The sequence below is a fragment of the Marmota flaviventris genome, chromosome 2 (assembly GCF_047511675.1).
Source record: "Marmota flaviventris isolate mMarFla1 chromosome 2, mMarFla1.hap1, whole genome shotgun sequence".
NCBI lineage: Eukaryota > Metazoa > Chordata > Mammalia > Rodentia > Sciuridae > Marmota > Marmota flaviventris.
The window spans coordinates 22,218,714-22,290,802 of NC_092499.1; positions in this window are offsets into that span (position 1 = coordinate 22,218,714).

Here is a 72,089-nt window from a genome sequence, read left to right on the forward strand (position 1 = left end):
AGACCATAGATGGCTAACTCCATTCCTTGGGGCCTGAATTGAGTCAGGACATCACAGCAGAAGTGTGTGGCAGAGGAAAGCAGGTGGGAACATAGCACCAGGAAGCAGATCTCTCCACAACATGACAAAATATAAACCCCAAAGGCACACCTCCAAGAGGACCCACCTCCTCCACCGACACCCTACCTTCTTTCCACTACCACTCAATTAATCCTTATCAGGGGATTAATACACTGATTGAGTTCAAGTTCTTATAACCCAGTCATTTCTCTTCCAAGCTTTTTTGTTCTTTCACACATGAGCTTTTTTGGGGGAATAGCTCATATTTAAACTGTAACAGACATCCATCTGCTCCAGACCTTGGACATCAAGGTTCTTTTAGGTTCAGTCTCCAAAACTTGCACTGGGGAAAAAATAAGCCTCAGGGCTCCCAGGCTTTGGACTTGCCCTGAGCTGTGCCACTGACTTCCCTGGTTCTCCACAGACTCCATAATCTCATGAGCCAATTCTCATTAAAAAAAAAAAAACACCTTTCTCAATATATCTGAGTATTCTCTTATTCTGTTTCTCTAGAGAACTCTCACAGAAGCCCTAAGCAACCCCTTATGGACTCATTTGGGAGATAAGGCCTTTGAAGAGGTACCAAGTTAAAATGAAACCACAAGGGAAGGGCCCTAATGCCACAGGCTTGGTGACCTTATAATAGACTTTATGGATACACAAAGAGAAATGTTATGGGACACAATGAGGAGGTACTGGCCCTGTTTAGTAGGGAACACAGCTGGGATTAGAACCAGGTAAGTCTAAGTCCAGAGCTGATTTTCCATCCTCTGGATGGTACTGCTCTTCATAGTATTTTACATCGACTTTGTTTAATACTCCGTGAATCTGGAATCTATGGAAAAATCCAAGATCATACATGAAAATCTTTGAGTTTAAGTTTGGTTCCAATTTTCAAACAATGCCTGAGGATTTGAAATTTAACATAATTTAAAAGTATCCCTTTTGAACTTCTTAACTGTGCCTTCAGTGGTTTTCCACATAACAAGATGGTAGAATGAACGGAGGTTTCTGAACTCATATTTGGCATCATTAGGTTTTATAGTCTCTACAAGTTCTACACTATGAAATTTTGAATCTGATACTACTGTGTGTTATAGTCTCCTCTCATTAAAGCTGAAGCTAGCAACAGCTATGCCAGGACTCTGCAGTATATATCTAATGAGAAAAACATTTATTAGCACTGACCCATCATGAAAAGCTCTTTTATCAGACTGTGGAGTGCAGATAAGCACTAGGTCTGTCTCAGCCAAAGTCAAATTTCTTTAGCATAGCTGCCAATATCACAGCCATGGATTCAAATCAGAAACGTTATGCACATATTATTTTATATTATATACCACCACTGTTAAAGAGTATATTAACATTAAACATTGAGAAGAATGAAAAAGGATAAAGATTATGTGTATATAATCTTAGAAGGAAAACAAGTGGCCAGAGATGCCAACACTGTGAAAGTTACTGTCACAAGTGAGAAATATAAAACTTACATCATCATAATTTGAGACATCTACACTTTTATAGTGGTGCTTAGAGAGTTAACTGAAATCAGCCAGATGTAACATTTATTTGGGTTAGTTCTAAAATATCCCGTTTTCCTTCTCACATTTCTCATTTCTCCAAAATAATTATACAAACTACAAAACCCAGAAGGGAAATTCAACTTTTATGAAGAAAACATGAAAAAACCTCACACGAGAAAAATATGTTTAAAAATCTTCCTCCTCAACTTCCCTGGTTTCTCATCTATTTTAATTAAAACTCTCCATTTAGGGAGCTCTCGATTTCAGATCATCAAGAACATAAACAAAAATTTACCCTTCTCACAATGTTTTCTGGTCTTCATTGAGTTATTTGTTGCAGGTAAAAAACAAAAAGCATTTTACAAAACTGATCAAACTAAAATGAAAAAACAAAATGATTGTTAAGATGAACATTTTTCACCCTTGAAATTATTCCCCCATTGTAGTATATCAAATATGTCCTTTTGCTTTATTTTTACACACACACACACAATTTTTGGCTGGTAGCTCTCATAATAGCAGAAGGCTTCTTTCCTACTTGTTGACTGCTAACCTTTCAAGATTAGGGAGAACCACCTGCTTGGGGGCTCTATATTTCTTTAATCCAATCCTCAATCCATTATATTATGTCTCCACACATATGAAGTACAATCAGACATGTTTCATTCCCTTTGGTCATTTTTGGGTTTGGCTAAGTCAAAAAGACATAATATTCTAAATAAAACAGCATGGTTTTAACCAATTCATGCATGGCAAGATTACTAGTGCTACTAAAAGGTAGAACATTCAGGGTGAATCATTTTTCTCATCATATCATCACTACATGAATATAAAAATATTCATCTATATCTACTTATTTGTGAAGTATGTTTTCCTTATATTTGCTAAGAAATTTTACAGTAGGCCAACCCCAGCACTTTTTGGATATTCCTAAAATAATTACATAAAGACAGCAATTAATCTTTCCAAGCACTTTCAAAAGTATGATCTCATTTGATTTTCATACCAGCCCTGTGAGAATGGAAGAGCTGCTATCATTCCCATTTTAGAGATAAGAAAATCCAACATTATAAGCTTTTGCTTAGTGTCTGAGCTAAGCAGAAAATCCTATATTCCTGTATGACCCTGTGTAGTTAAATTTCTACCGTCTGATACAGTGTGGCTTGAGATGTCCCCCCAAAGCTCCTGTTAATTCAGGAATATTCAGAGGTGAAATGACCAGATTATGAGAATCATAACCTAACTCAATACACCTTAGTCTGAATGGACTGACTTGGTGATAACTGTAGGCAGGTGGGGAATGACTGGAGAAGGGGGGTGTCACTGTAGCAAGTCCTGGAAAGGTTCATCTTCTCTGTAGTCCCTTCCCTTCCCACTCTGCTTCGTGGCCACCTTGTACAGCTTGACTCTGCTACACCATTTGGCCATAATGTTCTGCCTCACCTTGGGCCCAGAGCCATAGATTTGACCAGCCACAGACCAAACTTCTGAAACTGCGAGCTTAAAATAAATTTTTCCTCCTCTAAGTTGTTCTTGTTAGGTATTTTGATCACAGTGACATAAAGTTAACATTAACATATGTACCATAAAAATAGATTTTGTTTTCTTCTTATTTTTTAATACCTGCTTATAATGATGCTCATTATGAATTTTGACTTTGAATTTTATATATATATATATATATATATATATATATATATATGAGAGAGAGAGAGAGATGAGAAAATAAAATTTTCCATAACTCTAAAAGTCTGTAACCTAGGCAATATCTATAATAATTTTGGCATATTTACTCTTTTGTTACTTATGTTTCTCATAGTATAGGAGTCAAAAAAATTGCAATCTACAGGCCAATCTGGTCTACCATCTTGGGTTTTTTAAGTTTTAATTATTTAGTTTGTTTTTTGTTTTGTTTCATTTTGTTTTCAACAACTTAAATGGTTGAAATGATTTTTAAATTTTTAAGAAGTTGAAAAAAACATTTTAAAAACACTGTTTAATCACAAATGAAAATTACATAAAATTCATGAAGTTTATTGGAACATAACTATGCTTAATGTGTTTATGTATTGCTTTGCTTTTGTATCAATTTGAGTAGTTAAAACAGAGATCACATGGCCCAAAGCCTACAATATTTATTATCTGACCCATTTTAAGAAAGGTTTGGTTTCCTACCTGGTATAGAGTATACCCTCTTTCATTCCTAACAAGTTATCTTTTTTTCATCAACACAGCTGAACTTCCACATCAGGAGAACTCTCCATGCAACACTCACACTGTTCCTGTGCTTAGGGAAGTGAAGGTTGAGGAACTTTTTCTGGGAATATAATTATGCTACTGAAAATCATAGGAAATTCTGTATGAAGCAGGAATCATATATTGAGTAATTTAGAAGGTTCTAGAATCCCACAAAACTTATTATGCAAAAAGATAACTGCACCTGGGGCAGTGGTGCAGGCCTATAATCCCAGTGGCTAGCTAGGCTGAGGTGGGAGGATCACAAGTTCAAGGCCAGCCTCAGCAACTTAACAAGACCAAAATTACAAAGAGCAAAAAGAGACAGACAGACAGACAGGAGAAAAAAAAAAACTATGGAATGGAGATATAAGTATAAGAATTTTTTCCCATATCACAAGATCTTTTATTGTACTTCCGTACTTTTATTGTAAACTATCATTTTATTAAAAAACCTTTTCATGACGGCTAACCTAAGTTTTAAAATTGCAATTTGGAAAGCACATAGATAAGAAAATCCTTCTTCATTATGTTGTTTTGTTTCCAGCATAGACCTCGGGGGTTTGCTTATTTGTTCTCTTAAGTTTTTATTGTTTGGAGCAGTTCTCTCTCTCTCTCTCTCTCTCTCTCTCTCTCTCTCTCTCTCTCCCCCTCCCTCCCTCCCTCCCTCCCTCCCTCCCTCTCTCTCCCTCTCCTTCTAATAAAGAGGTTTGGCGGAGGAGGATGGGTCAATAGAGAAAAGATAGTTAATATATACAGAGGTGCAGCCAAATAGGAGACAAACCCTCTGGTGTTCTATAACATAACTAAAGTTGACAATTAGTTATATATTTCAAAATAACTAGTAGAAAGGATTTTTAATCTTCCCCAAAAAAGGAATGATGTGTGATGAATATGCCAATAATCCTGATCTGATCATTGCACATTTTGGACATGAGTTGAACTTTAATACCATCCTCTATAAATATATACAATATTATATGTCAATTTTTAGAAAATTTTTAAAGGTATAGGAAATTGCAATACCCTGTAGTTGGGACCTTCTGCCTGGGTCCTTGCAGTAGCAGCATTGCTATGCTCTACTTTCCTGAATTAGAGCAGAGAAGTTCCTCTAATTCCTAGCTTCTAAGAGAGAATGTCTTCAGGGATACAAATTCCTGCTTCCCTTTCCTCAAACCTATGAAAATATCCAAATAGCCCCAAAGACTACTGGGCCCAATTACCTTTGGACATGGGCCCACTGCAAGTCATGGCACATAACAAAATTGAAATTTTGAACCACATCTTCAAACTTCTGACCCAGTCTGTTAAAGGAACCAACACACCTGTTAAAGAAAGATGGCAAGCTGCCATGTTTGCAATAGTCAGAAGTTCAGTGTCATGTAAAAGACTTTTGTCCCTGGTGCTGAGATAATGAGCTTGTTCCTTCTTGATGATTTATGGGATGCAGATGAGAAACTGGCTGATTGAGGCTTTGGAAGATGAAAGTTTTCCACTCTTGGCAGTAGTACCCGTACCCTGGAGAAGATGGTTTAACTGTTCCAGTTCCATTACTGCTGTCAGAAAAAGTAGAAGAGCAAATTACGCTAGGTGAATATAAGTAATATTCATTTCATTCAATTTTCTACTTGAAACAAGACCCAGGAAAGACTCTGAACTCCTTATAAAACCAAACTGTGTTATTCTGATACATAATTACTGACACGCTTGTGCAAGGCAAACAGCTGGTCCTTAAATTACTATCCCCCCTTCAGCCTCTGTCTTATATGCTTATATTCATGCATCTACATTTATCCCCTGTTAGCTAAAAGCCTAACTTTTTCTCCTACCTGTTTATTACAATAAAGAAATTAATTTTGCTAGAATGTGAAAGAATTTCCAGATACTGATATTATACACTTGAGGTTCATTAAGTACTGTTTTGTACCATGGACTTTGCTTCAAATAAGCCTGAAATAAATCTTTCTGTTCATCCAGCAACCACCAGCAACACAAGCCTGTTTAAATAAATTAAAATTAAATTTTATTTATTTATTTATTTATTTATTTATTTATTTTGTGTTGTGATAGGGGTTGAACCCAGGGTTTTGTGCATGCAAGGCAAGCACTCTACCAACTAAGCTATATACCCAGCCTCTAAAATTAAAATTTTAAATTTCTTTTTCTGATCATACTAACATATTTCAAGGCCTCAATATCCACATGTGGTCATCAGCTACCATATTAAACAGTGCAAATACAATGTCCATCACTGAAGAAAGCGCTATTGGACAGTCGTGGAATATACCTTCACCCACAAAAGTAATATTATTCTTTAATCCCATTCCTACTCTCTTTTTATTCTCAGTGTCCAAAGCTAAATCTTTGACTTTTGAAGATGATAAAAAAAATAGAAAAGTGATAACATTATCTTTTAGTGTCTGCCACTAAATAATTCCTTTTAATTCTCCCCAAATAGTTTAAGGAAATCTTTAATCCCAGGTCCACTCTCTCTGAGGCTTCTTACCTGGAACATCTCAGAGTCATCTCTTCACTATTTTTTTTCTTTATTAAATAAACACTAATATCCATAATGTACCCAGAGCTGTGGTAGAAGTAGCTGTCTCCCAAATGCCACCCTAGGAATCCTATTTTTCTCAAGTCTTGCTCACTTTGCCCTTATCAAGAATTTCCACAGTCTCTCCTTGAAGAATGAATGTAACTCATTTTCTCCCTATTTCCATGCAGTTTTCCTTCATAGTTCACAATGATTATCAACCTGCCTCTTCCCCACCCCAACACTCAGTTGCTTCCATTGCCAAAATTGCAAGGGAGATCTAAATATTTCCCACTATTTTCATAATACCATTTGGAAATTCACGATTTACGTGTGTATTTTTAAATGCAATCACTGTACATTCACTGCTCTGAGAAGATCTAGTTGTCTCATTTGAACACTAAAATATACTGAAATCTTGACACCTCAGCTTCAATTAGTCTTCAGAAATAGACGGCATTTTATTAGATATATTTTGAATCCATCATGCAAATTCAATACAAGTCAAACTAGAAAGAGTGCTGGCTGGAGGATGGGCATGAATTCTTTGACTTTCCTCCCCTCTAAAGACGAAGTATACCTGTCTTTCCCTTGGATCAGGCTGGCAATAGCTGCTTTAACCAATGGAGGATGGGTATGGTGATGCCATGCCAGTTCCAGGGTGAGCCTTCAAGACAACTGGCAGCTTCAACCTTGATCTCTCCTGATGGCTGTGTTACCCTGTAAGAACTCTGATGACCTGGGGAAGAGATCACACAAAGTAGTCCTAAAATTACATGGAATGGGAGCTTAGACTTCTATATATTTCACCAAGCACCCAGCATGTAAAGTGAAACCCTCTTACCTTACATAGTCCAGACTAGTCCAGCCACAAATTGTGTGGCACCAAGTGACTGAGCCTCTTCCATGTGGAACAGAATAGCTCAGCCATTACCTGACACACTCATGCCTTAGAAAATCATGAGATGATAAAATAGGTTTGAGTAAGATATTAAGTGTAGGAGTAGTTTGTTATGTAATACTAGATGACCAAGGCTTAGGACAACAGATTAGCTGGTAAGCCTGGCTGCTTCCCTGCGACATGTTTCAGGATACTCTTCTGGTAGAATCATGTGGAGATAGTACATAGACAGACCAATTTTATGGGGAAAGTGAGTCATAGATGCATGTGATGATATTGGACAGGCCAAAATGATTTTTTTAATATTTATTCTTAAGTTTTAGGTGGACACAATATCTTTATTTTACATTTATGTGGTGCTGAGGATCGAACCCAGTGCTGTGTACATGCTAGGCGAGCGCACTACCACTGAGCCACAACCCCAGCCCCAGGCCAAAATGATTTGAGTGAGGAAAAGGAAGAAAAGACCCACAGCTTCCTCCAGATATTCCTTCCTAATTTCTTATTTGCACAGTGTCCAGGTTTTACAAAATAGCTCCTTATTGACGTTTTGAATTAATTCATTCATCTCACCCATAAGCTATAAATTTCTTGGAGTCCAAAATCTCTTGTCTAGAGGAATCCCCAGCATTTAGATAAAATATTATAAAAGAGGACGGCAGGATTCAGTTTCAATGCAGTGCTGTTACTTCCTGGTGATGTAACCTTGGCCAACTAAGCCTCCATATCCCTCAATTTTATCATCTAGAAAGCAGAGGTATTAGTATGGCAACTATCTCATTAGGTACTAAGAATTGAATGACAAAAAATTGTGTTTGATGCATGAATGAAAATATCTACTGTTTGATAGTTTTTTTTCCCAGACTAGCTCCAATGAACTTAAAAGATCCCAGAAAAGTACCTACTTACATATCAGAGATCAATGATAATACCAGCAAAGACCTCAGAGACCAGACCAGGCAGAGAAGACCAGGTTTTCTAGAAGAGCACATTTTGATGCTCACAGAGACCTCCAATCCAGGTCTCTTTGAGTTATATCCATATTATAACAGATGATTTATAGTGGCCCCATCAGTTATTGAACTTGGGGTCCTTATAAAAGAGATGACAAGAAGTACCTTTTACTCAACAGGCTGGAGAACAATATTCCAACTTCAAAATTTGATCCCTGCACTTACCTCTACTGATTCATGACCCAGTTTCCAAAGTGCATGAAAAGTAGAGATGATTCAGAAATCAGGAGATAGGACATGAGGTGGAAAAAAAAAACAGGAGAAATGTGGGGGGGATCCCAATCTCCAAGACTGTGCAGTCCTAGTTTTGTTGTACTGAAGGTAGCTTTTCATGGGCAGATGGTAAAGCTACTGCAGTTCTTGTGGTCTTTGCTAGAGACTCCATAGCTGAGGCTAAGCTGGGCTTTTAGAGAGAGGCTTTCAGTATCTCCAAGTTCAGCAAGTTTTAGGGGATGTCAAGCAGAACCTGACAGCCATAATTGCTAAACTAGTTTCAAGAAGGAGGAGAAGCAGGAACAGGAGGGGGCAGCAGCTTACCGAGGAGTGAGTACTGCAGAGTGGTTGAGCACACACAGCCTCTGGGATCTGTACATCTGAGTTGGTATCCCAGTTCCATTTCTTCCTTCCTTCCTTCCTTCCTTCATTGTTTACTTTCACTTTTTCTTTCTTTTTTCCCCTACTGCCTCAGGTCATTTGTATAAACAGCATAGGACACCAGCCCCATGGGTCACATTTGTCCTCCTGTCCTCACATTGGCAGGTAAAGGCCTTTGTAGATGCCTGAAGACCTTTGGGAGAATCAGATGGAACTGGTGCCAAAGCTGAAGCTTCAATGTGGACCTGAGTCTGGGTTTGAGTCTTGGCCTTGGCCATGGCTGCTGTAGCCATTAATTCAGAAACCTGTGTGGGCGGTGGAGGATTAAGAAAAGACAAACAAACAAATAGGGAGAGAAAACTGGGGCCAGATGGGACACTGAGCTCTGATGGAGGAGCAGTAACCTAGAGATAGCTCAGCACATTTATTATATAGGTTTTATTATCCAAAGGTTATTTGTGGGAAAGTTTCAGCAAAGCCACAATCTGAAGGACACAGGACTGCTGAGACTTTAGGGTTAACTTGTTATGCTCAGAATTCTCTTACCCAGGAGTTGGCACCTGAGCTCAAGGTTCCAACTGATATAGCTCTGCACCTTTGCATGGAGCCTCCTCAGGCCAGGCATCACCATAGCAACTGGGCCATCTTGACCTGAACCATTGCACAAGAAGTCCCCAGTGCAGTGCAGCCACAAGACAGTCAGAGAAACCATAATTCAAATCACAGCTCTCCACACATGGCCTTGACTGGCAGAGCCTGAGGTCTTGGCCCATGAGGACATGAACATGCTTCCAAAGCTTGGAGAGGGCTATGTAGGCAAGTTGATGGAGCCTGCAACTGACACCCTTCAGATCTTGAACTTATCCTCCTTGGGCTTCAAAAGGGCCTTAAGAGCCTCTGCAGTGCATGCATGACCTTGGCACTTGGGACCTGCATCTTCTTCGGGCCCTTCTTATTGTGCTTCTTGGCAAAGCACTTGTTTCCAGGAAGCTGGGGTTTACCATCTCTCCAGGAGATTCATATTTTGTGATTGGGGTTCCTTGGTGCCATTTCTGTGCCATTTTGGGGACTTGTTTTATGCAGTGTGGTTCTTGGACTTGGCCACGTCCACATGATAATCCACGGCTCCTGAAGCACCTAGGCCTGCAGGAGGGCTCCCTTACCTTCTAGAACAAACGAGTTAACCTCTCTGTTTCCCTACCTGAATACAGGACATAAAGTAGCTTCTTAAGAGTTGGGGGATTGTTGTAAATGTTCACAAGATACTTCTGCATATCCTATCTGGTGATTATCCCACTTAATTACCTCTTGTCTTCTTTTAATATTTGCTTTTTCCATTGCATTTAATGACCTTTAAAATTTAAAAATATGTGTGTAAATATATATGTATGTATATATTTGTGTGTACACACACACACACATACACACACGTGTTGATGTGCATAAACTATGTATTTATAGTTTATGCTTTACTGTTTCTCTCCCTCTACTAGAATGCAGGCATCAGGAGGATAGGTATATTTAGCTGTTTTATTTTTTAATGAGCCCCAAGAACACAGAAGGGTGCATGATGAATTGTTAATACTCAGTAAATATTTTTGAATGAATGAATAAGTGGAAGTAAAGAATCTGTCTTACAGTAAATCTCAATATCTGCTACTATTATTTTCTAACTCCTGATGCTTAAATCCTGCCTGGATTGCATTCCCAGAAGTTCTATGTTTAATAATGCTGAGCTCACTCCTTTCGTACAGCATTTATCCCATTATGTCTAAATATTATAACTTCTGTATTTATGTATCTTATTTCCTCTACTAAAATAAAAGTAGAGCAATTAGATTATTAGGTTCAGTGATTAAAGACCGCCAAAAATGTGCATTGGTTAAGAGAATTGACTTTTGAATCAGACCTCGGTTAGAATTTCTGGCTCTGCCGCTTACTGTGTGCCCTTGGGCAAGTTACTGTCACTAAGCTTAATTTTCCTCATTGGCTTAGTGCATATAATTGTTCTGTACCCATAAAATTGTTTTGAGGATTAAATGAGATACTGCTTTTCAAGTGCTCAGCACAGTGCCTGACACATAATAAACAAGAAATCAATGTCATGTCGGCTTGGATGATTTATCTTTGCCTCCCTCTTGGTATTTTACAGGGTGCTTTGCACAAAGTAATCTGTACAGCAAAGAGTCTCTGAGCTAACACTGAAACAGCCCGAGGCTTTACACAGTTCTCTTAATGTTCTCTTCCCCTAGCCCTCCATCCCAGTCTCCCAGGCTGTCCAAACTCCAACTTCCCCTGTAGAATGACCGCATCACCTCTCACGTTGTCTTGCTCCCAGTTGTGAGCCAAAGCTGTCATTCTTACAGCAGTCTGGCGGGGCTGCAGATGACTTTTCAGGCTGGTTCTCCAGTCTGTCAGAGATCAGGTCAAGCAACAAAGGGAGAGATTAGATGCCAAGGACTTACGGCATTTTAATGCTTGGTTTCTGGCCCATGTTTATGCTAAGGGACAATAATTACAACAATATGACCTTGCATAACAAATGGATCTGTCAAAGCAGGCCTTGGAAAATGACTTGCATGAATTCAAACTTAACTTGTGATCTTCCAACACACAGTTGCTATGCACACACTGGCCTATCAAGGATACTTGTCAAAAATGAAAGGAAAGGGAGGCATTTATTCATTCATTCACTCATTCATTCATCTATTTGTTCAAGTATCATTTGCTGAGTGGTAAGCTAACAATGGTGAATCAGTTATAGTCTGTGCTTTTAAAGAACTTATAGTATGGAGGTGGAGGTTACAGAAAAGTCTATGCTATGTACAGAACAATGTGAATCCCAGATTTTTAGAATCATCTGGAATGCTGATCTGGTAACTGAGGCAAGAATTTGGACAATTGGAAGATATATGGCATCTTATGTTTTCCTCAACCATCTGGGTAATTCCTTCATTTTCAGTTCTCTGCCAGGACAAATTAAACACTCGTGTGTTAAAAGTGGAACATGTTCTATCATTGATCTTCTCCATGGAAGATGTCTAATCAATTTTGTCTGTTTCTACTATGGTCAGTGTATTAATTTTCTATTGCTGCTGTAACCAGGTTTTACAAATTTAATGGATTAAAATAAACACAAGTTACAGTGATGGAGGCCAGAAATTTTAAATGGGTCTCACTTGGATGAAATCAAGGTATCTCTGCAAGGCTGTTCCATTTCTGGAACTTCTAGGGTGGAATCTGCTCTCTTGCCTTTTCTAACATCTAGAGGCTATCTGAATGCCTGGGCTCTTTGCCCCTTCCATCTTCAAAGACAGAAAAGGCAGATTGAGTCTTTCTCACATCATGTCACTCTAGTACCAACTCTTCTGTCTCCCACTTCCACATTTAAAGGGTCCTTGTGATTACACCTGACCCACCAAGGTAATCCAGGAAAACCTCTGTATATTAACATCAGCCAATTAGCAGCCTTCATTCCCCTATGCTATGTACCATAACCCATTCAAGTGGTCTGGGGACTAGGATTTGGACATTTTGAAGGGGGACTATTATCTATCCTGCTTGCCACAAGTATGGCATCAGAGATGTCATGCTGTCACTATCATACTCTAAATGTTCAGAGTGAAGAGGAATACTTCTGAATGTCCCACACTACTGGATATGGATGATTTTTCATATATAGTAGGTTGGATGCCCACTATGTCTCAGAACTCCCGTATTATGATGTAGCAAACACCTTGTTATCTACTAACAATTGACAGTTTTCATCAGAGAGCCACAAGGAAGACAAATACAACTCCAACTCCATGCAGATCCCTGGAGGTGGCTCCAGAAGCTGAATGATCTGTCAGGTTTATATGATTCCATTTCAAATGACCCTTTCTCCCTGTCACTCACTCCCCATTCTTCTCTAAGCCTATCTTGTATCTGACCCAGAGCTGTGAAACCTCTAGAAATTTGAAGAAAAAGTTGTCATTCCTACTGACATTAGCAACTTTTGAAATGGTTGCTTAGTCTAAAAACCTTGACATCATTATTGATTCTTCTCTTCCCAGCACACCCCATATGCAATTCTCTGGCAAAATCTGTAGGCTCTATTTTTTTTTTAAACAGGCACAAGTTGAAGTACATCTTGTCATTCCCACAGTTCTCACCCTCACACCAGTTCTATTATGACAGCCTCCTCCACTGGCCTTTCTGCTTCTCTCACCCCCCGGCTGTTCTCAACTCTGAATCCAAGTGATATTTTTAAAACAATAGGCAGATCATGACACTCTTGTTCTATCACTTTCCATCACACTTAAGGTTAAATTCACAATGCATACTATGGCTTCTAAGACCCTACACAGTCTGTTCCAGGCAAATTCGCCAACTCCACCTCCAAACATTCACTCCTCTTCTTCCTGATTTAGGGCATTTTACATGCTAATCCTCTGCCCACACTTCAGTTTCTCCAGATCTCCCCCATGCCCAGCTTCTTCACATTATTCAAAATGTGATCTAAATTCAGGCTTGCAAGATAAAATAGAAGATACTCAATTACATTTGAATTTCAGATAACAAATATTTTTTTATATATATAAGCACATCCTACACATATACAGGCTGGGCATCTGTGTTTTTATTTGCTAACTTTGGAATCCTGGGTCAATAACACTTATTCAATGAGGTACCTAAATATTCCAACCTTCTTCACTTTCTCTTTTTAGCCTAATTTTATTATTAGTCTTATAGCACTTACACTGCTTTAGTCAGCTTTTTTGTTGCTGTGACCAAAAGATTCAACAAGTACAATTTCAAAAGAGTAAAATTTTATTGGGAGACTCATGGTTTCAGAATTCTCAGTCCATAGACAGCCAATTCCATTGCTCTGTGCCCAATGTGAGGCAGAACAACAGGACAGAAGGGCCAGGAGGAGGAAAGCAGCTCAGATCATGACAAGCAGGAAGCAGAGAGACTCTCTTGCTCACCAGGGACAAATACAAATATTCCAAAGGCATGCCTCCCAATGACCCACCTCCTCTGTCCATACCCCACCTGCCTACAGTTACACTCAGTTAATCCCTGTCAGAGGATTAATCACTGATTAGGTTAATTAGGTTAATTCTCATGACCTAATCATTTCACTTCTAAGCTTTTTTGCGTTGTCTCACACATGAGCTTTTGGGGGACACCTCATATCTAAACCATAACATACATTAATTGCTTGCTAATTTCCATCTAGTATATAATTCTACCCAAATAGAATGTAAGCTCCCTGAGTTTTATCTATAAAACTTCTAGTATGGCTACAATATTTGTTGAAAAAAATAAATGAATTAACCATTAAGTTTCTTTGACCTTTGAAGTTCTAATCGTATAGTAAGTTTCTTCTTCCCCTTAAAGAAGGGTATAATTCTCTGGGCTGTAAGGAAGGCTCCAGGAGTTTGATTAACACAAAGAATAGCTTAAAAAGGAAAAAGCCTCAACTGATATTTCAAAATATGTCCCCAGGACACGTGTTCATGCAGATTAGCACTGGTCAAACACTATAGGGGTTTTGGTGAAGGTTGGACACTCTGCTCTAGGCTAAGTCTGTGAATGGCATTTCCCTTTCTGTTTGAGAGGGATGAGGAGCAGCTGGCTTGGGAGGCCTGGAAGAATCTATTTGCATTTCCTTGTCTGAGCTCTTAAGGAAGAGGTGGGGTCACATTTTCTGCTTTCCTATTAATTTCAATGCATACATTTAAATCAAGTCCTTCCTCCTGCCTGGATGACAATTACTATATTTGACATTTGCTAGTCCTTAACTGTGTCTGGGACTTGTGAATAATTTAGGAGCACTGGGCTGTTCCCTAATCAAGACAACTGAATAGAAGTGAGATCAGGACTTGTAGCATCAGCAGCTCCCCACTGAAAAAAATGACAGCACTAAAATAAGAGAAATGATAAGCACCTTTAGAAGAAGCACTATCCCGCGGCATCATGCCATACGCTCATTCTTTGGATATAAACTCCTCTGATACGCATGTCCCAATAGCTGTGAATTTCACTTGGATATAAAACGGACAGAAATGAAGAGGAGATTCACCAGTCCTGTACCCTGGGTTTTAAGTCTCGGCTCCAGATAGTCTTTCAAAACCACATGTCATGGTGTTTAGTTTGGAAAATTGGGTTGCTGCTCAACTATCAAAAACATATCAAGTCCCTACGATGTCTTAAATATTGTTCTAGGCATCAGGGATAAAATGGCTTAAAGAAATACAGTCCCAGGACACACAAAAGTTATTGACAGAAATAGATATTAAGTAAATATGTAAAATAAATGTATAAGTATTAAATTCAAAATGTGTGTAAAAAAATATATGTGAAATTATCCTTTGCAGTAAATGCTATGAAGGAGAACTTTTTAAATGAGAAGAGAGTTTGCTATAGGGAAAACTGATATGAATCTTCAGAGAGAGGGGTGCCCAAAGGAACCTGAGTGAACAGGGCTTGCTAAACCTTCCCCAGTTTTCAGCTATGGACTGTCATGAAGGAGCTATGTCATTAACATAGATGAGAGACATTTTTGTCTTTCTACAATGTCAGAATTTTTTCTTAATTTTTTGAAACACTGGGGATTGAACCCAGGGGCATCCTACCATTGAGGTACCACCCCAACACTGCCCTCCCCCCACATACCACCACCACACATACTTTTTATATACATTTTTTTCAGATACGGTCTCCTAAGTTGACCTGGCTGGACTTGAATTTAGATGGTCCTTCCCCAAGTCCTGAGTCACTGGAATCACAGTCATGTGCTACCACACACCCAAAATTCAGAATTTATTGATAACATTAAATTGTCCAGCTACATCGTTTTCATTGGCATTGTCACTAAATACTCATGATTCACTTGGTATTATGGTTTAGATATGAGATGCCCCCCAAAAGTTCAAGTGAAAGACAATGCAAGAAAGTTTAGAGGTGAAATGATTGTGTTATGGGAGCTTCATTAATCCTCCAATTAATGATTAACTGGGTGGTAGCTGTAGACAGGCAGGGTATGGCTGGAGGAGGTGGGTCTTTGAGGATGTGCCTTTAGAATTTATATTTTGTCCACGTGGAAGGGACTTTCTCTGATTCCTGGTGCCATGTCACCAGCTGCTTTTCTCTGCCCACACACTTCCACCACGATGTTCTGCCTCACTTTTGCTCCATGGAATCAGACATCTGTGGATTGAGACCTACGAGACTGTGAGCCCCCAAATAAACTTTTTCTCCTCTAAAATTGTTCTCACAAGTCTTTCGGCCCAGCACTGAAAAAGCTGACTAAAATACTTGGTAACCATGAGCAGGACAATCACAGGTCCTTTTATTCGGTTTCAATTTTAACTACTCATATCTGTAACAGTCAAGTCATACATCATACTTTACAATGACATGTCAGTGCAGAAAGGCTAAGAAAAGGTTATCAGTGGCCACGGAGTTTAAAGAGAACGCCACTGAAAACAAAAGCAGACAGCTGATACAGATGGAAGGGTCACTGCAGGTGGTCAGTAAGATCCTGAACAGCCAAAGAGTTGTTCAAGGTCCTGTTCAGGGTCCAGAACTGTTCTGAGTTCAGAGCTATGCAGGGCTCAGAACTTGTTTTAGGCAAGGGTCCAGATGGCAGGCAATTTCAAAATGGGCCACATCAAGCAGGGAAATGGAGCTGAGCTGAATCATCTGGGACAGAAGTGGGAGCATGTCACCTGTTGTCCTCATGCCATGCTCACCAGATGGTCTGATGTGGTGACCACTAGGTATGTGCTACAGTACCACTGTCGTAGATTTCCTTCCTTTTAGGTGTTTCAGGGGAGAGGGTTGAATCATTCAGTGCTCTTCTGTCTGGTAAATTCACTAACCTGGTTTCTCTAATGTGAGTTTGGTACACCCATGCATCCAGGTTTCTGTCTGACATATCCAGATAGTGCCCAACATGGGACTTTCATTTGTGTCTCAGTATCAGCTGTTTCAGGGAGGGATCATTTATCTCTTCAAGGGGCCACAAGAGCCCCCCCTAAAGTAAATTCTGAATATCTCACAAAGGCAACATCCCAAACATATAAGCTAATTTTTTTGTGAAAATATATTTAGGGCCAGGTGCAGTGGAGCATGCCTGTAATTCCAGCTACTCAGATGGTTCAGGAAGGAGGGTCACAAATTCAAGACCAGCCTCAGCAATACCTTGTTTCAAAATAAAAAATAAAAAGAACTGGGCATGTAACTCAATGGTAAAGTGCCCCTGGGTTCAATTCCAAGTACCAAAAAAAAAAAAAAAAAAAAAAATCTATTCAGGCATTTTCTTGATATATGCTAAAGGTCAAATAGATATCTGAGTTGCTACTGTCCATCTCGCCCCCTTCAACCCAGGTGTGGGAGACCAACCTTGCACATGACTGAGTCACACTCCCCAGCTGGGTGCTGAGGCGCTCAGTCACAGAAATGTGGCAAAGCTTTCCCCACCCTTCTTGGGTTGGAGGGTCAGTGTCTCATGCATGGGTGTGTCTTGCTACAGCCCCATGGGTGAAGCTATGCTCACCTGTTCCTTTGGAATATAACCCCTTGCCCTGTTTAGGATGGAATCTTCCATGGAAGTGCCTTGTGTGTGTCCCCTTCTCTTACTGTGCCCTTGGGTGTGGCCTACCCAGGTGTCAGTCAACCTGCTGACAATGGACATCATGAAGATAGACTCAGCCCCCTGAAACCTGACCCCTTGTCTCATTTGAATAGCTTCTCCTCAATAAAAGGGGTCAGTGCCTGCTCTTGCTCTCTCTCTTCCTGCGGACCCTTAAGGTCAGAGGAGCTGTCACAGCGACCCCAATGAAAAAGGTATTTGTGTCTCTTGTGTGGTTATTTTGCGCAGCCCAGTTAGCCCAGTTTACTGGAGTGACCCCTAAGCCTTTTAGTTGCGAACTGAAACCCGGCACCCAGGTCCTTATTATAATATCCTACAAAGAATGATGGACAGTCTGTGATAGCTCTTAGAACTCACTGTACATTTTTTTCTATGAGACTGTCCTCCCAAATCCCAAGGCCTATGCATTCTTCACCATCATATTCTCTGAGTGGAGCTTCAGTAAATTTCCTAACCAGGAAATTAATTAAAACAATATGAAAACAAAAATTCAGACATGTTTTCCTTCAACGTATCGTGCAGTTTAGAGATTTTTCTGAGCTGTGGTGAGCCTGTATTTTACTGAGGAATTTTACTGTTGTGAAACTCAATCTGCACAACAAAGCCTATGTTTGTTGCTTAGCATAATGGGAAGAAGTTCAGAATACCATCCACCCTTGGGATGTTCAACAAAATACAGGCAGGCGAAATTCCTAATCCTAGGGCTCAGGATGAAGGAGGAATTCACCCTCCCTCTCCTCTTCCCACTGTGTGGAGGGCAGCCAGCCAGGGACACAGGTGTGCAGCTCATTAAAAATGGAATTAAACCCAACGGGATAGGTAACAGCAGTATGAAGAATGCTCTGCAAAGTAAGGGCAGGCTCTTCCTGCTTTGACCTTGGGAAGGGAGTCAAGAGGGAAACGCTGCCTCTTTGTTTACCCCTTCCCCACTCTGCTATCAACCCAGGGAGATGAACCTCTAGATCTGCAGCAGGAGTCCCTGCAGTATGGTTATTTTTACTAATATATTAAAGAGAATGACTGCTAAGTGTGTATTGCAGAAAAGGAACTATCCTGAATTATGGGGGAAAATAATGAAATCATAAGTGAAAGGGATCTGATAAGTCACCCCAAAATATTCCACTTTAGCAAAAGGATTATTTTGAAGACAATTAAGACACAACAAACACAGAAAGAGCTCTCTGCCCTCCCCTTTCTGCCAAGAATCAGGACATTGATTTCCCTTCATACAGGTATTTCCCTTTCCCATACTTGGAGGAAGGAAGCAACTCTATCTGCATAACCAGCTAAGTAAACAATTATTATTTACCATACATTTCCTAGTCATCCTCCTACAATTTACTGCCCTGGAGACCCAAACCCATTTTCTTTGTCTAGCCATAAATATTTCACCCATTGTTAAAATGGTATATAAGCCCCTGGGTCTAACCACCTCTGTGGATTTCCATTTCTTTTCTGTAGAGCTACTATGCACATAAAATTAAATATAAAATGTCTACACTTTTTCTCCAGTTAATCTGTCTTTGTCCATTTAACTTATAGTTTCCAGCAATAGAACCAAGAGGGGTAGACAAAAACTTTTTCCTCTCCTACAGTGGAATGTGAATATTCCAAAGGAAGACCAAAATATGTGAACATGGCTAAAATGCTATTTTTTCTTTCAATTATTTTCTGGAAAATAAAGCACACAATGAGGTTAAGATTACTAAATTTCACACTTTACCCACCCCAGCCTCACAGAACACAAGGTCACTTCATTCCATAGACTTTAGGGGCTGCTGTCAAATAATAGAAATCAGGAAAAAAATCCTTCATGCCTAAAGTCTACTGTAGACTTTAAGAATAAAATGGATACTCAGACTTTTCGCCTAGAGTGCTAAACAAAATATGAGCCAGATAGAAGGGATATTGTGAGACTCTACAAGGAACTACACTTCTGGTAAGTCTGTCATCTTAATTTACTCTAACAGTACAAACAGACAACAACAACAAAAAAAAAAAAAAAAAAGTCATGTCTGAATTACTTTCATGAAAGTTCTCTGGAAATTTTTTCATTTCTCTGAGTTCCTTGAGACACTATATCTGACAAGTACAAGTAATGCTAAATGAAAACAAAAACCAGGTTTAGTGAAGACAAGCTTACTTCAAGATTGTTGCTGGTGTGTTCATGGAAGAACTATTGCAATAGGAAGAACATTCTGGCTACAAGACCTGTAGACGCCTCACGAGGTAGGCCAAAAGGATTTTTATTTTATAGGAAAAAAAAAAAAAGATTTTTCTTTTATAGAGAGAAGCAAACCTGGCAACAAAGAACCAGGTGTAGGGAAGGGGGATGCATCTACAATGGGCCAAAGAAGTTCTGTCATGAGGCCAGCCCACTCTCAGGAGGAGTTCTGTGCAGACTGGGGCTGACCATGGGATGAGGTTCAAAGACAGGAGGGAAGCAACCAAAGTCTGGTTGACAAGTATTTGGTTCTGATTGACCAATGGGGACCAAACAGTTCAACTAAACACTTAAGTGGTAAAAGAAGGGAATTTGTGCTACATGTCTGATCTTGTCATAAGTAAACAAGCCCATCAGTCTTATCTAAGTACTAAGGGGAAAGGTGTTCTTTGTATGCAGCCATTTATAGGAACATAAAGGATGGGGGTGGGAAATTTCTTAAATTTTACTCTTTCATGAGAGTATATGACTCAGGTAAAATTAACATTGTCAATAAGGTTAAGAAGAGAAGAAACAGAACTATTTGTTTAAGATCAGATCATCTCAGAAAAATTCAGTTTGAATGAAAACTCTTGGTGTTTGGCCATGACACTTTGGCTTTTCGGTTATTGGGCATTTGCTCTTCTTTCTAAAGAAATCCACAAGATCCTTTCTAGGATGCCATAAGAATATTGTTAATATTATGCTATTTGCTATTGCTATGCCATATAGTAAAAATAAAGACATTTAATAAGGGAATTCACCCACATTCCCTACTTCCCTCCTGTTATTTATTTGCCTTTCAAAGAGATGCCTAGGACAGATTATGAAATGGTTGATTCTAGGACACAAAGAAAATTCAGCTCTGGAAAATTCACCTCTGTTTTCCAACAAAGCCCTCAATTTAAATATAGTATAAAAAGTAATTGTTATCGTGAGGAAACTTTTCACTTATAACCAACTTGGTAAATATCTATTAAGAGTTTGCAATGTTCACTTTTCTTATTATTTAGATTTTTATGAAGACAAATTCCACCACCATTCAATTCCACAAGTTCAGTTTCAGTAAGGCTAGTTTAAAGAAGTAGTTTAAGTAACCTTACAATAAACTTATAAGGTATGTAAAAAAAAGGAATTTTGTCAAAGGAAACCATCCCTTTTCCCCACTATAACCATATCGTCATTTGAATTGGTTCCATATGAGTTGTACCAAGAGATATTCCTTAGCTACTAGGTAAAAATATACAGGTATCTTTAGAAAACTCCTGTTAGAGAAGACTGGAGGCAAAGGGGCATAGGGAACAACATAAGAAATTAAAGTGATAAAAAATTAATTGCAACTTAATCCTCAAAATACTTTACAACCTATACACACAATGTACTGAGCCAACATAATAAGCAGTATACATTTAAATAATCCATTTTTAAATATTACTTCTAAACTATAATCTCCTTCAATTATGGAACAAGAATAAAGCATCATGGAGCAAGGAACAATGGAAGGGTGAGCTGGCTGAGTAGCATGTTAAGAAAGCAAGCCACCCAGCAAGCCCTTTGGAAATGCCCTCCTGCCTCTGCACCTACTCTCTAATTACTTCCTCCTTCTGCTCTCTCCACCCACCAACCAGGATTCTTTCAAAAGAACTAAAGCTCTTATTTACCAGGTTTCCAGAGTGTTAATCATGTCTAATGGTCTTAACACAAAAGCAGCTAACCTTTGAATGTGTAACTATGAATGGCTTGCTTCCTTCTACCCATTTGGGCTTCTCCTCTTATTCCCAAATTCTCCCATGATTCCAGTAAACCTCCCTCCTTCTACTAAAATATGCACCTCTGTTTTCAGTGAACCTCTGTTGGAGTAATCAGAAATTGAAGTGGTATCAGGAGGGAACAGCAACCTTCAGAAGTGCACCTTAGAATTTTCTGTGTCCCCTAGGGGATCATCACCATTCAACCTGGTGATGGCACATAGCAGGCAGTCAATATTTATAAAGTGAAAGGGAGGGAGGGAGGAAGAAAGGAAGGAAGGAAATATTCCTCATTAAGACAGTAAACTCACCCGCTGTTTTGGAAGATGTTATCAAGGAGGTTGAGTAGAAAATAAAGACATTTAATAAGGGAATTCACCCCCATTCCCTACTTCCCTCCTGTTATCTATTTGCCTTTCAAAGAGGTGCCTAGGACAGATTATGAAATGGTTGATTCTAGGACACAAAGAAAATTCAGCTCTGGAAGATTCTGCTGCCATGCTGGCCTAAAAATTAATTGTTTTCTCTTAGACAAGTTCAGGGTCCATTAGTGCAGTGATGTGGTGAGGGCCTCAGGGCTCCTTGCTCTGAACTCTGTCATCCATCATGGATGGCTGGGAAGAGTTAAGCAACACAGGCATACAGGGAGCTGGGGAGCAGCATTTGTATCTACAAACACTAGAAACCACCTACAGGTCACTGTGTGGTTTTATTTTCCATTCTGCCTTGTTTTCAGAGTAGGTATGGGGTAATCAGTAATTACTTAGAATACAATGGCCAGAGTTAATTGTTCCTCTTCCAACTGTGCCAGAAAACAACAAGGGAATTGAGCCTGTAAAGAGTAGCGTGTGTCAGGAGACATAAAACGACATTCAGTATTTTACATAGGAGTAATTTTTTCAAAACACTTGACCATTTATTATGTATTATACCAACCAAATATCCATAGGAGATCAGTCTGGTCATTCTGTCAATTCTTCAAGTCTGTTATCAAGGAAACAAAGAGGAAGAGGGAACTTATGTCCTGATCTGTCACTGTGAGTCCTTGAATGAGTGAGCTGTGCCTGTCAGACCAACCTAACCTTCACTTCTACACAGAATTTGAGCAAGAGGGAGCCGCAGGTGTGGCAAGACTTTCTCCACAGCTAACCCTGCAAAGGCAGGGTTTTATTATTGCCTTTTGTGAGTGCTCTATGAATTGTTGAAGATTAAAGATTCAATCCCCCCATCAGGTTCACAGTTAAAAAGCCCTGGGGCTCTTTAAGTTTTCCTTTTCACAAGAATTAAGTATTCATAAAGAAATAAAAAACACAAAGTCAGATGTAGGAATGAATATATGCCATTACAGATGTAGATTAATATACACGTATTAAATAATTCTTTGAGTTTGTATACTTACATGCACACATGCACGTGTGCACACACAGACACACACGTAGCCTTGTAAATCATGGCATGCCCATTTAGCAACCGAGGTTACAAAGTCAAAGATGTGATACAAGCTACATCTTTCCAATATACCCTGGTGTAAAAACCTTTCCTGTCCTATTTGTATCTGGTTGTGGGTTAAGCATGAAATTCTCTTTCTAACACTGGCTCCAACCTTTAAATAATTTACTTAGAGAAATACATTCCTATAGTAAGCATTCATTTCTTGTTAACATCTTGTGCTTTTCTAATTAAAAATATCTCTCTACCTATCCAGACTGCATCAAGTCCTTGAAATCTCAAGAACTTATTCCCTAGTAGTTGAAAGGGTGAAGACTGGGGTAGGGAAAATGAGGTAGGAGAAACAGATTCACTGCAAAAGAGGGAGTAAAAATCTATGCCTGTTCCTTTTAGCAAAATTTCACCTATCTGTGGCTGGGATGGCTCTTTTTCTAAGTACCATGCTAATTTTTAACATTTTGTGCTGGGAAGTTTGAAGAAGAAAAGGAAACAGAAACGTCTCTATATGCCAAGGAAAGCAGACTTTAAGCATCTCCAAGAATAAAAGTGATCTGATGATAAAAGATGAACACCAAAATTTTTAAAATCTAACTATATAATCACGAATTGTCTTAACAATTAAACAAAACAAGAAGCATCTGAGTGCACAGGTGTTGTTCATTAAAAAATCCAGAATGCTGGAATTGTGCTGTCCAATACTGTAGGACTTACCCATATATGGCTCTTTAAAGTTAAATTAAAATTAACTGAATTTAAAAGTCTGTCCTTCAGTTGCAGTAGCTTCACTTCACATGTTCAGTGGCCAGATGTGACCTGTAGCTATTACATTGGAGAAAGCAGAGATAGAACATCACAGACAATTCTATAATTTAGCACTATTTTAGCATATAGGGACTTTTCTAGAGCTCCTTAGAAATCTGGATGAATAATTAGGGGCTTAATAAATATCTTCCCAATATACAATTAATTAAATTGTGGCACAAAAAGAATATACTAGCTTTGAGACATTCAAATATACAAAATAATATATTTTGTATATTTCATTTTGAAATGAAATATACAAAATGAAAATTAAAATTCAAAATAAAAAAACTAAACATTTACAAACTACTCAAATCAATGTATTTCACTTGCACCTCCATAGAGTCAATGGTATGTGCATAAAGAAGAGAATGTGTTGATTCTTAAGAACAATCCTGGGGTCATTAAGACAAAATGCACTCCCTTCTCTTCTTGTTCAGGGAGTTTAGTAAGAAGTGGTACAGTGACACTACATCCAGCCTCCAGCACTGCCATGACAAGGGCTTTTAGGACCGCCTTTTCAGGACAGCAGAAGGAAGAAATGCTCACTAATAACACAGTTAACAATCTTCACAAAGGGCAGGACACTCGGACCTACATGATATTGAGGAAAGGATCCACATCCATCTGGAAGGAGGAGCCCAGTTGACAGATATAAGAGTCAATTCTGTCCAATGCAGTAGTTTTACCTAAAGCTTAAACTAAGACATTAGTGCATACACATCAAATGAAAGATGACAGAAATTCTCACTGGAGAACAGAATCAAACCATAATGACTTTTTAGGGGGCAAGGGAAGAAGAGTTAAAAATCAACATGATAAAGTTTAGAAGGAATAAAATCAAGTGACACCATTTAATATTTGAGGGAATTTCTTTGGTTTGTACACTACAACAGGTGAGGTTCAGGAGTCAACTCCTGAAGTGGAAAGTTGACTTTCTACTCTAAGTCATGAATATCAGCTTTGTTTTATTCAACAAATTGTAATTTGAGGCTGGTCTCACAGAACTACTTTGGCCTAGTCAAAAGAAACTGTAATCACCTCAGATACCGTAAAGTTCATATCAAAGAACAAACAGCATCTTACAGGCCAGCCGGGAAGGAAAGAGGCAACCCCACGGAGCAAGGTTGAATAACAGTAAAATGCAGTCACATAAGAGGAAGAAGTTCTAAAACACTTATTATATATTTTATGGGAAACTAAAAAAGAGGAATTTGAAGGTTCAAACACAAATAAATGATATATTTTTAAGGAGATGGAGATGTTAATTACCCCATATATGTTTGAGTTGTCACACTACGCTGCTTAAGTATGTACAATTATTATATGTCATTTAAAAGAAGAGAGAATATCGCCCCTCTTTTTCCTTTTGTCTTATGGAACTTGTTTTTAAAGGAATCATTAAAGACCTAGGATGGATCTTGAGAAAAGTGGCTAGAAAAATAAAATTCAGGAGGGGAAAACAATCCTCCATTTAATTCAGCACAAGGAAAAAAAAGGAGACAAGAAAACAGAAATACACATGAACTAATATGCTGATTGGCATGACGTAAATTTCAAATGAAAGAAACAAATAAGGTGTGTTGAAATTGTTGATGTTAGGAACAGAAATTTCTAGTTAACCTGTAGAAAAGATTGATAGAGGACAAGATCGTGGGCTCCAGCTATTTCGAGGGCGATTGTAAGGAAGATTAATTGAATATATTTTGTGTTACTCCAGAGAATAGAATGAGGACCAGTGGGTAAAAGTTATGGGAAACATATTTCAACTCAAAAGAAAGAAGGATTTCCTAATAATTAGCTTTGTTCTGAAGTGAAATGAGATCCCTCAATAGAGCAATCATCTCTCAGGGTGGGATGTTCTACAGAAGCCATGTCTGTGCCACTTAGGAAAGAGTCCTGCTATGGGCAGGATATTGAGGCAGATGACCTCTAAGAATCTTTCCACTTCTGAAACTCTGAGTGTGTTTCTTCCTTCCTTTCACATGCACTGATCCTATTTGGTGAATAACTAAGAAGCAGCCAGTTGACTCAACAGAGGGTCATAAATCAGACTTTCCATTGTTCTCTGCCCCCTCACTGTCTCCAGGCAAGATAATGTGGCTACCCCCTCAAAGCTGGCAATGTGTGGGAGTGCATGATGTATTAGGCTATTTCTGTGTCTTAGATTTATTTGGCTTTTATATAAACAACTTAATTCATCTCACTTTCCCTCCTCCCTTGGATACCACACATCACATTTGTTTAACCCTTTTTAAATATTAAGTGTAATTTAAAAGCACAGGAAAGATTATAGTACAAAATACAACACAAACTAAGGTACATGTGGCAATTTGGAACTCTGTTTAACTGCTTGATTCAAGAGAATATTTATAGAATAATTGCTTGGGCATGTGCAATTACTTGTAAAATAACTATTTTCTTCAAAATGCATCTAATTAAGGACTTAGCAAAAGGACCAAAGTTTTTACCTTGTGCTTTGAGATTTCATCCCTGAAAAATAATCATTAACACCAACTATTTATAAGACTTGTTACTAATCACTAAAGAAAACACAAAGGTGAATAAGATAGAGACCCTGTCCTGAAGGAACTTACTAGTGTACAAATAACTGAAGCATCACAGAATATAAGAGCCTCCAAAAAGTTATATAGTTCTTTGGAGAGATATTTTATATCTGGTCATGGAAAAATCAAAGCCAACTTCATCAAAGAATAGGACAAAAGCCATATCATGAAGGGTCATGAATCCTGAATAATCTATTATTTCTCCTTTCAGTGATTATGGGAAACTTGAGGAAAGTACATGAGATTCTCCTAACAGCAATTATATTTAAGGAGCATTTACCCAGCAGCAATGTGTAAATTATTTAGAGTTGGAGAGATAATCTTGTTGGTCCTGGTTGAAGAGAAGCAACCAGACTTACATCTACATGATGGGATGTTATGCCAGATTTGTGGGACCCCAATAGACCTCTAGGAACCGAATCCGATGCAATCACACAAGAGTTTTTATTGCAAGCTCGAGCCTGGACTCACAACCATTCCTGACACAGGGGTCCCAAGGAGTGAGTCCTGGTCCTTTGTTCAGTGAGATTTTATAGGTTTTGGGGGGATACTCTATGCGTCACAACATCACACAGCAAATCATTCCATACGGCGGGAAAGTCAAACAACAACCCTTAACATTGATTAGCACATTTACTGGCAGGAATAATTTGGGTAGGGGTGATTGGCTAGTACAAGAGGGGGGTTCGTTTGAACTGATTGGTTTAGGCCATGAGGGGTGTACGTGCTAAACTACATGGTTTCCCAACATGTTATCAACCACCATAAACTACTTGGGGGTCATCTGGCATCCCAGGTATTTTCCCTGTCTTATGCTGATTGGAGGTTGCTAGGGGGGTTGCCATGGGTCCTCACCTAGCCTAACTGAGTCAGGGACACCTGGCACCGCAGACCTCTCCTGTTATTTACAGACAAACAACTCAGCAGGGTGGGTATGTGCTTAGGAGTGCTCTGTGGGTTTTTCCAAGGACAAGGGTCACGCCCCCTTCCTTAGGACAGGTCTTGAGGTAGAAGCTGCTGGTATTTATTTATTTTTAAAACTGGAGTCACATCAGTTTCTCAGGAAGTGGCTAGATTGAGGACATTATGTGGTTCAGTCAGTAGCACTTGGAAGCTAACAGAAAGGAGTGGAGAGGCCTATGAACTCAAAATGGAGAGGATGGATCCAGAGAATTTCCAAGTGTCAAGGTGCTTGAAGAAAAATGAATAACTTGTTGACTGGAGCAAACAAGTGGAAGATAGAGGAAGATGAGAGGTTTGCAGATGGAAAGGGGCATTTCAGAAAACAAGTTCCACACTGATATGAATCCTGTTAATCTAATCCAGGGCTTCATCTTGTGGAGATTTCGAGTCTATATATATTAATCCTGTTTTTTTTTTTTTTACTTTGTATATTTTTCTGATGATTGGTTTGGAGGACTTACTGATCTTTGAGAGACTGCCCCTTCTTCAGAGAGATGGTTCCTAGAGATAGTGAAAGACTTTTCTACAAATACATCCGTTACATGCAAACAAAACAATCCAAAGTTGGCTTCCTAACTACCAGTTTGATTTAACTCTTATACCCATGCCACTATCCAGATTTTTCAATCAACTCAGGGCCAGGTACCAGAGAATTAGGGTCAGCCCTTGCTCTGAGAGCCTGCCAAAATGACTAAAACTGGCCAGTCTTAAATGGCTTACTCTGCATTGCCCATTCCTTCCCACAGAAACCACAATAATGGCGTTATTGGCCATTATTGTGGTTTCTGTGGCAGACCCCAGTGCTTCCCATGTGTCCCTATGTGCATGACATGCCTCTCCTCTTGGAAACTGCAAATAGCACACTATCTTTTCAGTGTCAATCATCTCCTGTTCTGTTGGTCTCATCGTACCTGAATAATGATCAAGACAACACTTAAAAACATTAGAGATGAGTAAAATGATAAAAAAGAGATGTATAAGTTGAGGATCAAAGTACCAAAATGGGCATAATATTGAAAGAAGACAGTTAACCAAAGACAGAGACCACTATCTGTTAGGGAGATGATTGGGAAAGCCCCTGTGAATGAATTGTCACTTGAGAAGTATAAGGAAGGTTGAACTGTGTGCTGTAAGAAATAGATCAAACCCTGACTTGGTCCCCAGAGTTCTAGGGAAGCAAGGGACTGTAAGAGAAAGAAATTTAAGGTATTTATTGGACATTTATCTGTTGTGCTGAGGCAGTTTGAAGTTTAGGTTAAAGCTCAGTAGACAACAATGTCTGTAGATTCAATGAGATTGAACACTGGAGAAGTTTACCAGGAACAGAATATTACTAGAGGAGAATTCAATTTCAGTTATGATGGCCAGAGAGAAGTGCTATTGGAAGTAGGTTTCTAAATGACACAGTAGTGGAATGAAACAAGGTGACAGATGGTGTTGCATTCGTATGATAAGAGTATAGAAAGAGAAAAGTAAATGGGAAAAGGTGGAGTAGGGAAGAGTTGGTGCCTGTGGTTTAACTATCAGTAAAAGGGATTATAGAGAAGGGGGTTCGTAGTGCTGCCAGAAGAATACCAAGTGAGTGGAGTCTCAACCCTACAAGAACGACAGGATTATTAGAGTCTTTCCGTGGTTCCAAACAGGCCTACCCAAATGACAGAGGAAGACCAAGGGGGGATACCAGCTGACATCTTTAATTCAGATAAAACCCCAGAACTATTCAATTATAATGTGGCTCTAATCTGTGCCTAGGGGTGACTATAGTTAGGAATGAAGGGGTTGAAACAAAAAGGACAATGCAAAGTCATCAGATATTTATCTAGTATTTATTCATCCTGTGGGGGCGATTTGATGTGTAAATTAAGGCTCATTAGAAACTTCAACCACTTTTCCATAAGGATGCATTTAGCTTAGATGTTTTTCTGTTTGTAATCTCTGAAAGGGAAAAATAAGATTTTCTTGAAGAGTCGATTTCCCCCACCTCAGCTCCTATTCCAACTGCACATTATAACCTACTTTTAAGAATAAATGTAATATGTCAGAATATAAGGTAAGCCCTATAGAATGGAGAAGAGTCAGAATCAGACAGATATATCAGGCGTGCCAGTTGGATCATGAGGTGAGAAACAGGCTATGAGGGAAGCTTCACTGAAATTATCTAAACAAGCACTTAAAGTGGGTGAGGGTCTGAGCCAGGTGGAGTATGGGAGAAGCACCTGCCAGATGCCAGGTACTGTACTGAGTGCTGTATAGACATGATCTCATTTTCTCCTATGAAACATTTATTCTTACCTTTATTAACCATTTAAGAGTTGCAACAGTTGAAGGGATGGAATAAAGAGAGGTTATAACTAGCTTTGCCATACACACCCTTTGAAAACTCCTGCAAGAATTGGAAAGCAAATTCTTCATTTCGATACTTTACACTGAAACACTAATTGTCTTAGAGGAAAGAAATTTTAAACATCACTTTCAGAGTATCTGAAGCTCTAATCTGAATAACCTCTTCTTTCCTATAAATCAGTTGCCCCAAGTGACCCACCCTGCAGGAATCAGTGAAGATGTTGTGTTGTCGGAGAAAAACTGGAATGAAGGCCTGGCTCATCTACAGGGGTTGGACTTTCCAAGTGGGAATGGAGAAATGAGTTAATGTATCAACCTCAGTTTGGTCTTCTGTGAAGTAGAGATAATGAGATCTTCACCTACATCCAGCTGTGAGGGGAAAATTAGAGCAGGAATTTCTAAATTGATTAATTCAATACCCGCTGAGTGTCCACCAGGTATGAGGTACCGTGTTAGACACAGACATACAGATACCAACTATAAGGTTAAAAAGAAAAGATAGGGAAGGGGAGGTGAAGGGAGAGAAAGAGGGGAGAAGCAAGAAATGGAAATGAAGCAGGACAAGGGAAGGAAAAGAGAAGAAAAAAGAAAAGGGGGAAGAGAGAGAAAGGATCCTATCAGATATTGAAGTATGTTTAAATTATATTGAAGAGCACTCAAATACATTGCTAGCCAGCTGGTTCCCTGGCTAGTGGCCATATATAAATAAAGATAGGAGTGTTGTTTTCATTTAAAATGATGAAGTGGCAGGGCCCTGAAATTCAGTAGCAGCAAAACTGATAACCTGATAACCTTAGTATTTACTAGAGTTCAATTCTCAAGGATATGTGTGTGTGTGTGTGTGTGTGTGTGTGTGTTTATCAGGCGGGTGTCAGGAGGTAGTAGATAATGGTGATAACCTTCAATATCAAATATCTAAGTGCTCTTTTTTAAATTATGGCAGGCAGAATGCCAGCCCCCTCAAAAGATGTCCATGCCCTAATCCCTGAATCCTGTACATATGATGCATTATATGGCAAAAGGAACTTTATAAATGTACAACTACTAATCAGTTGACTTTAAGATAGATTATACCAGATTATCCGGTGAACCCATTATAATCATATGAGCCCTTAAAAATCAGAGTTTAGTCCTTACTGAGAACAGAGAGATGTGGCAAAGGATGAGTCAAGGAGATACAGAGCATGAGAAAGACTCCATATACTGCTTGTGGTTTATAAAGGAGCAGGCATTGTGATGAGAAATGTAGGAAGCCTGGGGGAGCTGAGAGAGGCTTCCAGTCTACCAGCATCAACAAAGTAGAAACTCAATCGTACCAAAGACCTGAATGATCTTGGAAGCAGATCATTCCCAGAGCTCCCAGTAAGGAAAGTAGCCCTATCAATACCTTAAATTCAGCCTCATGTGACTAAGCAAAAGAGCTGAGCCACCCTATACCCAGACTACTGATACACAGAACAATGATAGAATAAATGAGTGTTGTTTAAAGACAATGAAATGATGTCGGTTTTTATAGAAACAATAGAAAACATATGTCACTCTAAGATTGTGGCAAATCCTATAATTCTCTGTTGTCATGTTGTCTTATGTTAAAATCCCAGCTCAGTAATTCAAGAAGTGTGTGACTTTGGATGAGTCACTTTTCCTCTCTAAGCACAGGTTAAGGATAGTAAACCCTAGCCAGATAGTCTAACCCTTAATAGAGGAATGGCTTCACTCACTATGAGAATCAAATCAGTCGAAATATAAAGAAATGATTGATGTGTTACACACACACACACACACACACACACACAGTTAACAAAAGTCCATAATTCATTCCAGTTTCCTTAGTTTTTACTTATTGTCCTTTTTCTATTCCAGGAGCTCACCCAGAATGCTTGTCATGTCCTTTTCAGTTCCTCTCGTCTGTGACAGCTTCTGTGTTTCCTTCTTTTGAAGACTTTGACAGTTTTGAGGAGTTCTGGTCAGGTGTTTCACAGGATGCCTCTCTACTGGAATTTGTCTCATGATTAGACTGCTTTATGGGTTTGGGGGAGGAGATGGGGTGTCATTTCCATTACATCACATCAAGGATACATGTTATCTACATGATTCCTGACTATAGATGTTGATGTTGACTTTGATCTTCTAGAGAGCTAAGTAGTGTTTGTCAGGTTTCTCTGCTTTAAAGTCACTCTCTGCCCCTCTTTCATAATAGACTCTTTGAAGGAAGTCACTACGTGCAGTTCACACTTAAAAGAGTAAAGAGTTTTGTTCCACTTCCTTGAAGATAGAGTATCTACATAAATTATTTGGAATTCTCCCCAGGAGATTGTACTATTAACTTTTAATACATTTAATTTACTTTTAGTTCTCAAAGTCCTCTAAATACTGATTTTATAATATCATCTTCCTGCTTGTGAATACAAACCACAACAACCACTGTGATTAGAAGCTCATCATTTCATGGAAATATTTTTATATAAATTATGGAAAAAACATAATGGAAAAATGATCATCCAAGGGGAAAGATATATAAACTCTCTCAGGCCTGGGGCAGCATGGTGAGCATAGAAACATTTTCCCATGACCTTGATCTGGTCATCTTTCTCCCAACAGAATTGTATTTGATTTGGTTCAAGTTTTGGGGAAAAGGTCACATGACTGTCTCTCACCTCTCACTAAGACTGTTCCCCATGCCAGATATCAGAGACATCAGACTAGTCTTCAGTTTTGAAAACTAACATCTTAAGAGTGTTTCAACATCACACAGTTTTTCACACAAGCAACAGGGCAAAGAATATCTATAGCATTTAAATCCTTCTTTGCATTAGACTAGAGTGGTAATGCTTGGCACAACTGTAATGACATTACAGTTGTGCCAAATACATTAAATATGGCACTGCATGAACAGAAGAAATCCACCTCCCAACTTCAGTGCAACATGGAGTGCCCACTGACCTCACTTCAGGCTGCAAATCCAAGTCACTAGTCACACAGAAAAATGAAGAAATTCCAACATTGAGGCTGCCTCTGAACGTTTCCAGATCTATCTGAAAAGAAGAGGGCCAGAAATGTTGGGAGATTCTCTCCCCCAACAAAATTGGAAAGGTTTGGTCACTTCATCAAGGTTTTAGAGGAACATTTGTGCTTCAAAGGCTCAGCAGAGAAGAGCCCAAGCCTTCCTCTGGTGCTATCATCACCTGCTCCCATTCAGATCACTGCCAAACACTGACATCCTCCTGGATACTCCTGCCATAAAGGAAAGATGAACTTAAGCTATGGGTAGAGGACAGGAAAGGGAAGAGAGGTACCATGTAAATTTTATTGAACCTATAATATAAACCATCTAAAAGCTCAGGTGTAATAAAATCAAAAATCAAGAATTTATTCTGAAGATGAAAATTCATTCATGGAAGAGAAAAAGAAGGACTCAGAACTCTAAGGAACTGACATCACTATTTTTTCCTTCAAATTATCTTGTCAACTGTCCTCTTAGTTGTTTCTAAGATATGCAAAAATAAAAGTAAAATCTTCAAAGGTTAACTATATTTGTTGCCATCAAGGGCTTAGCCTGTGGATGCATAATTATCAATACCAGAGGTTCCTTCTCAGTGCTCACATTCCTTTAGGTCCTGGAATGATTCAAAAGAAAATCCAGGTGGGCCTCACTTACCGCCTCACAGTTAGTATCTTAGGGTGATGAGAGTGACGGACAGCAAAGCATCTGGGAGGGAGGTACTAGGGTACTTCATGTCTACCTTGAGGGTCTACAAAATTTTTTTCACAATACACACACTATAAGACACCTCTTTCCCAAAACGGTTATAGTATCATTTAATTTTCTCCCCATTCCAGTCCCCTCCCAAGGAAGCAATGTATTACTTATTCATCACTCACAACATGTTGGTGGATGGAGGACATATCTATCGAAGAGAAGAATGGGATCAACTGGAGGTTTTCTCCTATGAACTTTTTCCCTTTGTCTTAGAGAGTTCCTTCCAAACCCTCAGATACTCTTGAGGTCTTGTGGAATCCAACAACAGTGTAATAATAATAACAATATCTTAAAATTACTGTCACAATGCTTTCTTTTTTTAAATTTTTTATTGTTGGTTGTTCAAAACATTATAAATTTCTTGACATATCATATTTCACACTTTGATTCAAGAGGGTTATGAACTCCCATTTTTACCCCATATACAGATTGCAGAATTACATCAGTTACACATCCATTGATTTACATATTGCCATACTAGTGTCTGTTGTGTTCTGCTGCCTTTCTTATCCTCTACTATCCCCCCTCCCCTCCCCTCCCCTCCCGTCTTCTCTCTCTACCCCCTCTACTGTCATTCATTTCTCCCCCTTGTATTATTTTTCCCTTTCCCCTCACTTCCTCTTGTATGTACTTTTGAATAACCCTGAGGGTCTCCTTCCATTTCCATGCAATTTCCCCTTCTCTCTCCCTTTCCCTCCCACCTCTCATCCCTGTTTAATGTTAATCTTCTTCTCCTGCTCTTCGTCCCTACTCTGTTCTTAGTTACTCTCCTTATATCAAAGAAGACATTTGGCATTTGTTTTTTAGGGATTGGCTAGCTTCACTTAGCATAATCTGCTCTAATGCCATCCATTTCCCTGCAAATTCTATGATTTTGTCATTTTTTAATGCAGAGTAATACTCCATTGTGTATAAATGCCACATTTTTTTATCCATTCGTCTATTGAAGGGCATCTAGGTTGGTTCCACAGTATTGCTATTGTGAATTGTGCTGCTATGAACATCGATGTAGCGGTGTCCCTGTAGCATGCTCTTTTTAGGTCTTTAGGGAATAGACCAAGAAGGGGAATAGCTGGGTCAAATGGTGGCTCCATTCCCAGCTTTCCAAGAAATCTCCATACTGCTTTCCAAATTGGCTACACCAATTTGCAGTCCCACCAGCAATGTACAAGTGTACCCTTTTCCCCACATCCTCGCCAGCACTTGGTGTTGTTTGACTTCATAATGGCTGCCAATCTTACTGGAGTGAGATGGTATCTTAGGGTGGTTTTGATTTGCATTTCTCTGACAGCTAGAGATGGTGAGCATTTTTTCAAGTACTTGTTGATTGACTGTATGTCCTCCTCTGAGAAGTGTCTGTTCAGGTCCTTGGCCCATTTGTTGATTGGGTTGTTTGTTTTCTTATTGTCTAATTTTTTGAGTTCTTTGTATACTCTGGATATTAGGGCTCTATCTGAAGTGTGAGGAGTAAAGATTTGTTCCCAGGGTGTAGGCTCCCTATTTACCTCTCTTATTGTTTCTCTTGCTGAGGAAAAACTTTTTAGTTTGAGTAAGTCCCATTTGTTGATTCTAGTTATTAACTTTTGTGCTATGGGTGTCCTATTGAGGAATTTGGAGCCCGACCCCACCGTATGTAGATCGTAGCCAACTTTTTCTTCTATCAGATGGCGTGTCTCTGATTTGATATCAAGCTCCTTGATCCATTTTGAATTAACTTTTGTGCATGGCGAGAGAAAGGGATTCAGTTTCATTTTGTTGCATATGGATTTCCAGCTTTCCCAGCACCATTTGTTGAAGATGCTATCCTTCCTCCATTGCATGCTTTTAGCCCCTTTATCAAATATAAGATAGTTGTAGTTTTGTGGATTGGTTTCTGTGTCCTCTATTCTGTACCATTGGTCCACCTGCCTGTTTTGGTACCAGTACCATGCTGTTTTTGTTACTATTGCTCTGTAGTATAGTTTGAAGTCTGGTATCACTATACCGCCTGATTCACACTTCCTGCTTAGCATTGTTTTTGCTATTCTGGGTCTTTTATTTTTCCATATGAATTTCATGATTGCTTTCTCTATTTCTACAAGAAATGCCATTGGGATTTTGATTGGCATTGCATTAAACCTATAGAGAACTTTTGGTAATATCGCCATTTTGATGATGTTAGTTCTGCCTATCCATGAACAGGGTATATTTTTCCATCTTCTAAGATCTTCTTCTATTTCTCTCTTTAGGGTTCTGTAGTTTTCATTGTATAAGTCTTTCACCTCTTTTGTTAGGTTGATTCCCAAGTATTTTATTTTTTTTGAAGATATTGTGAATGGAGTGGTTGTCCTCATTTCCATTTCAGAGGATTTGTCGCTGATATACAGGAATGCCTTTGATTTATGCGTGTTGATTTTATATCCTGCCACTTTGCTGAATTCATTTATTAGCTCTAGTAGTTTCTTTGTAGACCCTTTTGGGTCTGCTAGGTATAGAATCATGTCAACTGCAAATAGTGATAATTTAAGTTCTTCTTTTCCTATTTTTATACCTTTAATTTCTTTATCTGTCTAATTGCTCTGGCCAGTGTTTCGAGAACTATGTTGAACAGAAGTGGAGAGAGAGGGCATCCCTGTCTTGTTCCAGATTTTAGAGGGAATGCCTTCAATTTTTCTCCATTCAGAATCATGCTAGCCTGAGGCTTAGCATAAATTGCTTTTACAATATTGAGGTATGTTCCTGTTATCCCTAGTTTTTCTAGAGTTTTGAACATAAAGGGATGCTGTACTTTGTCGAATGCTTTTTCCCCATCTATCGAGATGATCATATGGTTCTTATTTTTAAGTCTATTGATGTGGTGAATAACATTTATTGATTTCCGTATATTGAACCAGCCTTGCATCCCAGGAATGAATCCTACTTGATCATGGTGCACAATTTTTTTGATATGTTTTTGTATCCGATTCACCAGAATTTTATTGAGGATTTTTGCATCTAGGTTCATTAGAGATATTGGTCTGTAGTTTTCTTTCTTTGAAGTGTCTTTGTCTGGTTTAGGTATCAGGGTGCTGTTGGCCTCGTAGAATGAATTTGGAAGTTCTCCCTCTTTTTCTATTTCCTGAAGTAGCTTGAAAAGTATTGGTATTAGTTCCTCTTTAAAGGTTTTGTAAAACTCTGCTGTATACCCATCCGGTCCTGGGCTTTTCTTAGTTGGTAGTCTTTTGATGGTTTCTTCTATTTACTCAATTGATATTGGTCTGTTTAGGTTGTCTATATCCTCCTGACTCAATCTGGGCAGATCATATGACTTAAGAAATTTATCGATGCCTTCGCTATCTTCTAATTTATTGGAGTATAAGGATTCAAAATAATTTTTGATTATCTTCTGTATTTCTGAAGTGTCTGTTGTGATATTGCCTTTTTCATCCCGTATGCTAGTAATTTGAGTTCTCTTCTTCTCTTCGCTAGCATGGCTAAGGGTCTGTCGATTTTGTTTATTTTTTCAAAGAACCAACTTTTAGTTTTGTCAATTTTTTCAATTGTTTCTTTTGTTTCGATTTCATTAATTTCAGCTCTGATTTTAATTATTTCTTGCCTTCTACTTCTTTTGCTGTTGTTTTGCTCTTCTTTTTCTAGGATTTTGAGATGAAGTATGAGATCATTTATTTGTTGGTTTTTTCTTTTTTTAAGGAATGAACTCCAAGCAATGAATTTTCCTCTTAGAACTGCTTTCAATGTGTCCCATAGATTCCGATATGTTGTGTCTGTGTTTTCATTTATCTCTAAGAATTTTTTAATTTCCTCCTTGATGTCTTCTATAACCCATTGATCATTCAGGAACCTATTGTTCATTCTCCAAGTGATGTATGCTTTTTCCTTCCTTCTTTTATCGTTGATTTTCAGTTTCATTCCATTATGATCAGATAAGATGCATGGTATTATCTCTACTCCTTTATATTTTCTAAGAGTTGCCCTGTGACATAATATATGATCTATTTTTGAGAAGGATCCATGTGCTGCTGAGAAAAAAGTGTAACTGCTTGATGTTGGGTGGTATATTGTATATATGTCAATTAAGTCTAGGTTATTAATTGTGTTATTGAGTTCTATAGTTTCCTTATTCAACTTTTGTTTGGAAGATCTGTCCAGTGGCGAGAGAGGTGTGTTGAAGTCTCCCATGATTATTGTATGGTGGTCTATTAGACTCTTGAACTTGAGAAGAGTTTGTTTGATGAACATAGCTGCACCATTGTTTGGGGCATATATATTTATGATTGTTATGTCTTGTTGGTGTATGGTTCCCTTAAGCAGTATGTAGTGTCCCTCTTTATCCCTTTTGATTAACTTTGGCTTGAAATCTATTTTATTTGATATGAGAATGGACACTCCTGCTTGTTTCCGAAGTCCATATGAGTGATATGATTTTTCCCAATCTTTCACCTTCAGCCTATGTATGTCTTTTCCTATCAAATGCGTCTCCTGTAGGCAGCATATTGTTGGGTCTTGTTTTGTGATCCATTCTACTAGCCTGTGTCTCTTAATTGGTGAGTTTAAGCCATTAACATTTGGGGTTATTATTGAGATATGGGTTGTTCTTCCAGCCATATTTGTTTATTTATGTTACTAAACATGGTTTGTTTTCCTCTTTGATTATTTTCGCCCCCTTTACTGTCCTACCTCCCTCTGTTGGTTTTCATTGTTATTTTCCATTTCCTCTTCCTGTAATATTTTGCCAAGGATGTTTTGAAGAGATGGTTTTCTAGCTGCAAATTCTTTTAACTTTTGTTTATTGTGGAAGGTTTTAATTTCATCTTCCATCCTGAAGCTTAATTTCACTGGATACACAATTCTTGGTTGGAACCCATTTTCTTTCAGTGTTTGAAATATGTTATTCCAGGATCTTCTAGCTTTCAGAGTCTGTGTTGAAAGATCAGCTGTTATCCTGATTGGCTTACCCCTAAATGTAATCTGCTTCCTTTCTCTTGTAGCTTTTAAAATTCTCTCCTTATTCTGTATGTTGGGCATCTTCATTATAATGTGTCTAGGTGTGGATCTCTTATGATTTTGCACATTTGGCGTCCTGTAGGCTTCTAGGATTTGGGATTCTGTCTCATTCTTCAAGTCTGGGAAGTTTTCTCATATTATTTCATTGAATAGACTGCTCATTCCTTTGGTTTGAAACTCTATCCCTTCCTGTATCCCAATGACTCTTAAGTTTGGTCTCTTAATGTTATCCCATATTTCTTGGATGTTCTGCTCATGGTTTCTTAACAGTCTTGCTGAGCTGTCTATGTTCTTTTCAAGTTGAAATACTTTGTCTTCATTGTCTGATGTTCTATCTTCTAAGTGTTCTACTCTGCTGGTAGTATTCTCAATTGAGTTTTTAAGTTGGTTTATTGCTTCCTGCATTTCTAGGATTTCTGTTTGTTTGTTTTTTATAACCTCTATCTCCCTGTATAGTTGATCCTTTCCTTCCTTGATTTGTTTGTGTAATTCATTGTCGAAGTGATCTTTCATTGTCTGATTTTGCTTTCTAATGTCTTCCTTGATACTCCAGATCATCTGAAGCATGTATATCCTGAATTCTTTATCTGACATTCCATCTGCTGCAGCTGTTACCTCTTCTAAAGTTGAGTTGACCTGCATTGCTTGTGGTCCTTTCTTTCCTTGTCTTTTCATACTGCTTGCGTTTCTTTCTGCTTGGTGAAACTGTTGTGTTTTTGAAATGTTTTTTTCCCCTATATATTTATATTGCTCTTGTATAGTTGAAAAGTCTCCCTTGCAGGGTCGGGCGGTGGTCTGCCTACCTTGCAGGCGCGGGCGGCAGCTCTGCTCTCTCCTTACTCCAATTGGGGTGTCGTGACTACCACGCCGGCAGGTCACTGGGCCTGTTCCGGGCACAGGCGGCGGCTCTGTTCTGCCCCTACTCCAATTGGGGTGACGAGTGTACCACGCCGGCAGGCCACCAGGCCTGATCCGCCGGTCGGTTGCATGTCTGCCTACCCTGCAGGCACGGGCAGCAGCTCTGCTCTGCCCCCCCTCCAATTGGTGTGACTTGTCTGCCACACCCGCGGACCACTGGGCCTGTTCCGGGCGCGGGCGAAGGCTCTGTTCTGTTCCTACTCCAATTGGGGTGACTTGCCTACCACCCCGGCCGGCCCCTGGGCCTGTACCACTGGTCGGTCGCACGTCTGCCTACCTTGCGGGCACGGGCGGCGGCTCTGCTCTGCCCCTACTCCAAATGGCGTGACGTGTCTGTCGCACCGGCAGGCCACTGGGCCTGTCCCGCTGGTCGGTCGCAGGTCTGCCCACCTTTCGGGCACGGGTGGCGGCTCTGCTCTGCCCCTACTCCAATTGGGGTGACGTGTGTACCACGCCGGCAGGCTCCTGGGCCTGATCCGCCGGTCTGTCGCAGGTCTGCCTACCTTGCAGGCGCGGGCGGCGGCTCTGCCCTGCCCCTCCTACCATGCCTGCAGACCGCTGGGCCTGATCTGCAGGTTGGTCGCAGGTCTGCTCACCCTGCGGGCACGGGTGGCGGTTCCGCTCCACCCCCACTCCAATTGGGGTCACGTGACCACCACACCGGCGGGGCCAGATCTGGGCGCGGGCGAAGGCTCTGCTCTGCCCCTACTCCAGTTGGGGTGTCGTGTGTACCACGCTGGCAGGCCGCTGGGCCTGACCCGCCAGTCTGTTGCAGGTCTGCTTACCTTGCAGGCGCGGGCGGTGTCTCTGCCCTGCCCCTCCTACCACGCCCGTGTACCACTGGGTTGCAGGTCTGCCCACCTTGCGGACGCGGGTGGCGGCTCCGCTCCGCCCCCTCTCCAATTGGGGTCACGCGACCACCATGCCGGCGAGCCGCTGGGCCTGCTGCGGGCTCGGGCGGCGGCCCGGCTCCTCCCCTCTGGCTCGACGACAAATCGAGAGAGACTCGGGTGTCTGTGCTTCACCCCCCCTACCAGGAGACCAACTGTTTCTGTCGCCACTGGTATCGATGAAGTGCTCTCCTCCGCCGCTTTCTGATGACATCAGATCTCTGCCATGTTGGTATCCTATGCGAATGGCAGCATTTCATTCCCTTTGCCGGGCAACCAAAGCAACGGGTGAGTCCTGACCGGCCCTCAGCAGGACCCGGACCGAGAAGCAGTTTCCGCGGGCTCCTTAGCCCTGGGCCAGAGCAGTTCCGGGAGCTGGAACTCGGCCGCTCCATGCTCGGTGTATGCTCTGATAAGAGCAGGCTCCAAGAAGCACTCAAGCACTGAGCCTGAGTAATCTGTCTGCAAGTCGCAGGCGAATGGTAGCCTGAAATTACCTGTTCTATGGCTGAATGAGCTGCGGTCAGTCGAAAACAGGGATGGTGACGTCAGCTCTCCAAGATGGTGGCCGCTGGCCTCCTCTGTGGTCTGACCGGTGTGGAGAACCGAAATGGACCGCTTCCTTCCCCCATCTCGAACCCAGAATTCAGCACTGAGTACGGTGCTTGCACGGCTGGCAGAAACTGCAGCGCTGTATCCCTGCGCCGCTATCTCCTCGTTTCCCAGCGCGTGCTGCAGACTCTAGCCGCGGGGCGATTTGCTGAATAAGCAGTGTTACCCTCCGTGCAACAAATCTCTCGCGTTTGAGTCCCCGTAGCCGATCCTTGTGCGATGGAAATCCTTCCTCCAGGTTCCGGAGCACCCCACAATTGCTGGAAATTCCTAACAAGATAGCCTTTAGCCGTCCTAACTCGTCATACTCCCACACAGTGACGCAGCACACGGGGGCAATGCACTCCCCTCGCCGCCATCTTCCTATGCATGATCTTTATCTGTCACAATGCTTTCTAAATGCTGTGCGTGTATTAATTCATTTCCTCTTCATATAACAACAGGATGGAGAAATTTGTATTGTACATTTTTACAAAAGAAAGTGAGGTTAGGTAATTTGACTAAGGTCATAAAACTAGTAAGTGAAAGTTTAGGTTTCAGGTTTGGCCGTCTGGCGTGAGAGTCTATATTTTAGACATTAAATGATAATTCCTTCCCATGGTTTAGGCTAATTGGAATATGATTTTAGGGTCTTTTCCCACATGGACTCCACACATTAAGTAGAAAAAAGGAGAAAATCAATTTAACAGCCTAAGTTAATAGCTGGAAAAGCTATGACCTGAGATTTCTATGCTTAAGTAGGGAAACCAGAATTTCTGGAGATACCCTGAGACACCAAAGAAAGATAAATGATTGTTTAACAACCATGTGACTTTTCCTGAGTCACTTGTCAACATGACCATTTGCACTAGTCCGTTTTCCAATACCATAACAAAATATTGGAGGCTGTTACTTTACAAATAAAAAGGGTTTATTTATTTCACAGTTTTGGAGACTGAAAGTCCAAACAGCATGAAGCTGGCTTTGACAAGGGGCTTGTGACAAATGATATGGTGCATACACATGCAGTAAAGACCACATCATGAGACAGAAATCCAAAAATTGTTTCAGGGGTCAGTTTCATCTTCTTCAAGAACTAATCAGGGTCCCACAAGAACTGAATTAATTCATTCTAAGGTCACTGACCTCAATGACCTAATTTCTTCCCACTAAGCCCTGCCTCTTAAAGGTTCCACACCACCTCTCACATCACCAAACTGAGAACCAGGGTCCCAACACATGAACTCTTGATGGGAACACTCAAACCATATCCAAACCATACACAATTTTAGTTTATCCTTCAAAGTTAATTTTATTGTTTAGGGACATTCCATTTTTATGGTCCCCAAATGAAACAGAGCTCCATGTATATATACATTCAACAGACAGGAAACATGGAAATATTCTTCCAGGTCATATATGTCTGAGAGAGAGGAAAGAGAGAGAAAGGAGGTGAGAAAAGAATATCATACCGGAAAAGTAGAGTAAAGCTGTTAACAGGGCATATATGTTGGGATTATTAAACCAGAGGGACTTTGCGGATAGTAACTAGGGTTACTGGGTAAACTGAGGGTCTAAAAGGCAATCTCCCCAGGGTTATTGAAAAGTGTGCATAGACTCATAATGTGTCTAGAAATGAGAATTCACATCATCATTTGGACAATAGAAAAATAATGCAAAGGCAAGTACCAGAGAAGGCAGGTGGTTGTCCTTTCTGCTCATTTCCCCCTGTATTGCAAGTGAGGGTTTTGCTTTCCTTTCCCTTTTCTCTAAAACTGAAAGTCCTTCACTGCCTTCAATTCTGACAAAGCAGATCTTTGCAGCCTCGCCTCCTGCCTTCCATCCTTGCCCTTCTCTCTCTGTGATATGCCCTTCCCTAAATTGAGTCCAACTTTAAATGTCACTCCCATCTCTTAGCAGATTTAAGTACTCTTTCTTACAGTTTTAATAGAATGATGGAGCTGAAGTCTACTACAAGCTATTCAGGGATGAACAGGAGGTGATAAAACTAGGGGCACTAATACAGTTCAGAGAAGTGAGTTTTCTGATAAGGAAGGGAAGCCGGTCTCCTTGTATTGGATGAGAGAAAAAGCTCAAAAAAAAAAGCAATCAAGGGAAGAGTTGGCTACAACTCAAGGGACCAGACAAAAAGGAGGAGTTCATCTTGGAAAGGAATAGTTAAATTATTATAGTCTTAGGGTGATGGCCCACGGGGGATTAAACATTTGAGAAACTTAGCCATCTGCTAACCTCCCATGTCCACTTCCAAGAAAATGATACTTTCCCACCTTCATTATAGGAATACATAAATGGAGTTCAGAAAATACATATTCCTGTTTTAGGAGTATAAAGATAAAAATGATGCTGAATTAAATCAGGTTGTTGAAAGGGCTGATATGAAAGTGCTTCATATGCTTGATTTGAAATGCCCAATATGGTCTCTGAAAATAAAAACACTACTGGACACTCTACAAAGATAAATATATTATAGATACTCTTAGATATGACCCAAGGGTAGGAAGGATACAATAAAGAAGCATAGACTTTTAAGAATCCTACTCCTTCATTTTCTGGATGGGCCAGAATATCTGTGACTTGTCCCTGTGGACCTGTGAATATTTTCAAGTAAGGGAGGCAAGTTGTTTGAATTTTTTAAAGCTTGTGCCCTGCAAACATGATATATCTTAAAGAGGAAAACTGCACAATTTCACAGAAAAGGAAAATTCTGACCTTAGCAATATGTGATGTCCCAAAGGATACCAGGATTGAGTGTCTGAACAGGCTGTTGTAGTACGGCAGGGAACTAACAGCAACTACTGAGGCATGAAATGTGAGAGGAATAACAAAACGTGTTCAGGTTGTAAAAGGCAGCATTAAATGTTTGCTGATGTGATTGTCAGAGCTGGCGGTTTACCCATAATACACCCCATACACATAAAAGAAAAGTAAGGATGAGGCCGGCCGTGCACTGAGTATGAACACTGCTAAAATATGAGCCAAAGAGAACAAGAGGACACAGGCTTAATGTGCTGAATACAAAAAAAAAAAAAAAAAAAAAAAAAAAACAGCAGCAATGGTGAGATCTACTGGATAGCAATAGGAGAGGGCCCAGGTGACAATTGGAGGATTTGCAAGGCTCTAAAGGAGCCAATGAAACTGTCAAAGAGGAACATATTCATCTGCCAACACAAAAAAGAACAATGGGAGAAATGCCCGTGAAGACATGGTTTCTAAACAGATGCTGCTGCTGGCTCCTGGCCCATGGTCCACACTGGACTCAGTTCTAGAATACATCATAGAACTAGTCAGTGCTGGAGTCTAGCTGGGAGACACCGCAGGACGTGCTATGAGCTGTTCAGGGCAGTGAAAATGAGAAAGGGAGAAAGAACAACATTGTGTGCACATGGCCAGGGGTTTAAAGCCAAAGGAAGACAGGATTTTGAACTAAGTTCCTGGAGCTTCTTCCATGCCATTAGACCCCCATAGAGTCACTTGGTTTTTGCTTCTTCTCAGGAATGGAAAGGCTTGTCTATGTGTTCTTACCATGCAGAAACTCGACCAAGGTCGTAGAAAAAGCACTCCATAATCAGCCATTTTAATCCTTGTTAAATTAGACAATATAGAGGTTGGATAACCCCAGGAATTCCACTTGAAAAGTGAGCATTATAAGAAGATTTTAAGATTAAGCAAAAATAATGGCTTTAGTCCTGATCTCAGGAGGTGGGGACTATATGAGTCAAAGGAAGCTGAATTTGACAATATAAAAATGAAAGTACTTCAAAAAATAGCTCTGCTACAAAATTCTCAGTGGAAGTCCAGGCTACAGATGAATACCTCATCTTCTGGGAAATCCGCCCCAGTGGAAAACCTAAAACAGTTTAGATTCATCCCTGCTAGGATGAGATACAAAAGGGTGGAGGATCATATGATGCTTTTGTAACTAATAGGGTACTCTCATTGCAAGCAACAGAAATAAATGTAGCCAACACAGACTGAAAGGAAATTTATTCCATAGAGTTTGATGGAAAGGTAAAGAAACAGGTTTAAAACCTGGGTCCAGGTGTCTCAGCAGTAGGAAGAATTTAAAGAGCATTTACTACCAAAATAGTTGTGCCCATTTTCCCTCCTTGTGTCATTGTAGTCAAAATTCCTAGTCAAAGAGAAGGCCCTTTGGGTTTAGCTTGGGACACATGTCTACTTTCAGGTAGAGAAAAGAAGAACACTTTGACTTACAGTCTTCCCCCACCACCAAGAGAACAAGCAATTCAAGAGAGATAATTCCATAAATGTTATCAGTAATTAGTACAAAAGGAGAATGAATGTTTGGCAATGTAAAACAAACAAAGGGCTCAACTTCTTAAAGAAATCTTATAAGGATTTTTAGGCAGAAACAATTGGGAGCTATTGTTATTAATGCATATCCAGACAGAGCATGACAAACCCACTGTGATTTTTTTCTATCAACTTCACTGGGTGGCTGGACATTTGGCCAAGAATTATTCTGGGGTGTGCATCAAGGTGTTTCTGGATGAGATTAACGTTTTATTTATAAACCAAGTAAAGCAATCAGACTCCTTAATGTGGATGTGCCTTTTCCATTCATCAAAAGCCGGAATAAAATAAAGACAATGAGCTTCCCACTAGTAAGAGAAAATTACTAACTGTCCTGAGCTGGGGCATCATCAGTTCTTTCCTACCTTTGAGCTGGAACTGAGACTGCTAGCATTGAGGTTGGAATATACCATCAACTCTTCGGGGTCATCAGCTTACCAAGTGCCGACCCTATGATTTCTCAGTATTTGAAAGTGTATGGGCCAATCCCCTGAAATGATCATCCTTGTTATTCTCTAATAAGTAGACATACAGATAGAATACATACACATGTACATGATGTATACACATTTCTATTTCTTTGGAATACCTTAATGCATTCACCTACTCAAAGCAGAAATATAGAAGTGAGTGTTTCTCTGCTTCCTTGTTATATTTAGAGTAACATGTCTTGTTCTGCAGTCCTTTCATTAATGTCATATGTCATTTCCCTTTTTGTTGTCTAGTGAAGTAGGCACTGGACTTATAAAAGTTCTAACTTTGACATAATTAATCTTGGGGAAATTGCAAAAACTTCTAACCTTCAGTTTTCCCTTCTGCCAAGTTTGGGCAAAAAGCACTTTTAGAGCATGTAATTTTGAGGAATAAATGGCATAATTAAATGAAAAGTATCCAACGGATGGCTAACAAATAGTAGGTGTTAAGTTAGTGTTTATTACATGTATTCTACAGTATAAATCAGGGTGGGGTTAGGGTTATTTACATTCTTGTCCACATTCAGCAAATTATTAGGCATATCTCTAAACAACAATGGACTATTCTGACAAAATATCTTTTTTAATTTCTAAAATTATATATAATATTATGTGCCTGGAATGAAGAGATTGAATGAATAGGTTCCACCAAATAATGTCACCCACCCCAGAAAGCATGTGATTGCAAGCACAGAAATGCACAGCTGGGCAAGAGAATTTCAGTTTTGTAGAAAGAGGAATCAGATCATCAAGATCCTGATACCATGCATTGGAAATGTTTGTGAGAAGTTTCTTATCTTCTTCAGAATACCAAAATCAGAGTCAAAGCTGGTCATTCCTCAAATGTTATTGATGTCAACTCAAGTGAGCATGTCATGTTTCACTCTCTTCACTAAGGGCTACATTTCAATGGAAAATAACTTGCTGGCAATTGAGAAAATATGTATTTGTATCACATATTCTAGGATTCTAATGCTCGGCTATTCCACCTTAATCTCTGACCACTCCTTTGAATTGTGTTTTCACAACCTGAAAATAAATAGGCTTTTTGTGGTGTTCAATAATAGAATTAATGAAGTCAACTATTTTGTCTTTGTGAGAACATAATCACAGAGAAAGATGCAGAGTACCAACTCCTGATCTCCATGTGATTGATTTTGTTTTAAATACTATTAACAAAATTTGAGATAATGAAAAGAAAACTTAAGTGTATAAGTTCTTTAACTTATACACTTCCAATCTCTTCCTTTTGGGAAAACCAAGACATGGAAAGAATATGAAAATGTCCCACTTTTGCAGGACTACTTTTGAACATGGTCCAGATGATCCAACTCCTTCTTAAATCTATTCTTTCAGCAAATACTAATTATCATCTTGTCTTAGAACTTGTTCTAAGAAATAAGGGCACAGACAGAAAAGAATAGGGCCCTCACAAAACTTTAATTTTACAGAAAGTCAGACAATAAACAATTCTGCAAATATATAAGAGAGTCTTGCATAATGAAGAGACTCTGGATAATGTGCCAGCATGATGGGGGTCCCTCTTTAGCGAGGGTTCTCAGCACAGGCACTTCCAAGAAAGCAACATTCAAGCTAAATCAATAATCACCAAGAATGAGCCTTGTGAAAATTTCGTGAAAGTGTGTTCCAGGCAAGGGAACAAGTGCAAAGTTCCTGGAACAGCATACACCTGACAGGACTGAGGGTCAGAAAGGAAAGCCACCATGGCTGGAGGCATGCTTGAGGGGGAAACTGGCACCAGACCAAGGTGTTTATAGCATGGTGATAAATCAAGACTTCATTTGCAAAGAAGAGGAGACTCTCAGTCCAGTGCTCTGGAAGCCGGCATGCTGAACTTTTTATCATGGTGCTGAACTTTTTCCAGCAACAAAGAGCTATACTTCTGGAAAAATAACTACAAATCAGATTTGGCTCCTTTGCTGTAGGATTTTATTTATCTGCAATATTAGGCTGTTCAGTAAGCTAAATGATCTTATAAAACAGATTCCCTTGGATGGCCCAATCCATTTAATCTACTGAAGGGGTTCTATTTGTTTCCTCTGGGCCGATGCAGAGTTGTATGTCCAACTTGGACATTATGTAGTCATCTAGGAAGGGAAAACCCAGCAAGTGAGAAATGATGGATGGCTTGCCTCTGAGGAGTACACTTCCTCAATGCATCTGCAGCAGCAGCTTCGAGCTTCTTCTCTGGAACACGGGCCAACTCCACAAGCTCCTTAGAGACAAGAAAAATTTTTTCTCATGTTTTCTTCTTGCCTGAGGAACACAGTGAAACAGGCCTGTTTTAAATCAAGCTCCCCTGTCCAAGGCTTACCTGGATCCTATATTGGAAGGTAAACGAAACAAGTGAACACTGTTTTGACTTATACCTAGTAGAGTTAGAAATACACTCAGGCATTCAGGGAATGAAGGAGGCAAGCGATGATCATAGCAGTGACCAGGTTAAAGTGTGATCTATCTCAGGTCATTCTCATTTTTCCCCCTTTGGTAACTTTTTGTCCTAGCAAATAGCGTCTATTTAGGGGTCTGATTTTTCTACCAGACACGCGTCCAGTTTAATCCCTCTATGATATCAATTCCATCTCTACAGGAGGACCTACTTTATAAATCTTTTTTCCATCTGTCTCTGCTGAGCAAGAGAAAGGAAGAAACTGTGAAACTAGAAAGCTTGTGTCTCCACCTTGAGTCGACTTGATGTGAGAAAACACACCTCACCTTTTGCAACCATGTTTATTCTGCAAAACTTCATTTTCAATCCCATAATGTCTCAGAAGTAAGTTCAACACTGAATAATAATACAGATGATGCCAGAAAAGTAGCTGTAAAACAACATTGCATGGGAAAGAACAGCAAATGTTAACAAAACAAATTTATTAAGCACTTGCTAAGTCAGCCATCATATTATAAGTTCACCCAATATATTTTCTTATTTATTCCTCAAAATGGCCTAGTGAGTGGCCAAAGTAGAATTCTGCTCTTCATAACTGCAAAACCTATTCTCAACTAAAATTGGGAAATATATTAGTTACAAAGTTTTTTATCAGATATGAAAAATTGATGCTATCCTAGGACAATAGATAACTTAGGACCATTGATTATCAGAATAATCTGCTTTATCTCTTATTTTGGGGGTCAACAAACTACAGTCAGCTGCCTAAATCTAGTTCCCCACCTGATTTTGTAGATAAAGTTACACTGGAATACAGTCTTTCCCCTTTACTTATGTGTTGTCTATATTGCTGTTACATGGATGTTTTAATGCTATAGCTTCAGAACTGAGTAGTTAAAACAGAGATCACCTGGATCACAAAGTATAAAACATTTATTTTCTAGCCCCTTATAATAAGAGTTTGCTGACCCCTGCTCTGTATCTATGATTATCTTCACACAAAGATTTAGCTTATCCACAATACATCCTTGGGGTTTCTCTGTCATGAACAGACAGCTAAACAAAGCAGGTGTCTGGCGCACTGCAGTAGACAGTCTTGGTGCTCCGTTGGCAGGATTCAATCTACTGATGGTGCCTACATTCCCGCCCCCAACAATTGTCCTGGATTTGGCTGCTAGCAACTTATGGATGAATGCTTCTCATGAGAAGGGACCACCCCCCAGGTATTGTGTGAGAGGTTAGCTCTTCCTCCGCAGGCAGCCCATGCACAATGACTAACTGATGCTGGAGTGCAAACCTCTGGCTTCTTTGCCTTAAGGTAGGACCAGCATGTGGCACCTTGGTCCAGGGCTCCCTGAAGAATGTGGCTAAAGATGGAGTTCAGGAGAATCTACATCTCAGCAGAGATTTTCCCCATTCTGTCCAACTTCCCTCACTCCTTTTCCTGCTTTCCCCAGGGAAAAGTCCTTCACCAAGTCCCTTGCAGAAGTATCCCAATCTTAAGCTCTGCCTCTTAATTAACCTACTAGACACAGGGCAATTATATATGAGGGATAGATTTTTTTGTCCATTCATAATTTTAGAGAAATGTGTGACATGTATATTATGGGATGAGGTTGAGAAGTCAAGAAATGGAAGAAATGGAAGGCAGGAAGGTGCCATCTAGGTCTACCCTACTCTAAGTTGGTGTAGTCTCCTGGGTAGATGATAAGTCTAGGGAAACCTCACTTTTCTTCCTTTGCCTATCAGGACCATTGTCCCCAGGACAGCATAGTTACTGGCTCCAAGCCTCCTAAGGTCTTTTTATTGTGTTCACTTCACAGATTGATGCTTAAGCTTTGTCAGCCTACACCCTCATCAGCTGGGGACACTGAAAGCTGCAGATGACAACTGAACACACAAAAAAAGGCCCATTGAAAAATATATTTGTTATCTGGTTCCTCGCCTGATGTGTTCCCTGCCACGTGAACCTCAGAAGCTTACTGGAGTGAAAAAAAATAAGAATAGTTGTCTTCTAAAGCACAATTTGTCATACACTTTTTAGCTAAATTATTCTCTTTGCTCTGTTGATGTGCTTAGAGTTCTATGAAGCTTAAAAAAATAAATAACCTTCTTGGGGTCCCTCTCGAGGGCCAAGGATCACCACTCCCCCAACCCACCTTGTGAGATGCTCTCCTCCCAGCACATTCACATACCCCAGGAAGGACAGCCCATTGGAGTGTCTGTTAATAAACGCCCCGAGGCATTCTCTTTAGCTGAACAATTAAGAAAGATTTCTAAGAGACTGAACCATGTGTGACCTAAATTGGCTTTAAAAATGCTTTTCGGAGCCCAGGGAGCAGCATTTGCAACATAATCGTCTTCCACCTTGACATTAATTATGCACCATGATGTTCAGAGAGCAACTCTGAGCCAGGAATATAAGTGTTTGTAAAGTAAACATGTCAAGCAAGGCAGAACATTGTAAAATGAAGAAAATATTAAATCCAAGGCCGCTATGATCCATTTCTCCACTCTTTTTTTTCTTTCATAAATCTTCTACATTCAAGCTATAAAGGGATGGCATTTCCCTCTTCAATGAGAGATTAGGTGACTCAACAATGCTTATGGTTTGGATTTCTTGAAAGAGAAAAAGAGGTGTTTTTTTTTTCCACTTAGTGATTGAAAATAAAAAGAGCTTGCTGATTTAAAGAGCTGTACAGCCTTGGGGAACCTTTAGAAAGCATTCTCTATAGGAACAATTCTGCTTCTATATAGCCACCAGAACTGTAATCTCACTCCCCTTTCTCCATTATCAAGGGCATTTGCATGACAGCAGGATCCTAGCAGTTCCTGAGTGCACCTATTTCTAATCCTTACATCTTAATTTAGTGTCATTAGCCCTTGTAGGTGGCATCTTTATTAATTGTTATACATAAAACTTCAATGTCATATAAAGGATCCCAGCCTTAGCAAGAGGCTTAATGAAACTATTCTACTACTTATAAGGAAAAATATGTTAAGATAGTATTCAAGAGATTCAAAAGATTCCAGTGGTTTTCAAAATAATTTTAGCATGTCTTCAACTAAATCTTGCTATGAAACTCAATTCAAAAAGAAAAAACAAACAGAAGCAATGTAGCCCCATTTGAAGTGGATGCAACTCCTTTCACACACATCTCCCTCTATCCTGTGAGGATAACTCCAGGGAACTCTCAGGGCACCTGACAATCTCAGTTTGGGAATCAGTAATTTGAACTACTCACAATTTATTGTTGTCTTCCAGAGGAAGTACTTAAGCTCAGTAACAATAGGCTCTTTAACTTTCTCTTTAAAACCCTTCTATAGAAAGCCATCTCCATCTAATAAGATGTCACTCATTGGAAAATAGTTGAAATACATTTTCCCAAGAAACACTGCCTTTATATTTTTAGAATACCCATCGACTAAAATATCTTTGATAGGAACCTCAAGTTGGTAGAATCTGTGAACACATTAGAGGATCATAAAGATCTAGTGGTAATTTTTTAATACATCTTGTGTTTGGGTTATAACACCTTAAAAGTCTTTTCTTAAGCTTAATATATATGTATGTACATATAGACATCTATATCAAACTAAAATATTATACGTGTGTGTATATATTTTTTAATTTGATTGCATTAAGTACTATAAGAAGTCAAAACATTTTCTACCAAATATCATTATTAAAATGTCCATTATCACTAAGAGAGTTCTAAGGTAAAAATGGTAACACCTTGGATCCACAATGCTAGAAGTGAAGACACACAAGCAATATGAAAAGACAAGGGAAGAAAGTGCCCCAAACATATCAAGATACCACATTATTAGAATTCATGGCCATCAGGCAGAAGATATTACAGAGAAGGAGTTCAAGATGTACGTGATCAAACTGTTCTTTGAATTAAAGAATGATACAAATACAGGCAGCAAAAGATCATCTCGAGAAAGAGCTACATAAACAAATACAGGAAGCAAAAGATTATTTCAATAGGGAGATAGAGGATCTAAAAAGAACAGAAATTCTTGAAATGAAAGAAACAATAAACCAAATTAAAAGCTCAGTTGAAAGCATCACCAACACATTAAACCCGTTGGAAGATAAGACCTCAGATATGAAGACAAAAATATGATCTTGAAAATAATGTAGACAACACAGTGGAAATGGTAAGAAACCATGAGCAAAACATTCAAGAAATATGGGATAACATAAAAAGACCAAATTTAACAGTTATTGAGATAGAGGAAGGAATAGAGTTCCAAACCAAAGGAATGAGCAACCTATTCAATTAAATAATATCAGAAAATTTTCCAAACATGAAGAATGAATTGGAAAACCAAATTCAAGAGGCTTACAGGATGCCAAATGTACAAAAATCATAACAGATTTACACCAAGACACATTATAATGAAAATGCCTAACATACAGAATAAGGAGAGAATATTAAAAGCCACAAGAGAAAGGAATCAGATTACATATAGGAGAAAAACAATTAGATTATGTGCAGATTTTTCAATCCAGACTCTAAAATCTGGAAGATCCTGGAACAACATATATCAAGCTCTGAAAGAAAATGAATGCCAACCTAGAATCTTATATCCAGCAAAATTAAGCTTCAGATTTAAGGATGAAATAAAAACCTTCCATGATAAACAAAAGTTAAAAGAAGTTACAACTCGAAATCCTGCACTATAGAATATGCTCAGCAAAATATTCCATGAATATTAGCACCAAAACAGACTGGTAGACCAATGGTACGGAATTGAGGACACAGAGACTAACCCACAGAATTATAATTATCTTGTATTACACAAAGGTGCCAAAAACATGCATTGGAGAAAAGATAGTCTCTTCAACAAATGGTGCTAGGAAAACTGGAAATCCATATGCAACAAAATGAAATTAAACCCCTATCTCTCATCATGCATAAAACTTAACTCAAAGTGGATCAAGGACCTAGGAATTAAACAAAAGACTCTGTGTCTAAGAGAAGTAACGTAGGCCCTAATCTTTATCATGTGGGATTAGGCCCCAACTTGCTTAATAAGACTCCTATAGTGTAAGAATTAAAACCAAGAATCAATAAATGGGATGGATTCAAACTAAAAAGTTTCTTCTCAGCAAAAGAAACCATCTGTGAGGTTAATAGAAAGACTACAAATTGGGAACAAATTCTTACCATATACATGTCAGATAGAGTATTAATCTCTAGAATACATAAAAAACTCAAAAATCTTAACATCAAAATAACAAATAACCCAATCAATAAATGGGCCAAAGAACTGAACAAACACTTCTCAGAAGAGGATATACAATTAATAAACAAATATATGAAAAAATGTTCCACATCTCTAGCAATTAGAGAAATGCAAATCAAAACTACTCTAAGATTTCATCTCACTCCAGTTAGAATGGCAGCTATTAAGAAGACAAACAACAATAAGTGGTGGCAAGGATGTGGGGGAAAATGTATACTCATACACTGCTAGTGGGACTACAAATTGGTGCAGCCAATATGGAAAGCAGTATGGAGATTCCTTGGAAAACTGGGAATGAAACCACCTTTTGACCCAGCTATTCCACTCCTCAGTCTATACCCAAAGGACTTAAAAACAGCACACTATGGGAACACAGCCACATCAATGTTTATAGCAGCACAATTCACTATAGCTAAACTGAGAACCAACCTAGATACCCTTCAGTAGATGAATGGATAAAAAGATGTGGTATATATACACAATGGAATATTACTCAGCAAAGAAAGAGAATAAAATCATGGCATTTGTAGGTAAATGGAGGAAGTTGGAGAATATAATGCTAAGTGAAGTTAGCCAATACCAAAAAAACAAATGCCAATGTTTTCTCTGATATAGGAGGCTGATTCATAGTGGGGGTGGGAGGGGTAGCATGGGAAGATTAGACAAATTTAGATAGGGCAAAGGGGAGGGAGGGGAGGGAGGGGACAAGGGTATAAACAAAAGATGGTGGAATGAGATGGACATCACTACCCTAAGTACATGTATGAAGAAGACATGATGGTGTGAATATACTTTGTATACAAGCAGAGAGATGCAAAATTGTGCTCTATATATGTAATATGAATTGTAATGCATTCTGCTGTCATATATAACAAATTAGAATAAAAAAAAAAACATTCTTTATACTTTTAAAATTTTAAGGGAAACACAGACTGCTGTATAAATTAAATGAGTAAATAAGAACAGCCCCTTTCTGCCTTTATATATCCAATAGTGTTACTGTGAGAGAATGTCATATGAAATCCACAGTGGCCCTTGCTTTGTTAAAAATCAGAATCCCTAAAAGTTTAGAACTCCCTGTCAAAGCACAGAAAAAAATAATATTTGGATTTCTTGCATACAGCCATTTGTAATTGTTCATGTACTTCAATGGAAATGAGCCAAACAAAATTTATAAGAAGATAATTGGACATGCCCACATTATACTCATATGTGCACTGCTGCCTACTGAATATCTTTATTATACAAGCAGCTACCTGTGGATGTTGCTGAATTACATTTACCTTCTGACCTGAGTCATATCCCTCTGTGACCAACAGACAATGTATCAATGCTGCCATGTTCCAATTTTCCACTTCAAGTATAATCTCACATTTCTGAACATGTATTGTAATGCATAGTCAGTATTTCTCTACAGGACTTTGCTTCTGAACTTCTAAGTATAAGCCAAACACACAAGAAATTTAACTGGGGGCCCAGAGCTGGGAGCTTATACTATAGAGTATGAACCAACATCATTACTTGAGGCTCTCTCCCATTCCCTCTAATATATTTAGATCTTTAAAAGCAACACCATAGATTTCTTAGCATTCAACGGCAAAATTACCCAAAATTCTAAGCAGTGCTCAAATCATCATCAAGCAATTTTCTACCAACCAGAAATGATATAAAATTAAAGAGTTGTATGGCGACAGTGATTCTTCTCCATGATGTTAACTTCCTCAAAAATGGTGTCCACAACATTAACTCATTGACTTTGGGACAAGGAAAAATATTGGTAATGATCTATAACCAAATGTTGTTTGAGCTTTCAAAATAGAATAATTGTCTTCTTTCATGTAGAGAAAAAAAGAGAGAAATAAAGGAAGGAAGGAAAGAAAGAATGCAGGAAGAACGGAAGGAGGAAGACAGGAGGGAGGACTCAGAAACATGTTGGAGTATCTGTCTCCTTTGAGTACCACAATTTAAAATTTCCATCTCTAAATTGTCATTCACTGCATCATTTTATAGAGAACTATTGGTGTTCCTATACAGACTATGAGCTCCTCAAAAAGACTGACAGGATTTTTCATCTTCCAAAATTAACGAACACACTGCCTGTTCAATAAAGCAGACACTCTAAAGAGTTAACAAGCCCCCATTGTCTTGAACTGTGGTTTCCAGAAGAATTAGGCTTTGTGAGAAAGCACTGCTGAGTCAGAAATTAGCAAAAACCATTTTATACCCTACTGGCATGTGGTTCTCTATTTCAAAGGTGTTTCTTTCAAAATAAATCTGCCAAGAACAGAGTCCAGGTGTTGACAGCTGGTTGTATCCATTTTCATCAATTGCAGAACTTCCAATGTGGTTAGGGGTGAAAGTTAAAATGAATACAAACTTCCCCCCCCCCCCAGTATTCCTATCCCTAAAAGCAAAGAAATCTGAAAAGTTTTAATATTTGCTGAAAACATAATGCATTTATAATGTTCCAAAAGAAATAGGTTTATCTATATAGTTTTGCCAAAGTTCCATGGAAATAAATGCTATTCCAAACTTATTTAAAACAGAAACAGAAATGCGATAACTCCTTAAGAGTGCAAGAATCAAGGGCCTGCACTTTTTATTATTCTTGTAACCATCCACCTACAGACCTACAATGAGTTGTCTGCATTGGTTTTGCTTTGATTTTGCTTTGATGGAGAAATACAGCTGGCTGAGGTGACTGAAGCATTTACACCTTCCAAAGTATCCAGGCAGGTGTACATTCATTCGCTTTAATTTAGGTTTTTCTCCCTTAATTCTTTCCATAAGGGATAGTTGCCATTGTGTCCTCTACCCATCTCTACCAAAAGTCATCATCAAAAATACTTTACAATGCAATGGGTTTAAAGTTCTATTATATCCAGTGTGAAGAGAATTAGTAAATGAAGATATAATCTTGCTTAAAAATATGGCTTGCAATGAATTCCAGAAAAATGAAGGTACTAACATGGCCCAAAAGATCTGCCGCTTCTGGTAAAATTAGAAGCTCTGATTAGTAACATTTGTCATGGTTTTAATGAGAGCTGAAAAGGAAGTTGTGGGAGGAAAATAAGTTAAAACCCTTAGAGATTTTAGAGAGCCAAAAGAATGAAATGAACCTAGAGCACTAAAGAACAGATCCAGAAAAGCAATCTTCAAGAAATGCAGATGAGGAAAGTTCCAAAAACCTCTGATTATGTACAACTGAAATTCCTTTCAGACTCTAGATCCTGATTCATGATTTACAAATTATTATGGCTTATTTCTCCTAATTATAAAAGTACTAATTACCAATAGGAAAATCTGGAAAACTATGACCCATTAGTCCAAACCTGAGATAACCTCCATGAACACTGTGCTACATTTCATTCCAGATATAGATACATATTCATGTTTCATAAAATTGAGAACATATTGAATATATAATTTTTTGTCTTACTTTTATTTTGCTTTTCCCAGTGTTATTAAAAACTCTTTTGATAAACCTTATATTATAGATGCACTATTGTGTGCTCAAGTATTTGCTCAGCACTGAGTGTTTTTATTTCCAGTGTTTCATAATTATTTTCAAAACATACTGGGAATTCATAATCACCAAAACTCAAAGCAATGAAGATGTACTTCAGTAATTGAGTAGATAAACTTTGATACATCCACAAAATGTATACTATTCAGCAATAAAAGAAATGAGATATCAAACCCACTGCAAAGACACGGATGAATCTTAAATTCATAGTGCATATTGCTTAAGGGGTGAGCTCCTGACCTAGATATCTTTAATAGAAGTGAATAAACTATGGAAGACTAAAAGCAAATGTTAATATACATAAGAATTGTACTCTCAACAAAATTTTTTCCATGGAGGTATGAATTGAAAATTCCAAAACCGCTACATATGTATATATTAACATATCTTCATTTACTCATGAAGAATGAGTAAACTAGTAGTATGCAATGAGAACCAGGTTACAGACTGTTGGAGCATGCGGTTTTAGAAATGCAAGGGCTGGAGGCTCAAGTGATGCATTAAGAAATGGGTTAGAGTTGGAGACATCACTATGAACTCATGTATAGTTCAATATAGATATCAATGTTTATATGTAGAAAGTTTACAGTGTATAGATACAGGAGTTAGAACATGTTCATTTCTGTCAGCTGAGAACTATGAGAGTTCACAAACACTGACACCCCAGTAGCAACAAGCACACCCAGTACCTAAATCTTGGTTTCTAATACCATTCTTCAGTAAAAGGGAAAGAGCTCCTTGGATTCTAGAACTGGACAGGAAACATACAAGGTGAACTCAGAACATCCAACAGTGCCAGGAAACAAGGAAGTGATTTTAAAAACACAATCATGGCCTATGTCAAAGGGAAATCAGCTAGAAGAGCTTCTAATAGTCAAAGCTGAAAGAATTTGAACAACCAGAAAAGTAGATTTGGAATATAACCCAAAATATACAATAAATAATCCCAAGTCTATACTCTTATAAATAAATTAATCAATTCTGGAAAATAGGCACATCTCTCACAAAGAAAATATTCAAGTAATTTATATGGAAGTGGTTTTTTTGTTTGTTTGTTATTGGGGATTTAATCCAGAGGTACTTAACCACTGAGCCACATCTCCAACACTTTTTATATTTTATTTTGAGGCAAGGTCTTGCTAAGTAGCTTGGGGCTTCACTAAATTGCTGAGAGTAGCCTTGTACTTGGGATCCTTCTGCCTCAGCCTCCCAAGTTGCTGGGATTACAGGTGTGTGTCCAGCTATATAGATTCTCTAGTAAGTAAATGCATAATTCCCTAGTCCTTAAATATGAGATGCTCATAGTGGCTTGTTCCAAAGAGTAGAATATCAAAAGGGGATCCCAGGATCATTTGGCAGTGGAGAAACCTAATGACTATCACCTCAACCAGGTGATCAAAGTTAACATCAATGTGGTTTTGTGTTGATAGTTTTATGTGATGAGAATGGCATTTTCCCTTTGTGGATTTCCTGTCCAAAACTATGACTTCAATCCAATCATGTGGAAAACATTAGAAAAAATTACAAAGCATGGGACTGATACTCCTTGAAATTGTCAAGGTCATCAAAAACAGGAAAAGTATAAGAAACTTACAGCTTAGAAGAATCTAAAAGGACATGACAACTAAATGTGTTGATATCTGGATGGAAACTCAGAACAGAAAAACATAATCAGAAAAAAAAACATAATCAGGTAAAAACTAAGGAAATTTTTTTTAAAGTATGCATTTTTGTTAATATTACTATATCAATATTGGTTTTTCCATTGTGAAAAAATGTACAGCAATGGTATAAAATGTTCATAATAGAGGAAAATGGATGCAGTACCTATGAAAACTCTCCTACCTTTGCAACATTTCTACAAATCTTAAACTATTCTAAAGTAAAGAGCTATTTTTAAAAAACATCAGGAGCAAAATTTTGGTCCCAAAGTGTTGTCCTTATTTCTGATTATTCTCTGAGAGCTAGAATTACTGAGTAAAAGTAAATGGATATTTTAGGACCAACCATTTTGCCAATCATTTACCATTAATTTTTCACAAATTTAATCCATCGGTGATAATGTTTCAGTCTATCCCTCTACAGCAGCCCTGAATAAAAGTGACTAGATCTTAAATCTTCCTCATACAAACCAACTATGCAATAAATGCTAGTTTTAATAAATCTTAAATGAAAGTAAGTCAATATAACATTCAGGATAATTGTTCAAGACAGAGTAACACTACGTGAATTTTCATATGGCTCCACCACTTTCTGACTATGTAATTTTGAGCAAGTTACAAAAATACTCTGTTCCTCATTCTTTCTAATCTGTAAAATGGTGGTTGTCAAATCTCACTCCCGTAGAATTTTGAGGAAAAATAAATGAGGTAATGCACATAATTAGCACAATAAGCCCTTGTTGTCAGTTATTACTATTGGCTTTTAGCTATTCACTCATTCTATAAATATTTATGGAAGAACCACGATGTGCTAAGCTATTTTTCTGGAAGATTCTGGAGAGCGAGTGTTGAATACAATATGATGCCTGTCTCTAGAGGTGTACAGTCTTGCTGTGGAGTCTGAGCTGCACACAGGAAACCCCATTATTATGGGAAAGTATGCAAATAGGCTAAGAAAGACAGCAATGGAAGCATATGGTACAATCAAGGAGGCATCCTTAGGGAAGGGGACCACTGAGCCAGGATGCAGAGGATCTACAGGATGTAGCCCTCTGATGTGCTGAGGTGGCCTACACCCACTCATTCTCTATGGCCTATTGTGTCCATTTCTTTCCATGTTCAGTGACATCACGTGGGCAGCTTGATATTCACCAGGGTAAATATATACCATATGGAAATCACCAAATACTGCAATCGAGGCTCTTCCCCTGCCCCACCCCACAAATAAATTGCCAGCACAGAACTGCTTTACACAACTGCATCATGAAAAAGGGAGGGAGAGGCAAGGAACGTGATGAATTTGAGAGACCGAAAGGAATCTGGCTGAGCTAGAGTGGGAAGGGTTTGTGAGGGCTGAGTTAAGCGGGGACTAAATCATGTAGCCCCTTATAAGCCAAATTAATACATTTAGAATTTATTCTGAGACAATAAAGAACCAGTGAAGGGTGTGGAACAGCAGGTAGAGTGTGGTTTGTGGGTTAGAAAGATTCCCTCTGGCTTTGGAGGAAAGGGTAAAATTGAAAATAGATATGGTGTGTTTAAAATTTTATGTGACATATAGATTACTTGGATTTGATCATTGTCTTTTTCTCCACAGGGTGGTATAATTGAAGTGTCATTATCAGTTGACATTTCAAAATGTTTGTACTTTTTCTTTGTATTTTCTACCTGGATTTTTTTAAGTTACTTTTTTACAAACTGTCACAAACCCCTAGATTGAGTCTTAGCACTTTTGACAGTTTTATTGCATTTCTAACTGTTCCTAGAAAGTTTTCTTCTTCCCAACCCTATAGTTATGAAGGGAGCAAGACCTGAGACTCTGAAATAAATGAAGAGGTTGTTGGAGAAAACTAGGTGAGAAATAACAGTGGTCTGAACTTGGGTGGTAGTAGTTGTGGTCGTGGTAAATGGCTTTGGAAAATATTTAGGAGGAAGTTCACAGTTATGGAATAAATCAGGAGAGTGACAGACAAGAGAAACAGAAGAAAGATGATCAGGTATCTGGCCGACTGGTGGTTACTTACACAACATAATATAAACCAGTAAAGAAATAGTAATTTAGTGCCAGATTTATGCAGTCAAGAGAACTGGTGGAGCCAGGCGAAGTGGCACACATCTATAATCTCAGTTTCTAGGGAGGCCAAAGTGGGAGGATCACAAGTTCAATGCCAGCCTGGGAAACTTAGCAACACTCTGTCTCAAAATAAAATAAAAAGGGATGGGATACAGCTCACTGGTTGAGCACTTACCTAGCCCTGGATTCCATAAAAGCACAGCCAAGGAAAAAAGAACAAATGTGTATCACAATAAATGGGGAGAAAAGAATGTTGAGTTTGTTTGAGTTTGAAATGTCTTTGCAAGTTTTAAAAGGAATCATGCAGAAATTAGGTGCACTTATTAGTCTGGAGCTTAAGAAACGAGAAAAGACAAACTCACTTTGGGAGGAAAAAAAATAAGAGGCAGAAAAGTGTTTAACCATAGTCCAGAGTCTGGAGACAAAGCAAGAGAGTGAATGAAGCCTTATGGAGCCAAAGGACACAAGCACATTTTCAAGAAGAAAGGACCAGTTAGCAGTGTGCAAGGCTGTCGTATTTTAAAGGAAGATACGGACTGATATTCTCTCTTTGTTGCATCTACTGAGAAAATAAAAATCAGTCTGACTCAAGGAATCAGATTGAGGACATTTCAAAAAGTTGCAAAATCACTCTGAAGGGACACACAGTTATCACAGTTATTGTGAAAAGTCCCAGAGAAACTTTGCAGAAATATATCAATCACATCAACGTAGAATTCAGAATCCTCGGAAAATAAAAGGAAGGCCTCAAGTTGACAAATGGTAGAGAAATTGGTTCTGGTTAAGGGCAGTCAAGGGCAGACACAATCAAGGGCCTTCCACTGAGCTTCTGTTACAAGATGAGATCTAGGTAGCTCCCTTTCCCATTGATGTCATTATCTAAAAGAAAGTAGCTCATGTTGAAACCAGGAATTTCTTACACACACACAAACACACACACACAAAAAAAATACACTCTCAGGGGTTGGATGAGGCCAAGTATTTCTTGTTTAGCATCTTAAGATCAGAAAGATAAACATTATTGTAGGAAATGACATTGAAGTTTGCTTAATCAAGCAAACACAGCAGTTAAAAACAAGAATATCAGAAAAATTAGGGATGATCTCTTTGTCTCTGAAAAAGGAAAAGTCTGACAAATAAGATCTAAGAGTTACCCAGCCATGGAAACTACATTTGGATGTGTCCTGAGAAATATTTGTGATATTTTAAAGATGGAAGGAAGGGAGGGAAGGAACTGAAAAGTAATCATTGGGTTCCCTATTAAGGCTCTCATGAGCGCCCACTTACAGAGCCATTTTTGTGAAGTAGTTGGGCTAAGTTTGGATTGCAGAATAAGTGAAAAAAAAAAAAAAAATATATATATATATATATATATATATATATATATATTCAAAGTTAGACAATATTTTTAACTTTAATTCATGGTTTCTGCCTAGCAAGATGAATCATAAGTTAAGGATGTCCTTTATGATAAAGTTATGACCTCACCCAGTACTTCTGACTCTCACACCAAATATCCCTTATAATAAAGGGCATAGGTGGAAACATTTGCATGTCTGGAGAGTCACAGAGTAAGATGAAAAATGACATAGAGGATAGGAAGCAACCAAAGAAGGCTGTACTGACCTGGAGGACATACACTGGACTGACACTAAAAATCCAGTGCACTCCTGGCTCACCTGAATGGATAACACAAGTTTTGTCAAGTCATGTAAAGGCTGTGTGGGTCTCAGTTTCTTCATCTGTGAAGTGAAGGAGTTGATTCGCATTCTTAATTTTTTTTCCAATCCTAATTTTCTTCTTTGTTTGCCAATGAGAATGTTAAATCAGCTGAATGGAAAGGAACAAAGTAAAAATGTTTTCAGAGCCATTGCTAAATGCAACTGCATTCAAGAGTTTTGAACTATGTTCAACAAGGAGAAATTTTTCCTGCAAGGATGCCTTTCCGAGAGTGCTTTTCTTCAGCTATACATTTCCATTAAATGTCTGTATCCAGAAGTCATTGCCTTATTGAAAATATGTAAAAAAAAAAAAAAAATAGAAAAAGACATAGGTTCTATTTTGACATTCTTGCATGTAAAACATTTTTCAAACTCAAAGGTCAACATACATTTATGCAGTTAACAATTCTTTATTAAATACTCAATATCCTATTGAATACAGTCTACCTAAAGGAAAACACAAAGCAAAAATAAAATAAATGTCATGTATAAAGAAAAGACACAAGCCACATACACATGAAGAAAATTGCCCTGGACTAGGGTCCTTTTGATGGAGAAGTTAGCATTCTTTGCTTGGTCTTACAGAATAGTTTGTTTTCTACTAGCAAAGAAAAGATAATGATCCTTCTGGTTGATGGAACAATTGAAACAAAGAATATGAGACATGAACGTGCATAGTACTGACAAGAATTCATGAGTAACATATGTAGCAAGGCTGCATTTTTAAATAAACACTTATTTAAAACCCAATGAAATTTGTCCTTTTCTTTATTATAATCATATTGCTGAGGACATTGGTCATAGTATCCTACTTTTAAGAGCATTAGGGAGAAATTTCTGTCTGATTTTGTAATTAGGCATAATTATGTTTTTTTCCAGGGATGCCATATATCTTAATCTTATATGAAATCAAACTACCTAATAAGCCAAATTTCCTTTTGTAATTGCCTATTAAAAAGTAGACACCTCAGAATCAAATTACCTGGATCAAATATACGGTTCTTTCTGGTATAAATATGTAACAAGATATAAATTAATAAATGTTCTTATATTACTTTTAGAATTTCTAAAGGATATCACATTTATCTTATTAAAACTTCTTATTATTGTTTTAACAAATGAAGGGTTGAGACTTCAAACAACTAAATGATTTGCCTGAGGTTGCTCAAATAGTTATTGGAAATTTAGAATTTTGCAGACAAATGCTCACTCCACATTCTGGCTTCTTTCTGCTGCCTCTTCAAAAAAATATTTTTTATCTTTTCCAAGTTACAAAACATACATGTTTTGTATGTTTATGTATCTATGTTTAGATACACAGAGATATATAAATTTTTATTTAATTGTCACACTAATCCCAAGAAAGAGTTACTTTTATTCATCAAAATGTTTCAGAGATCTGAGACTTTCAAATGTTTCAGGATTTGTCCAAGATAAAAAAAAAAAAAATTGAAGATAGGGATTTTTTAGTCAGCTATTTCTCTGCTGCTTGACTAAAGGACCTGACCCGCACAATTATAGAGGAAGAAAAGTTGATTTGAGGGATCACGGTTTCAGAGATCTTAGTCCATAGAAGGCCAGCCCCATTCCTCAGGGCTGGAGGTGAGGTTGAGCATCATGGCAGGAGAGTGTAGCAGAGGGAAGCAGCTCACATCACCACAATCCAGAAGCAGAGAGAGAAACTCCACTGACAGATGCAAATATATACCCAAAGCCTCGCCCCAATTCCCACCTCCTCCAGCCACAAGCTACCATTTCAGTTACCACTCAGTTAATCCCTATCAGAGGATTAAATCCCTGATTGGGTTAAGACTCTAACAACCCAATCATTTCTCTTCAGAACCTTCTTTCATTGTCTCACACATGAGCTTTGGGGGACATCTCACATCTAAATCATAACAAAATTCATAACACCAATTCTGTGTATTCCCCAGAAGTGTGCTCCAGGATAAATGGAGAGTCTCCCATCTGATCACCATCATCACTAGGGAGAAACTCAGAGCTGCAGTTCCAAATTTATTCTAAACAAATAATTTTATATGTGTCATTTGTTGAAGTGCAAACACAATAGTCAGGAAATTGTAAAACCGTTTTCATCCTTTGCAATGCAATGTTCTTAACTCTATCTATAAAGCAGAGCTCAGGAAAAGGAGCATAATGCACAGATCCTAGGTACACAAGGCATTCAGGGGTTGCACATCAGTAAGAAAAGGGAGCTGTGAGATGGCAGCTTTTAACCCTAGTTTTGCCAAGGAATTCCATTATTCCTGTCCCCTTTGTCCTCTTTTCTGTGAACTGAGAGAAAAAATAAGTTAAAGATATGTATCTCCAATGATGTTAATTTGTCAGGAGCCTAACTCCCCTTGTAATGGGTTACTTTTCTTAAAAGAATGATCTGGAAAAGATGAAAGTCAATGAATACTTTTTTAGCCTTTGAACAGAGCACCCCATGAGGTGTGCGTTTGTACAGGCTTTCTCTCTCCTCATCCCAGCTTATTGGCTCCACAAGTCATGTTTCCAAGCTGACTGCCCTGATGAGTCATAAAAGATTGCACTGGGGTATGAATGTGGACTAAGTGGAAATGCAGGGCTAATCTGTCAAGTCCAACAAAGATAAATATCCCAGCAGTGCTGCCATATTTCACAGTGTGCAGTGTTGACTATAGATCTGCCGACATGATAAATTTTATGGCCAAATGTGGTGGCATTTCTCAACCCCAGGTCTACTAAGGATGGTTGGTCCTTCTCTGATGGGGTCAATTGTGATGAATTGCCCTGTTGAACTGCCCATGAAATATGACATCTCAGGTTAGCCAAATTCCCTTTGATGTGCATGCCCCAGTTAGCCTGAAGACTTTTACCAGAGGAAATTTCTAGTTAGAAAGATGAAATGGTACCAGGTATGCCTTTCTCATCTCCCTTACTCTTTTGGCAGCAATGAAGAGGAAGGTTATAGAATCTCTTTCCTGGGAATATTGTGGACAGATTTTCTTCAGGAATGGCAGGAGATGGCAGGCGCTCACAGGGAGCACAGAGAGAAACAAGATGGTCTGCTCAATTTCCTGTATCTTCTGTTAATTCCTCTGGTATGGAGCAGCTACTCCATTTTTCTTTAAGTTTATTTTTTCCATAAATAGACACTTGTATAACTGATGAATGTATGCTACATTCAACTCTGACTGAGGTCACTTATCCCAATTAAGAAAGAATAATATTTCCAGAATTAATTTGAGTGATTAATTCTAGTAATTCCACAGATTTACTTAATTGTCTTGCATAAGGAAGAAAGCTTGAAAACTTGTGTAGGTTATCCTGTTTTTCTAGCTTTTCCAAACAGGTTTGTGAATGACAGCAATGAGGAAAGTTCGCAGTACCTGCAGGCAAGTGTCATCATGATCTGTCCCCAATTAATTCAGCCTTGCACACAAGAAGTCTCTGTCATAGTTCAAATTCTGTCAAAAAAATAATTCCATGACCCTGGGAGAGTCACTGGACTTCTCTGAGCCTTGGGTTTCTCATCTTTAAAATAAAGGTTATCATACTATATTATCCCCAATTTCCTTCCACAGCAAACTTCCAGTGGCTAGTGCCATGATGTGCCTAAAAGCACAAACTCTGGAAACAGACTGCCTGAGTTCAAAATTATTAGCCAAGTGATATTAGCCAAGTGATCCTGAGTGATTCATTTAATCTCTTTTGTGAAACAGGAAGGACTCAAGCAGCACTGACCTCATAAGGCTGTGAAGATTAAATAATTAAACATACATAAAGTGCATAAATTCATGGACAGAAGATAGTGTGTTTTCAATTAGTATTAGGTGTCATTATCCCTGATTTCTTTGTTATTAGTGTTCAAAATATTATGACCAGTGCAATACATGGGCTGTTATATAGTAAAAAAAAAATAACATTTATTACTACCTCATTTTCACCTGTAGCTCAACTCCTACATATAGGCAAATCATTATTGGCAGCATGCAATAGAACAGAACTGTCTATAATTAGCATCAATCACTATATTTCCATTTTCTTTCCAGTGTATGTCACCATCATGACACAATATGTAACACGTTAAAATCATCCCTCCTTTTATTTGGTTACACCCCCATCTCTTTCCTTAATAAAACACACACACTCAAAAACCTCAATCACTGCACAAAACCCTTTCAGTTCCAGCTGCCCATTATTTCTATAATATATTCTTCCTTTTTCACCCTATTAAAAATGGAATAAAGTGTCATTAATGATGATAATGATGTAACTGAGTATGAGGGTAATGGTCTCAGGTTAGTAAATTGTTTTCATTATTTTTGAAGTATTTATTTGCATAAATTGCATGTGCTTTTTCCATCTATTCCCACAGAAAAATATTTTTAAGAGCCTACCACATATAGGTCCTGCAAAGTCTCCTTCGAGTCCCAAACAATGATGTAATATATGGAAGTCTCTTAAATTTAGATTCAGGCAAATTTTCAGTTATGGTCCCCTGGTCAAGCCATACAATGCTCATTTTGTAAGTAAAAAAAAATCACTTTTAGACAATGATTCATTAAGGTACAAATTATTTTCCCTTCTCAGGACTTTGCTTTGGTCTATAGGTATATTCTTCTAGCCATGCCTGCCTCATCTGAATACCAGAAGGATGTGACCAAATAATCTCAAAGGTCACTTCCTATACCAATGTATTATGAAACAAAGTAAAAAATAGTATTCTATGACTAGAGCTTCAGTAAATAAGAATAGGCAGGAAATACAATGCACTCTAAAATAATGACAAGAAAGATATGCACCAAAGTGATTATTTCTGGGTAGTCAGCTGGTAATAAAATAAATTTTATTACTACCTTAAAGTAATGTTGTGTGTCTCTCTGCTTTATCCCTTTCCTGTTTCTTTGCACCATTATTATATGGGCTGACAAAAAGAATCAAATGTGAGCAGCTTTCCTGGAACACTAAGTCTGGAGAAATTCTAAGAGAATACTCATGACTTCCAGTTGATTGAAGGATCAACTGAGAACAACTGACATGTAATGAAAAAGCATAGGCCTTAGAGTTCAAAGACTTTAAGTCCCACTTTTTCCTTTGACTGTATATTCAACCACAAGCAGCTTGTGCATCCTCTCTGAGGCTTAGGTTTGGCATCTATCAGATGCAGGTTTTCATGATTTGCAAGCACAATCTTTGGCTGACTGGTTATCTCTGTCTATCAATGCAAGAGAGTCATAGTTATTCCTTATCTTTCAGAAAGTGAAAACTCAATGAAGTTACAAGAGCTAGCATAGGTGAATTGCAAAATTTCTACATCCATTTTGTTGTAGTTGTTACCACTGGATCACACCATCTAAATATCAGGGTTTTATTCCTAGGTCATTACAGTAATATAGACAAAATAAACTTGGATTATAGGTGGATATGTTCTCCTTAATTTCAGAGATAGAGAAAAAAAGTCAAAAGGAGAGAAGCACTTGTTTTTTCCACCAAAGTTTAATTAGTGATAAGAAGATCTTATTTACCAGTGGGCACCTCTAGCATGTGACACAGTGCCTGGAATTCAGCTGGAGTTCAGCAAAAATATAGCAAAACCTTTTCAATGAGTGATGTGAGTCCAGCTCTTCACTCACCTAAGATGCCTGATCACATTATCATGTTAATGCAAGATGAATGAAAAGGTAGTGCAGTTCACCTGCAGAGAATGAGGGCATAGCATGGACAATCCAAATCCATGTAGCCCCACAGCTGTGGCCTATGCTTCCTCATTGTAATTTCCCTGACTTAAATATGCATTCTGGTTCTTCTAGCTGGATGGGATTTTCAGGATAGGAAGAACAATTACTGTCATATCCTTATTCCTTTTTTGACCCTAATCTGAGTAGGAATGAAGAACATTGGAAATATGAAGATGCAGCTTCTACCATCATGGTTTCTAAGACAATCTTTTGCTGCTGTTTCTTCACCTGATCTCACCCTCCCCTTCCTCCACAATCTCCTTTCCCCACTTTCCTTAGAAAACAAGAACTTCAATCAGGAGCAGAGAATCAACATCAATTACCAATCGCTGATTATTTGCCTTACTGGTTTTTTACTTTTTGTAAATGAATATATAGTCATAAGGATGACCTACATAAATGAAGGTATGGTGGCATATTTATTACTTACTGGGATAAGTAAAGCTGGCATGTATTAGAATAAAGGATATTCTCAACAAGATTTGAATTGCTTTTTTATTTTTTTCTCAAAGTGGGAGAGGTAAGAAAGACATCAAAGAAGAGGCTTAAAGAAAAGGAGAAACAGACATTCATACTAATGATTGACCCAATTGTGTCTCTAAAGATAGGCTATATTTTAAGAGGCAAGCAGACTCACAGACAAAAATCCTCTGAACAGCAATATTTTTAAATTTTTGATTTTCACTAAGAAATCAATTACGTTCCTATAGATAATGCACTAGCACCACCCCTCCCCCAACTTCTCTTAAAATTTATCTAAGAGTTTATTTGGGTGGTCAGTTAATTTGATCAACTCACACTTCATAAAAAGCATAAGAATTTCACATATTGTACACTTTACATTTGAAGGAATCTGCCCCATCAAATTGCATTTGGCTACCATCTTAGCTTACAAAATTTATGATCTGTGAGCTTCCATGACCACTAACAGCTGTTTTGACTTTCCCTGGGTCTGCGGCAATAATGGTTCAGGAAAATATCCATAAGTGTTTGGTTTTGAAATACTGTGTTAGTCTACCAACGCTAGAATAAGGAAAGAGAGTTTCTGTTTCCTTCAGATTTAATTTTAATAAGACTCCAGACTGACGTAAATTTCCAACCAAATGGGACCACTTTAAATACCATGGAATGGTAATTTTTTTTCTTAATACTTAATTTTAATATTGCATTTTTAACTAGTAACCATAAGGCATTGTTCAATAAATATTTAATAGGTTGTTATAATACAGAAGATACTAAGTAAGTCTTGCCTCAGATGTAGGCAAAAATAAGACATGACTTACCTCCAATCCATTTATGCCAGTAAAAATATAGATATAGATATAATGGCATTGGAAGAAAATTGTGTGTGTGTGTGTGTGCAGTATTTTAGAAAAAGAGAGGAAATAACTCGCAATACAAGGTAACATATAGATTCAAATATCAGCATGACAATAAGTAAAGAGAGAGCATAAAGAAGGAGTGAAACTCTCTAAGAATTCAAAGATCTGAGTTCTGAGTGGCTCTCCTCAAAAGGGGAGTGGGTTTCAACTGATGGGAGGAAGGGATTGGCAAATATGAGATAAAACAGTCAATTTGAAAAATATTAAGAAATCATCTTTAAATGATATGTAAGTGCCAAAATTTAACAGCTCTTATAAATCAGGCTAAGGAATTTGGCCTTCATGCTACAGTTAAGAAAAAGTCATTCAAGGATTCTGAATTAAAATGTAACATTGAGAAAGTGTTATGTAGAAGGATCCATCTAGCAGCATTAGGTAGAGTTTAAAAGAAAATAGCTTGGAGGTAAGGAAACTAATGGAATGAAACTTCATGGGAAGGTAGAATGAGTGAAAATGCCCTTTGATATCCAACTGATCTGGCTTCCAATCCCCTTCATTTGCTCCATGGCCTCAAGCAATTTAGCTTCTCTTTGGTTTCACAGTGTCTCCCTCTGTAAAACAGGAACAAGGAAAAAGAAAAAGACCACTTTGTGGTCAGAATTAAATCCAATAGTAAAGCCCTCAGCAAGGAATTCTCTTGCTTTGCTTACTACACAATATCTTTACCTTGCCTTCACTTTCAAAAGTAATTGTGCTGATTATACAAGTCATGATTGACAGGAATTTTTCTTTGAGCACTTTGTATGGGTTATTCCATCACTTTCTGGCCTCCATTGTTTTGGATGAACAATAAGCCATTTATCATATTATTGTTACCCTGGACAGTGTTCACATTGTTTTTCTCTTACTGCATCCAAGTTTCTCTCTTTGGCTTTTAGAAGTTTGTGATATAGGTGATGCAAATCTATTTGTGTATATCCTTTTTGTTGTTCTCTGAGTTTTACCATTCTGGAATGATTGGTTAATCCCTGTCTTTCAAGTAATGTTTAAGGGAACTCAAAAATATGTCAAGTTTCTTTAAGTTTGATTTAGCTTATTCAGCTTAGAATGATTTTCTCTCTTCAGTTTTACCATTTTTCTTGGACATTTTGCTTCACTTGCCACCTTTAAAGTTATTTGCCCCTATCATATATTTCCTCTCAAAATCAGACAGAATGAATAAAGTATACTAGTTTATATGTTATAATAAAATAATTTATAAATTCATCAACTATATATAATAAAAGCAATATTTATGGATCGTTTCCTATCAGTCTCCTTGCCTCAGTTTCTAAGCACTTTAAAATATCATCTCATCTATCTTTCTGACAAACCTATGGGCTATGTACTGACATTACTCCATTTTACAGATGAGGTAACTTAAGGCTTAACTAACTCATCCTAGGTTGTACACCTAGTAGTAACGGGCTGGGCTCAGATTCAGCTCAGCAGTCTGGCTCTTAAATACAGTATCTCAATAGAAGCATGCTTACTTAATTTTGTATTTCTTTTCTTAAAGACAGAAATTTATTTTTTTTCTTTAATCTTCATTAGAACTTGAGTGCAATGAAAACATGTTTTATGTTCCATAAGGTAATATTGCACACTGTTGCATGCATCTTTGGTATTAGATTATCAGGATTCAAATATAGGTTCATCTCTTTGCTACCTGTGTGACCTTGAATAACGTATTTAAAATCTCTGTGTATGAGTTTCCTCATTTTAATTCAGTATAGAAAAAATAGCTACCATGCTGGTCATGGTGATAGCTGTAATCACAGTAACTGGGGAGGCTGAGGCAGGAGGATCGCAAGTTCAAAGCCAGCCTCAGCAACTTAGAGAGTGCCTAAGCAACTTAGGGAGACCCCATTTCAAAATAAAAAATAAAAAGGTCTGGAAATGTGGCTCAATGGTTCAGTGTCCCTTGGTTCAATCCCTGGCACCAAAAAAAAAGTAAGTACCACATAGGTTTTTATAAGAATAAAATGACATAATACATGTAAAATGCTAGGAAGATGTCTAGCACAAGTCAAACTCTCAATAAATGTTGCAGAGTTTATTATCTTTTATCTCATACATTGTACTTTTCAGATTATATTGCAATTTCCTGTTTTTCTGACTCATCCATTTGACTATTAACCCCCAAAGGCAGGGGCAATATCATTTTTATCTTTACACCCCTGATATCTAGCACTGTCACTATTATTCTGAAAAGAATATCCAGGTGTTCACTATTAGTCTCAAGACAGTGTGAAGTTCATCACATGTTGAAGCAGTAAATTGCAGATGGGAAAGGCATCAAGAGCTCCCTGCAAACAGAGAAAGAGGTGTCTGTGGCCCTTGTTCTTCACAAATCTTTAACAAATCTAGTCTATGTGACTCCACAGAAACTAATGAGAAACGGTAGAGAATAATACCCCAGGAGTTCTTTGGATTTCAAAAGAATCCACAGCAATCTTATTGTGGATAAAAACATATGTGCATTGGGCTACTTATCTCCACTGTGGCTGTCGTTTCATTTTTCTCTGATTTCATCTGATGACACTGCCCACCCCACCTTCTTCTTCTCTCATCCTCATAGGGTCTGCAGGTACAGTGAAAGAAATATCTACATTCACATTCACTCAAAAAGTTACATTTGACATTTTAAGAAAAAAAAAATGGACCAAAAACTATTATAGCATTGTCATGAGAATATGTTTGAATCCAAAAAGAGAGAGAGAGAGAATTGGTCTCTTGGTCTCTTTAGGAATTCAATTCAGCAAACATTGGTTGATCTTAGCCCAGCTGTAGAGAATCTGGACTCTGCAGTGACACAATCTGA